A 69,686-nucleotide genomic window follows, 5' to 3' on the forward strand; every position below is an offset into this window, starting at 1 on the left:
AGACGTTCTAAATGCTGATCCAGTACATTATTGTGGCGTGATCCACAGCGTTGTCGTTGACATTCAGGTCACCATGGCATGCTGAGGACCAACTCGTTTAACCATTCCACAACAAGGACGGCCAGCTCAAACCACAAGTTCTTTTAGGGAAGCTAGCTCAAACCAACACAAACTAATTTACATCTGGGGAGACAAAAAGAAACGAGTTCAGAACACCATGAGAAACTTCATTCCGAGGGTAGAGTGAAACATGTTTACCTAGCTAAGCTACTATAGTGTTCTTTTTTTTTCTAAACACAGTATAATCACTTCCACTGAACGAACGTCATAGGAAATACTGAGATAAATTCAGGAAAACACGGGCATCAATCCTAGGTCTAGAAATTGAACCCTAATAGGCTGGTTCCACAACAAGGAATCTAACCACCCGAGCCCAAGCACCCGAAATGGAACATCGCAAAGTTGTGCTTGTTGACCAAATGAATTGTGCGTTATATGCCGAGGCCAATGGCCCGCTCTCCGTATGCTTCGATACCAAGTAATAATCCACACCCTCATGAAGGTGGGTGCTCTCAGTGCACGAAATAAATCATGCTCGAGCTCCTTGGTTTGGACAAATTTGAGATGAGAGGAATGCACGGGTTTTTCAACAGAAATCTACCCCACCGCCGGGGTCATCTTTGGCATGATCAAGAGATAAGTAAAACTTTGGGTTATTGTGGGAGCAACAAAAACTAGGTCATATCCGGAGATTGACTTTTGTAACTTGGGGATGTGTGTGGGAGTAGCTATATTCTCCTCTCTTAATTAATCGATGAGACAAAGCTTACGCCTCTGTTTCGAGAAAAATATGTTTGTATATAGAGATAGTCTTCTATCACTTGTCCTCAAAGTTCTACTGGTTCTAAATGGTCACCATACCAAAACGTAGCTGTCGAGTTTATGACTCGATGATGGCATCATGTCCTTTGTTTTGTTAATCTCAAATCACACGACATAAATTGTCTAAAGATACAAATAATACATCCACTTGAAGTAAAGAAATTTCAAAAAAAAATTGTTTCAAATCTGGACACATGACGAATACTAAGGCATTAATTCAACGCAGCACTGTTTCTCTTCTCTACAATGTTTAACGACCCCAACGAGTTCCGAAGAATTACAACGAGTTAATAAAAACTAAAAAAGCAGCTCCTAAACGTGGACATGACGAATACTAAGCAGAATTCAACGCCTGTATATGCTTCTCTACTCAAAAGCCCACTGGTTCTCCCTGCGGATCTCTGCCTCCTCCTCCGGTGTAAAGTCATTCTTGATGTTGAAGGTCTTGCGGATCTCCTCGGGAGTCTTGCCCTTGATCATGTCGGCAACAGTCTGGCAAGTAAGGTCCAGCAATCCCTTGATGTCAAGGTAATTTGCAGCCAGGATGAGGTCGAAGAGGATGGCCTGGTCGACCTTGATGAACTCAGCGTCCCAGCTCTTCATGTCCTCGGTGGGGGCTGGCGCCGCGGCTGCCGCAGAAGCGGAGGAGCTGGCGTCTGCGGCTGCGCCGGAGTCGGCCGGCTTGGGGCTGGCTTGGACATGCTTATTGCAGTACTCAATGACCATGGAGAGGGTCTTCGAGTTGACGTTGGGGAGCGGGATGGCGTTGTCGGCGCACTCGTCCTCGATCATGTGGCGGATGGTCTGGGACTCCATGGCGACCGCCTTGTCGACCTCGAACTCCTCGCCCTCCAAGCTCTTGAGCGTGATCTTCTTCTCTCCCTCCGCGGCCGCCATCGATCCGAGGATTGGGAGGCGAACGCGATACGATCGAAACCCTAGCGAAACCTAGCGAGAAACGCTGCGGCGTAAGACAGAACGAAAGATGGGAGCTCGGTTGCGTCTTGGGCTGGGGCTGGGAACCGGCCGGGGCTATTTATATCGTAAACTCGGGCCGTATTCATCAAGGAGTCGGACTCGGGCCGTATTCATCTTCATCTTCATCAAGGAGTCCCTCGTCATTGCGTCAGGTCTCGTCAACGTGTCTGCTAGTGAATTTGTTTGGAGATTCTATATAGGCGAACGTTACGTAGCGTCTAGTACTCGTAGGTGGTGATGGAGAATATTCCGGTTTAGAACGGCCCAGTTCATAAGGTTAACCGGGCCAAAAACCGCGCACAAGGAATGAACCCTTGTTGACCACATGATCAGTGGCGGAGGTAGGAACAAATTTTATGTGTGGGAAAATTTGTGAAGAAAAAATATTTTTATTTTTAGAAAATGTAGGTAATATTATATGCACATGTAATAGGAAAGATGTGGTATACGTACTAGTTACTACTGTAGTATACATATGCCTAGTATATGCGGCAAACTTTAGGTATGGCGGACACCAAAGTAGCATATCAGCAATGGAGTCGCGTCAAGCTCGGGTGAGGAGGTGATTCGTCATTCTTTTATTCGGTGGCTGTTGTGATGGTGCCGGAGGCAGATGACGAGCGTTGGTGTAAACCTCAGATATGTTCTACCATCTTTTCAGTTTTGTTATGTCGGTCTTTATATAACTTGTACTTTGTTCTTTATGATATAAATGAAACACGTATTGCCACGCAAAAAAAAGCTATGTCGGACACCAAAGCTTGCCAAATAACTGACTCCGCCACTTCGAAATAAGGATGCCATATGGTATTTGATCTTGCCCCTGCTCCCTTTTTCATGGAGAAGGAAAGATGAATTTCTCCATCCATTGAAACTAGTTCGCGATTGACCAGGCTCGCATGTGCATCCACGAAACAAGGCTACAATCACACAAAAACACACACCTTGATCCGGGCTTGGCACTCCGACATCTCCATTCGCATACGTGCGACAACATTTGGTGCCTCCGCTCCATTTCAACTGGAACTTTCGATCCATGACTTGGATTTTTTTTTTTGAAAATTCTCATTCTAAGAAGTGCTCTGTTTAATTTCAGCGATAATACCGAGCGGTTGGTACTTGGTACTTCCGGGTTATTCGATCCTCGTAGACAAGGTTCTACATTGTTGCGTTCAGGACCACTCTTCTTGCCTTCGTCCGCACTTCCGAGTGTTGAATATTGCCCTGGCCACTCAGACTTCTTTGTACCATATGGATAGTTACTCTAGTTTTCTATCCATGCTTCTGAGCCTTGGTTACTTTTTCCATAACAGACAGATATTGAACTCTCTTTTTTTTGCAGGGGTAAAGGAGTTTTGTATTACTCAAGAGCCGAGAAAGTCTTCCCTACACAGTCTAGGGATATTACATGGACCGGAGCCAATCCAAACCACAGTGCGGTCCTCCGTCCAACCAAAGTTTGCTAAGACATGACTAACATTATTTTGCTCTCTACTAATATGAGTAATACTACACTCTCTTTCACCCAGAAGTCTCTTGATCTCCGTGACCACCATCGAGTACTGCGAACGATCTTGGTCCTGTGACGAAATCATCTGGACTGCTTGCTTGCTATCACACTCCAGAATAATTGGTAGATTAGTCCACTGATGTGCAAGAGCCAAGCCCTCCATACAGCCCGCCAGCTCTGCGTGAAGTGCATCAGGGCAGGACCAAAGTGATCTGCTGCAGGCAGAGATAATGATTGAGCCGTCATGCCTGCGAAGGACCATACCTGAACCTGCTCGGCCATCCTTGCTAGAAAATGACCCATAGATGTTCAGTTTCGTCCAATGATCTGGGGGTGGCTTCCACTTGGCTGGTTCTATCCTTGCTGGTCGCACATGCGATAAGGAACAAACAGTACTATCGTCCTACAGCCATCTTTCCTTTAGCCCAATCACCGCTTGGAAATTGCTGGATGCCTAGCCAGGAAGTGGCGTAGTTTTGCAAGAACCTTCTGGACACTTCCATGGGCGGTGGCTGCTTATCACGTGTAATTTCATTACGCACATACCAGCAACGCCACATGACCAACAACATCCTCATGCGGTCAGCGTCGTCCAGATTAGCAATGAGATCCAGTAGCCACTCTGGCCCAGTATTTCACACCGTCCTGACATCAGGGATCTGCCAAACTTGCGACATGGTTCGCCACAACTCGACCGCACGTGGACACCTGCAAAACACATGGAATGTGTCCTCTCGCTCGAGACCACACAGTGGGCATATGTCAGTTTTTTCAATATGACGCTCTAGCTTATTCGCCCATGTAGCAAGAGAATTTGTTGCCACACGCCAGCCAAATACACGCACATTAGGAGGAGCAGGGCATCTCCATAATAATGCCCAGACGGCACGTCGCCCGTCCGATGCCCTGCTCGCCGCGACTGAAGAAGGACGAAGTTTGTCCTCAAGCGCCAGCCGGTACGTGCTCCGCACGGTGAAGATACCAGTGCGTTGGGATCCCCAAGCAAGCACGTCCTCCCCCAGACTTGGTGAAGCCTTGATCTTCAGGATTTCTTGGACATCTACCGATAGGAAGTACTGCTGCAGTAGGTCACCACGCCATGCACTGTGAGGCAATTATATCTTTCGTTGTATCAAGGCAATTAAGTCTTTGTTTTGTAACTTTTGTTCGGGTGACCTCCGGAAATGCATTGTGTTTCTGAACTTGAGGGTATCTTGATGCAGATGCTCCAAATGCAGGAACAGTTGCTGATCCAGTACATTATTGTAGCGTCATCTACGGCGTTGTCCGTGACATTCAGGTTACGGTGGCTTGCTCAGCACCAACTCATCTATCCTCTATCCATTCCACAGCATACACGGCCATCTCAAACCAAAACAAGCTACTAGTTCACATCTCGCTTAATTCATAAAAAGTTCATCATCTATACCTCGCTTAATCCATAAAAAATCATTATGTATAAAAAGATGTTCATACCCCCCGAAAGGCCGGACGGCCAGACGGCCACGTCGCCCACATAATACGTATTGGGTTGAGCCCACAAAGCAACTGGTTTTCTCCCAGGAATCGCTAGCATACCCCCAAGCCAACGTGCACGTTCTAGAAAAACTAACGTGTGATGCGCTAGTTTGCATTAAAAAAACCGTGTGATACCGCTAGTTTGGTGCAGGTGAGGTACCATATTTCAGTTTTTTATTTTCTCATTTCCTCCTTTTTATGAAAATTTCAAAATGTTTAAATATATAGATATATAGAAAAAAGTGTTTTACTAATTCTTCTAAAATGTTCACAGTGTATGTATCTAAGGTTATCATGTATTAACATTTTTCATCCTTCATTTTCAAAAAATATTAATCATGTACTAAAAATGGTCATCATGTATTAAGAATTATTCATCATGAATTTCAAATTTTTTCATCATGTATCTAAACAAATGCTCATGGGGTGTTTCAAAGCCATTCACCATGCATTAAAAAACTATTTGTCATATATTTCTGAAAATATTGTGTATTTCAAAAGAAAATCTTCATAGTGTATTATAAAAATGATAATCATATATTACATAGAAAATAATCATGTATTATCATCATGTTAATCTTGTATAAAACTATGTTCATCATGTATTAAAAATTGTCATCTTGTATTTTAAAAATACACCCAGGAAAGAAAAAGAAAAATAAAACTAAACTAAAAATATTATTAAATAATAAAATGAAAAGAGAAAAATGAAAAAAAGGCAAAATCAAAAAATACGATGAACATTTTTCAAACACAGTGGCGGTTTTTAAAACACATGATGTATATTTTTTTAAATATGCCAAGAACATTTTATTAAATGCATGACGGAGATTTTTTAAAAAACACTAGCAAACAATTTTTTATGCACAATGAACATTCTTTTAAGCAAGTGATGAAAATATATAGAATACACTATTTAAAAAAACTTCGAATAATTATTTTGTGCACGATGAACATTTTTTAATACATGATGGCAGTTAAAAAATACATAATGAACATATTTTAAAAAGCGTTGAATACTTTTTTAAATACATGATTAACAATTTTTAAAAATATAGTGATATTTGTTAATATACAAGAAAAACACTAAGAAGCAAACAAAACTGGGGTAGAAAAAGAAAACAACAAAGCAAAAAAGAAACAAATGAAATGGCCCACGTGTGTACGATAGTGCTTCATATATGTCGCAGTAAGCGAGATATAGCACTGGCTCAAGCATGATGGGATTAAGCAACTACCTAGGCGATGGGCTTCATAGGTCCATGCTTGTAACTGATAGGGGCCAAAGGCTATGTGGAATTTTGTTTTCTTTTGCAACCCGCATTTGAAAGATGCCCACAAAGGCAAACTACAATGTGCGTGCTACATTGGTCGAGAACAGAGAGGAAGAAGACAACATGCCTCTACAGGTGATGGAGCCCAAGCGTGGAGATGGAACAACCGGCTGCGTGCGTAAGAGGGTGCTCACTGCTTAGGAACGACGGTGCACATCAACTGGCTTACAATGCCTTCCTCCCCCGATCGATTGACCATTTTCTACTTCATTGATTTGCAGCCCCATCTCTCCTCGCACTGATCATTCATCCTCTCACTCTCGTCACCATCATCATATTGCTTCAACAAGGTCCCAACTGCTAGGGATATGGATGCACGAAGAACAATACTTCTCAGAGAGAGAGAGAGAGAGAGAGGAGCACGCGCGCACAGTAACTCTACTCCACAAAATGTTGTCAGGGCCCTTAGTCTGCTTCTATATGAACACCAACAGAGAGAACAATTCCCATGTGTTGTTGTAGGTGTATCACAGGTTCCTCTGATGCTAAAAGGGCCAGACTGTATCCCACGTATGGCCAGGATAGTGAGATCCCTACGCGTGACAAAATGGACATAACTGACCTCAAGCGCAACTATTTCACAAACTAAACCATAGGCTAAACAAATTCACCCAGCTAACCCTTTTGTGTAGCGCCCGACAGGTCGGCACTGCACTACACTGAGTAGCGCCTGACTGACATACGCTGCAATCTTGGCCAATGTGGCACCTCGAGGCTAGACCGGGCCCGACTCCTAGTTGTGCAACGCCTAGGTGAAAGGAGCTACACTACCCTGTGCAGCACCTAGGTGAAAGGAGTTGCACTACCTTATATTAAAACTGTTCTAACTTTTAATCCGTGCATCCGATGAAAACATGTCTTATATGATTGTTGTGCATTTTTTCGTGTTCTACGCAAAGGTGGTATTATCATCTATGTTAGAATCAATTTGCTTGATGAAAACTCGATTGCAAAAGTGCATCATAATATAACTGACAAAATCTATTAAAACTTACAAACTTGGCATGATAATAGCCATTGACCTATAGCTCTTATGCATTTGCATTCTACATGAGTTATGCCATGCCTATGCTTTCCATGTTAATCATCTTTAACATGTTCATTTGTTGCATCTAAGTGACTAACATGATATAAATGAACTTCTGTTCTAGAAAGTTGCATTTTGTAAGATCCATCGTAATTAATCTTGACATCCTATGAATATGATCTAATTATGTAAGCTGGAAAATTTTATGTCTACTTTAAGTCCATGTCATTTTCATACCCACTAAATATTTGCATCACTATGTTTTGAAACACTGAAGTACCTAAGGCAATGTTCTGCTAGATTGACACTTGTTAATTTCACCAAGTCACTCGATGTCAACAGAACTTTGCATTTTGTAAAATACATAGTAAATCAACCATGCTTCATATAGAATAACTTTATATATGAATTTTGAGCATCTCCATGTCTAACTTCAGTATATCCAACATGTGGAAATGTTAAAAACATTTAACCTGATGTTATGTTGCACTAAAGTAGGCATTAATGTTGTTGGCATATTTGTCGCATATCTTACATAATCATATCTTGAGTTTTACAAAACCCTTTGGCATGAACTTGATATGTTTTTTATTCAGAATTTTTTGAAGACCGGCTTAGTTTTCTTGATAACTAAACTCTGTTTTTCATTAGGCTTGTAAGATAAGCCTGCTGACTTCCAGCTAGTAGCACTGACATCTAGTTTTCTTGTCAACTATATTTTGTCATCCTGGTTAGCACGAGGCCGTCCTGGGCTATCAAGTTCAAATCGACTCACTTTGTACCGACCTTATACCCTATATATATATATATATATATATATATATATATATATATATATATATATATATATATATATATATATATATATATATATATATTAGTACGCAATATAAGCAGCTGCAGCTTTTTCAGTAGCCTAAAATAGAGTCCAAATCAGAGAACATGTGCTCTTGCTACTAACAGAAAACATTATAGGTGCTAAATTTTAAGAGTATATAAGTATATATCTTCGACAATCCTCTCACTTATCTGTGTAGATATTGAGAACTTCTCGTTGCAATCGTCGATTTACTAGAAAGTAGACATGGAGATGCTCAAAATTCATATATAAAGTTATTTTATATGAAGCATGGTTGACTTACTATGCATTTTACAAAACGCAAAGTTCCGTTGACATCTAAGGACTTGGTGAAATTAACAAAAATGTCAATCTGGCAGAACATTGCCTTAGGTACTTTAGTGTCTCAAAACATAGTGATGAGACATTTGGTGGGTATGAAAATGACATGGACTTAAAGTAGATAGAAAATTTTCCAACTTACATAATTAGATCATGCATATTCATATGATGCCAGGATTAATTGCTATGGATCCTACAAAATGCAACTTTTTGTAATAGAAGTTCATTTATATCATGTTAGTCACTTAGATGCAAGAAATGAACATGTTAAAGATGATTAACATGGAAAGCATAGGCATGGCATTAAAGTACACATTATGTAGTACAAAACTCATGTTGGATGCAAATGCATAAGAGCTATAGGTCAATGACTATCATCATGCCAAGTTTGTAGGTTTTAACAGATTCTGTCAGTTATATTATGATGCACTTTTGCAACAAAGCTTTCATCATGCAAATTGACCCTAACATAGATGAAAATGCCACCATTGCATAGAACACATAATAATGCACAACATTCATATAAGGAAGTTTACATCGGATATATGGATTAAAAGTTACAACAATTTTAATAAGGTAGTGCATCTCCTTTCACCTTGGCGCTGCACAACCAAGAGTGGGGCCCAGGGTGCCATGCTGACCAGGAGTGTAGCGCCTGTCAGTCAGGTGCTACTCAGTGTAGTGTAGCGCCAACATGTCGGGCGCTACACAAAAGGGTTAGCTGGGTGAATTCATTTCGCCTACGATTCAGTTTGTGAAATAGTTGTGCTTCGAGGTCAATTTTGTCCATCTTACCCCTACGCTTACACTGTCTTACAACTTTTTGTAGATCCCCATGGTTGTCCTGGACGAGAAACTTCACCTAATTCCTAGCTATGCAAACACCATCGTCACAATGGGTCTTGTGTAGCTACTACATGTGTCCATAACCATAGATAATCGGATGCACCAATTTGGTCCTCTAGTGCAGGTCATGGGATGTGGGTGAGTATGATACCTATAAAGCCTCGGTTGGCGGACGGACACCTAGTAGGCGAAGCGTGAGGCCCAGACCTTTGATCCTCAACTATGGGTGATGACGGTTGGATTTCAGCATGGCCGGTGTATCACATGAGAAGATGGGATCGCCATGGCTAATGTGTTGGTGTTACCCTGACACGATTCCCATCGAGGTGTGCCATCTTACAAGAAGGGGGGGGGCACAATGGGCATTGGTGATCAGCTTTCCCCCCACTTGAGCATTGGAGATAATAGGATGGACTCTTGAACACGTGGGTGGGTTGATCTCCTTGGTTTGACCACGGTAACTGATGAGTATATTATTTACACTCGTTCAACCATTATTTAAACCTCATAACCCCGGATATTCCAAGAAAATCACTCTGATCTTATTACTCATGACTAATAAATGCAAAAGATTGCAAACCCCTATATTTATTTTTCCCCACCACAAATGCACCATTTGAGGGAAGGAAATGAAGTTATATAGAGAAATATGAAGTGTGGAGATCAAGCCAAATCAACTAGATGCGTAAGAGAGGAAACAAAGGAGAAGACGAGTTCTGGTACAAGCAGCGCTTGTACCAGAGCTCAAACTTAGAGCCACGAAACAAGGCTACATCCACAAAAAAAACATCCTCCATGATTCGGGGTTGCCGCCCCGATGTCCCTCGTTCGCATATGAGCCACAACATTCAGTGCCTATGACCCTTTTCAACCGAAACTTTTGATCCATGACTTAGGTCTTTTTTTCTACAAATTCCCGTTCTAAGAAAAGCTCTGTTTACAATGATAAAACTGAGCTATTGATACTCGGCACTTTCGAGTCATTCTATTCTCGTATAAAAGGTTCTACAGTGTTGTGTTTAGAACCACACCTCTTTCTTTCGTCAGTACTTTCAAGTGTTTGACATTGCCCTAGCCGTTCAAATGTATTTGTATTGTCTTGATAGTTTTGCTAGTTTTCTATCCATGCTTCCAAGCCTTAGTTGCTTTTTCAATAACAATTAGATTTTGAACTCTCTCCATTTATTTTCTACCAATAAACCTTTGTGGTTGCAATCATTTCATACCACCACAAGTCATTCTATCCACTCATTTCAGCTCTTGCAAGTCATCCGAGCGCCGCCATTTTCACGCCTTCACATTGATCCCATGGATGCAAACGATATTTATGTCGACATCAGCTATATGATCTCGTCCTTTCCCACACATATCTAGCTATTCCACTCTCCAACATAAAACTACCACCTCGGCCTTCTAACCTATCGTTCAAAACTTCTTCAAATACCTCACAGACTGGGCCACCCGCTTGATGCCTATAGGTGCAAGGTTAACATCATTCTTCTCCGTCCTCTGATTAACTCACCACCTAATTCATGTTGCGCTTTCGCCTACAAACAAAACCTCAAAGCCTGCAATTCAAAGAGCTTTTTTTTGGAATATCGGGGAAACTTGCATTGGGGCCCAGTGTCTTACAATATGGAAAATGTTTGCAAACCCCAAACTTTTGATGGTCTAAGTATTAAAACTTGCAGCCATAGACCCACCCACATGTACATTCCATCTGTTTCAGAAACCAAAGGTTGTGCGGCCCAGAGGGGCATTGTATCTGCAACAGAGAGAATATATGTGTTGGTGAGTCTCCAGCTTTGGGGGCATGCCATCCTCCTTGCCTTGACCATCTCTCCTGTTGGCAGACTCAGTCTACTTGTTACACATGTTGGGCTTCCAAGCGTGGGAGTTGTCGCAAGCAGTAAGCTTTTTGTTAGTGGGGAACCAAGGTATTAATCCGTGAAGGTAGAAAGAACATGCAATAGTTGTGTGTCCTGCAATACAAATAAAACTATGCTTGTGTTCCCAACAATTCTAACAAGGGCATCAATCCCTACTAGTCTTGCTAATTGAAGAAGGCTATTGAAAGACAAAGTGTGATAAATATTTTTGGTATTTTCGGAATAAAACAAAACTGAAAATAAAGTAGCATGTAAATGTTATTGAAAGATGATTCTTATGGTAGAAATTGGATCCGAGTTCATAGGTTCACCAGGTGTAACTCTCCAATGCACCAAAAGTGTGGTAGGTGACTTTTTCATGGGTATAAGTGCGAGATGGAATACTCATGTTCATGAAAGATAAGTAAATATTATGAGAATGTATATAGGCAGTACGTCCATAATACTAAAGACCGAGACCTTGACATGCATATTTAGCTAAATAGTCCGAGATACTTTGCACCATCTAGACATTAAGTATAAACGCAGACAATTACATTTAGAACGATGACATACTGTTATGATTAGGGGATTATTCATCCTCCACTAACCATTAACCCTTAATGGCCAAAATTCAAACAAGTCTTTTATATTTTACTATCACTATGGTAGATTACTTGCAAGACTTGAACTAAACTAAAGCACACCTCTTTAACTACCGGCGACCGCTCTAAGTTAACTGGCCAAGGGAATACAAGCAACCGGAAAGAATCATGCATCTATATATCAAACATGAATCATAAAAAACTGAACATATAGAGTCCACATGACCTACATCTCCATCATAAACTCATTGGATAAACTACAATCATGTAGTGAAGCTCATGTAGCTATTTTATTGAACATAAAAAATACATCTACGAGGAGAGATTAGAACATTGGTTGCCGCCATGAACCCGTAGTCCAAGGGGTGAACTAGTCACAACTCATCTTGGAGGATGAAGATCAAGGTTTATGATTATGTTGATGAAATCCCCCTCCGACAAAGTTCCGGATCAGGGCTCAAAACGAAATTCGCCTGAAAAGCGTGATGTGACGGCGACAAAAAAACTTGATGATTCAGACGTGAGTTTTGGGGTATATATAAGCCAGGTTAACGGAGGCCAGCCGGGGACCCATAGGAAGTAGGCGCCCTTATGCCCTCTAACCCTAAGGGAACCTAGGGCTTGTGGGCCTACTAAGTGTGGGTCTAGGTCCCTTGGGGTCCTTCTGTTCATCAAACTCCCGAAACTATTTTTTGTTGATGTTTTGACACTTTTTCTAGGTATTTTCCTGAAAATACAGAAAAACAACACAAAATAGGAACTCGCACTAGGAACTAGATTAATATGTTAGTCAATAAAAACTATGCTCAAAGTGTTTATAATTGAAAGGATTATATCATGAAACATACAAAAATTATCGATACGTTTGAGACATATCAGTTGTCACACATAATTAATGTGGGGACAGGTATCGCAGGCACATGTAGCCACCCCGTGTTTGCTCCACAACCGTCATGGCCGATCAAGTAGTGTACTACTATGGTCCAATTCTTTTGGCCAATTCTCCCAGAATCTCAAGAATTGGACCTTCCCCTAGATTCTCCAAGAATCTTTAACCGAATTTTTTTAAATCTTGCTATATCAAAGCCTGAATACCGAGGCATGCACGCCATTGCACGGAAAGCCTGGCCATTGTGGTCAAGCGGGCTCAGAATCAATCTGAAGAGTCGAGACGTACGATGCAGCAGCACGACGAGTGGTAGCTAGTACACCCCGCATTTCTGCTGGTTTTGTCGTGGAATTGTCACGGCAGATGTCCTCTTGCAAGGACTTGATCGTGGAGCCATCGCAACTAGGAAGCTTAAAGGGGTTAATCGGGACAAAGGACACGCGAGGTTTATACTAGTTCAGCCCCTTACGGTGAAGGAAGGCCTACGTCTAGTTAGGTTTGTCATTGCTTGAGGTTTTGATGGCCAGGGAGCGAGATACGCTACGCCCGGTTCTCGATTGGTTGTTTCGTGTCCTTAAGCCGCCGGCGGATCGTCCCCTTATATACACGGGTTGACGCCCTGCGGCCTACAGAGTCCCGGCCGGCTCATAAACAGTGTCCGGCTCGGTGACTAGTTACCTTTACCTTATGTTACAAGTCATGCCATCATGGCGGTTTGTCACTACGGGCCTTAAGCCCTATGAACCGTCATCCTTATGCTGGGTCTTGGGCTTCTTTCATGATGAGTCTTCTTTACATAGCCCGGCCCCTCACAGCCGGTTTACTCAAATAGTTATATCCCCAACATTAGGCCCCAGATTGATTTGGATCGGTTCATGTCAATCTTAAAAATACCTTAAACATACATCTTCCTGTCTTCTGCCAGCGCAAAGGTCATAGCCCGCAGTGACGTCATCTTCTAGATTCATGATAACCCGCCGTGACATCATCTTGCACTGACTTTGTATTTTATTCCGCCATATCCTCAACGGATCCCTGCCTTTACTGACCGTCCCGAAAACCGAGGCGTCGGGGCCGCTGGATAATAATGTTCAATCTCCTCGTTTCTCGCGCCGTCTTAATGGGCCCTTCCTTATAAATAGGCGCGACCTAGGTCCTTTCCCATTCTCCTTCTTCAGTCGTCTTCCTCCTCGCACCTCCTTTCTTCGCTGCTCAAGCTCTGCCGCCGCCGCCGTCGAACCCCTCGTCTTCATCGACTCAGGCCGCTGCATCACCCTGATTCGGACCAGAAAACGACGGCGACCCTCCGCAGCTCGTCCGCATCTGTGAGTTCTTTTTATCACCTTTCTCAGATCTACATTGGCACTGTTTTTTAGTTCGTCGACGTTCACTGCCGCCCGATGTAAACCTCCTTTAGCTCTCACCTCTAATCCCTTGCTCAGATCGTAAAAATAACATAGAACTGCCGCGGAGGATGTTTTGTGCTTATTCTGTATGAAAACAGATCTCATTTCCTTGTTTTTGGAAGCCCTCCTCGAGTATATGAACTTCCTGTACTACTTTAGGTCTAGAATTTTTTCCTTTCCAGGGCATCGTTTGATCCAAATAAATGATTGCAACTTGTGAAACCTGTTTGTTCCACACTTAACCAAAAACTGCCTGCTTTTGGCGACTTAAGACAATTTTAATCATCTTTAATACCTGCAGCTGTTTAAACATTATCACATAATTACCTGTATGTCATTAGGCCCCTACTTAAGCCGCCATCTCAGACAACCCAATAATGCTTATTCTCCGGGTTATAATAAACCGGAAATTTCCTTTATCTTGTTGTAGGCTTCATTTTACCCAATGGCACCCAAAGCTGTTAAACCTCCGATTACCTGCAACTGGGTCCCATCCATTGTTACAGAGAGCAAACTGTCAGAGTTTGTAAAATCTGGCCATCTGCCCAAGAAGGACGTCATGTCTTATCGTGCTCCTGACCCGTCTGAAGAGAAACCTCAACCCAAGGAAGGGGAGGTGATCATTTTTACCGATCACATGAGCCGGGGATTTGCTCATCCCGGTTCAAAATTCTTTAGAGACGTTTTGCACTTCTTTGACTTAAGACCCCAAGACATCGGGCCCAACTCCATCTCAAATATCTGCAACTTTCAAGTTTTTTGTGAGGTCTACCTTGGAGAAGAACCCAGCCTACTTCTGTTCAGGGAATTGTTCTATTTGAACCGGCAGAATGAACGGGCCAACGGGCCCAGTCTGGAGCTTGGTGGCATATCAATTCAAAGGCGGAGAGACTGTATGTTCCCTTATGCTGAGTTGCCGAGTCATCCCAAGGACTGGAACCAGACATGGTTCTACTGCCAAGATACCTCTCCGGCTGGCGAAAATCCACTGCCCGGCTTCCGCACATTGCGCCTTGAGCCTACTCACCCGCTGCCAGATAAGTTGTCAGCTATTGAACGCCTGCCACTCACCCCCAAAATCAAGAAGATTAAAGCTCTTTTAGGGAACGGCTTAGACGGCATTGACCTGGTCCGAGTCTGGGTCGCTTGGAGGGTAATTCCGTTGAGCCGCCGCCCCGGCTTAATGTGTAATTATTCAGGCGAGAAGGATGACCCTCAGCGTCATAGCTCTGATGACTTACCAGATGACGTAGTGGAAGCTACAACTCAATCCTTGTTGAAGGAGGGCACAGTGAATAGTAATTCCTTCGGCTTACTCCCTTTTTGCCAGAAGAACCCGGCCCCTGCAGTAAGTTTCCGGCCGTCGGGTTATGTTTTATCATGTTAGGCTGTATTCTTACGTATAACCAGTTATAACCTTTTACAGGCAAATGATAACTTCTGGAACACGCCATATGATCATGAAGCGGCCAAGAAAGCCAGGGCGGCCAAGAGAGCCGAAAAGAGAACCACCAAGCCCACCACCTCAAGGAAAAGGATGCCAAGCGCCTCTGAACTTTTTCAGCTTGATGATACTGATGATAACGAGGAAGAGGTAACCTTTGAATTTTCCTTTCTCCTTTATTTCTACCTTACTGATGCTAACCTTCTTTCAGGAAGACACAGGAAACAGCCAACCCGTCGAAGAAGAGGTAATTGTAATCTCCTCCGACTCCGAGCTTCAGCCGCGTCAGAAAATTCGAAGAGTAACCCGGAAAGTAAGATTTTCACATCCTTTGGCTTACCAAGATCCTGACTTTCTTTTGAAGCGGCAGATTTATGAGAGCCGGAGGCAGACCCGGACCAGCAAAGACGCGGAACTCTCCTCCGGCTTACCTGATGTGACCAGGAAACGCCAGGCTGAGGTTATCTCCGATTTACACCTTCTTTTTCCTTTAGCGGGTTTCATTTGTTAACCTCTCAATTATTCTGACTCCAACTATCAGGATATTTCACCTTCCTCCAGTGAGTCTATGCAGTCCAACATGCCAGCCTTCAAAACTGCTCCCGGGTAATATAAACTTGTTATACCTTATGCCTTATTTTACCATATTTGTTGTATTTAACATGTCTACCTTTTCCACAGTGTGCAAGTAAAGCCCAGCAAAAGAGCAAAAAAGAATAAGCCGCCCCAAGAGCCGGTTGTGACTGAACCAGAGCTGGGCACAGCTGCTCCTGACGCCTCTGCTCATGAGCCGCCGCCTCAACCATCTCATGATGTTCCTATATCTTCCTCTGACCCGCCTGCTGAGCAAACCTTCAACAATTCTGGTAACCCGGAGGCTCCTAGCCCCGCCAAGGCAAATGATCAGGAAGTTGAGATTCTCAAGACTCAGTTTGTTGAGCCGGCACAGCCATCTGTACTTGCCAAGTGTTCTAAAGAGGAATTGGTAGAACGCCGAAAGGCCAAGCTGGACGTCACTGACTATACTCATTTGAGTATTGGAGAGATCGTCTCTGGCTATATCAATCAAGTACAAAGCAGCCGTGACCTGGAAATTGACATGGTGAAGCAGATACAGCAAAAATCTGAGGTATGACTTATGCTAGCTTACTTTCAATCATACTTACTGTACCAGCCCCCAAGTCTATTGCTTATGAATAAATATGCTGTAGACTTAGAAAAATTGTTAGAGCTGCCTACCCGGCTTAAAGAAAAATATTTGAACCGGATGTAACACAATACCTTTAACTTGCGATATACATTAGCCCCCAAGTGCCAAAAATCTTTGCTTGCAAGGTATTTGGGACTTAATATCCAGGACCGGCTTAATAATTTAGAAAACTTCGGTACATTAGCCCCCAAGTGTCAAGTATCTTTGCTTGCAAAGCGCTTGGGACTTAATATTACTTACCGTAATTTTGACTGCTATCCGGCGCAATGCAGACCACCATAAGTAAATTTGAATCGGACATTGCTGACTTGAAGAATCGCCTGGCAGCCCAAGAAAGTGAAATTGAAAAAGCCAACTCCAAAGTTCAATTCAGCGTCTCCGAACAAGAGAAGCTGAAGCAAAATTTTGAATCGGAGAAGAAAATTTGGGCTGATGAAAAGGCCGCACTAGCGACCCGGGCCGAGACAGCAGAGGCATCACTTGCGGAAGCTACGGCCGAACTGTCCGACTTAAAGCGCCAGATATCTCGAATGGTCTCAGCAATCTTTGGTGAGTGACTTACTCAAACCTTAAACACTGCAAAACTCCTTGAATGACCATTTCAGTTGTCTCCTCTGTCTCACCTTATGCTTAATAACGCAGGCCCCAGGAGCACAAATCTCAAGCAGAACATGGTGATCAAGCTGAAGGCGGTTTATACTCTGGTGGAACAACTCTACACCGGGTCACAACGTGCTCTGGCCATTGTGGCTTTATCAAATGATGTTCCCTATCTCCTGCAAGATGTGCTGAAGCGGCTTGCTGTGCTACCTCAGCGAATCCAAGAGTTAAGACGAGCATCTGCAAGAGCCGGGGCTATAGACGCATTGAGCCGGGCCAAGGTGTGGCTTCCAGAACTAGACCCCGCTGATATTGCTCTTGGGTATCCAAGTTTAAAGGAAGACAGCACCGTGTTTAATGATAAGGACTTCACCGCCTGCGTGAAGGATATACGTCCGGTGGCTACGCTTATTGGGAACGATACTGACCTCACCAAGTGTCAGCCGGGTTATGACAAGGAGAATCGGAGAATCCCCACGCCGCATTATGACGATGTCAGCTTGATCCCTCCAACCCGTAAGCACACCTTTGCTCCTGAAGTCGACCCAACCGGTTTAATAGATGATGAAGCTGAGTTTGAAGCCTTGAGTGGCATTGACTGGGCCTCATCATCCTTCCAGGACAACACAGCCGGCGAAGAGAGGGAGAAGGATAACCCGGAGGCTTGAGTTTTGCTATGCCTTTGTGCATGCTTATGGCCCTTGATAGTTGCATAAGCCGCCGCCACTATTCTCTTTGTAGCTTGTATGAATCTGTTATGTCTTTTGCAAAAATACCTTGCATTGCCCTGTGATGATTACAGCTGCCTTTCCGGCTTATATAAACCAACCCCCGAGGGTAAGTTTAACTCCTGAAAATTGGCACATACAAGTTCACCTAGTACTTAACAACCTGATGTAACCAATATTAACCCTGGAAGATTATAATGTATTGTATTTTCAAGAAGGTCACAAGATATGCAATGTTGACACTTGTAAAATATGATGAACAAAATTCAAGGGTCTCTGATTCGAATACGATCAGTGAACCGTTCCAAAGGGGTTGAGCTAAGATTCGGATACGATCTGTTAACCCCCAGTGGATGTGGTGATGCCGATCAAGTGGGTATCGACAGCTATGTTCTCTTTGGTTCAAATACGACCTATGTTTGAACAGGAAGCCCCCAAGTGACCATAAGAGTTGTTTAATGACGCTGATTCGAATATGATCCACGTCAGACCCAAAAGGGGTTAAGCTATGATTCAAATATGATCAAGAAGCCCCCGAGTGGGTTTGGCAGTATGCCGATCAAGTGGGTACCGACAGCTATGTTCTCTTTGGTTTGAATACGACCTATGTTTGAACAGGAAGCCCCCAAGTGATCACGGCTAGATTCAGATATGATCATAAACCGGACCAAAGGAAAGCCGGATTCAGATATGATCCGCTTCTCCTTGGTTATCTCCACCACCTAACAAAGAAAACACATAAACCTTTTTAGGAGTGGCAAAAAAGGACAGAGGTCCTGCTTTATTGATTTATGTAATATACATAGTATAAGTGTATACACATTAGAGCCGATGGCTCAAGTATAATAAGGCCGAAGATGAGCGATATTCCACGGCCGACGGGTCTCCTCCTCCGACTTACGTGAGTCTTTGTGTTCCCGAACGTCGATAAGGTAGTATGACCCGTTGTTGAGATTCTTGCTGACCACAAAAGGTCCTTCCCAAGGAGGGGATAGCTTATGCATGTCAGATTGATCCTGGATGAGTCGGAGCACTAAGTCGCCTTCCTGAAAGGTTCTGGACTTAACCCGGCGGCTGTGGTAATGGCGCAGGTCTTGCTGGTAAATCGCTGAGCAGGCTATTGCCAAGTCTCGCTCTTCATCCAACAGGTCAAGTGCTGAAGGAAATATGCCCTAGAGGCAATAATATTGTTATTATTTTATTTCCTTATATCATGATAAATGTTTATTATTCATGCTAGAATTGTATTATCCGGAAACATAATACTTGTGTGAATACATAGACAAACCAAACGTCACTAGTATGCCTCTACTTGACTAGCTCGTTAATCGAAGATGGTTATGTTTCCTAACCATAGACATGTGTTGTCATTTGATTAATGGGATCACATCATTAGGAGAATGATGTGATTGACATGACCCATTCCATTAGCTTAGCACCCGATCGTTTAGTATGTTGCTATTGCTTTCTTCATGACTTATACATGTTCCTATGACTATGAGATTATGCAACTCCCGTTTACCGGAGGAACACTTTGTGTGCTACCAAACGTCACAACGTAACTGGGTGATTATAAAGGAGCTCTACAGGTGTCTCCAAAGGTACATGTTGGGTTGGCATATTTCGAGATTAGGATTTGTCACTCCAATTGTCGGAGAGGTATCTCTGGGCCCTCTCGGTAATGCACATCACATAAGCCTTGCAAGCATTGCAACTAATGAGTTAGTTGTGAGATGATGTATTACGAAACGAGTAAAGAGACTTGCCGGTAACGAGATTGAACTAGGTATTGAGATACCGATGATCGAATCTCGGGCAAGTAACATACCGATGACAAAGGGAACAACGTATGTTGTTATGCGTTCTGACCGATAAAGATCTTCGTAGAATATGTAGGAGCCAATATGAGCATCCAGGTTCCGCTATTGGTTATTGACCGGAGACGTGTCTCGGTCATGTCTACATTATTCACGAACCCGTAGGGTCCGCACGCTTAAGGTTTCGATGACAGTTATATTATGAGTTTATGCATTTTGATGTACCGAAGTTTGTTCGGAGACCCGGATGTGATCACGGACATGAAGAGGAGTCTCGAAATGGTCGATACATAAAGATTGATATATTGGAAGCCTATATTTGGATATCGTAAGTGTTCCGGGTGAAATCGGGATTTTACCGGAGTACCGGGAGGCTACCGGAACCCCCCGGGAGGTATATGGGCCTTAGTGGGCTTTAGTGGAAGAGAGGAGAGGTGGCCAGGGCTGGGCCGCGCGCCCCTCCCCCCTAGTCCGAATAGGACAAGGAGAGGGGGGCGGAGCCGCCCCCCCTTCTTTCTCTCTCTCCTCTTTCCCCTTCCCGAATCCTATTCCAACTAGGAAAGGGGGGGGGGGAATCCTACTCCCGGTGGGAGTAGGACTCCTCCTGGCGCGCCCTCCTCCTGGCCGGCCGCACCCCCCCCCTTGATCCTTTATATACGGGGCCAGGGGCACCTCTAGAGACACAAGTTGATCCACGTGATCATATTCTTAGCCGTGAGCGGTGCCCCCTTCCACCATAATCCTCGATAATATTGTAGCGGTGCTTAGGCGAAGCCCTGCGACGGTAGTACATCAAGATCATCACCACGTCGTCGTGCTGACGGAACTCTTCCCCGACACTTTGCTGGATCGGAGTTCGGGGATCGTCATCGAGCTGAACGTGTGCTAGAACTCGGAGGTGCCGTAGTTTCGGTGCTTGATCGGTCGGGCCGTGAAGACGTACGACTACATCAACCGCGTTGTGCTAACGCTTCCGCTGTCGGTCTACAAGGGTACGTAGATCACACTCTCCCCTTGCGTGTGCGTAGGAATTTTTTTGAAATTACTACGTTCCCCAACAAGTGCATCTTGCCGAGCTTTTTCATTGTCTTCCTCAACATAAGCCGCCACACTGGGTGAATCATGACGGATGTCACTTGGCAGGACCGCCTCTGCTCCATACACCATAAAGAAAGGCGTGTAACCTGTAGATCTGTTAGGTGTAGTATTGATGCTCCAAAGTACAGAAGGTAACTCCTCCACCCAACAACCCGGTGTCCGCTGTAAGGGGACCAAAAGCCGGGGCTTGATACCTTTCAAGATTTCTTGATTAGCTCGTTCTGCTGCACAGACAGACTCGGCGTAAGCCGCATCGCCTTCTTCACACTCCAGGGCCACCTTTCGGCTTCCATGCACAATGATGGTACCCTTGTAGCCCGGCATCTTGAGCTGTAGATAAACATAGCACGGCCGTGCCATGAACTTGGCATAGGCTGGCCGCCCGAACAAAGCGTGATATGGACTCTTGATTTTGACCACTTCAAAAGTTAATTTTGCGCCCTAGAATCATGCTCGTCTCCGAAGGCCACCTCTAGCTCAATCTTACCCACAGGATACGCCGACTTACCGGGCACCACTCCATGGAAGATGGTGTTGGAAGTCTTTAAATTCTTGTCAGTTAAGCCCTTGCGCCGAAAGGTCTCGTAATAGAGGATGTTGATGCTGCTACCTCCATCCATGAGCACCTTAGTAAATTTATAACCACCAACCTGCGGTGCCACCACTAGGGCCAGTTGACCCGGATTATCAACCCGGGGAGGGTGATCCTCCCTGCTCCAGATAATAGGCTGTTCCGACCACCTCAAGTAACGCGGGACTGCCGGTTCAACAGAATTCACAGCCCTCTTATGAACTTTCTGATCACCTTTACACAAACTTGTGGTGAACACGTGATACTGCCCGCTGTTTAACTGTTTTGGATGGCTCTGATAACCCGACTGCTGCTGCTGCTGACCTCCCTGACCAGACTGCTGTTGATTATAACCACCCTGGTTTCCCTGAAAACCGGATCCTGAACCACCGCCCGGGCCATGAAAGCCGCCGGCTCCTGAGCCGCCGCCTGGGCCTTGATTGCCATCAAACGTATTAGAATTCTTAAAAGCTTTCATGATTGCGCAATCCTTCCACAAATGAGTCGCTGGTCGTTCCCGGGTGCCGTGTTTCGGGAGGGCTCATTGAGAAGTTGCTCAAGAGACGGACCTGACCCACCAAAACGGGGTGGCTTCCCTTCGCGCTTCTGGTTATTACCCTGTGCATTGGCCACAAATTCCGGGTTACCATCCGCCTTACGCTTATTTCCTCCTTGACTCGCTGGGTTATGCTGCTGACCCTTTCCATTACCGTTCTTCTTTCCCTTCCCTGTCTTTTCCTCATCAGACGCGGGATCCTTGGTACTATCAGAATCGGCATACTTGACTAAAGCCACCATCAGCGTCCCCATATAGTTGCAATCACGCTTAAGGTGCCCCAGCTTCTGTCTCAGAGGCTCAAAGCGGCAATTCTTCTCCAGCATGAGAACTGCTGAGCCGGCATCCATCTTGTCAGATGAATGTATTATATCCTTGACTCGGCGCACCCAATGAGTCGTAGATTCACCTTCTTCCTGTTTATAATTTGTCAGATCCACAATTGACATGGACTGCTTGCAAGTATCCTTGAAGTTCTGGATGAAACGGGCCTTTAACTCTGCCCATGAGCTAATGGAATTAGGTGGCAAACCCTTTAACCAAGAACGGGCCGTTCCGTCCAACATCATGGTGAAATATTTAGCCATCGCTTCATCACTCACCTCCAGCAGCTCCATAGCCATCTCGTAACTTTCAATCCACGCCCCAGGCTGTAAATCGGCCATATAATTCGGCACCTTCCGAGGTCCCTTGAAATCCTTGGGCAGACGTACATTGCGTAGAGCCGGTACCAGACAAGGAACTCCTTCGGTTCTAGTAGCCACTCCCGCCTCAACGGAAGCCGTCGGGTAAGCCGGTGAGTTCTGTTGAGCTGCTAGCTGGGCCGCTAGCTGAGCCGCCCGCTCGTCCTCCTGACGTATCCGATCCTGAACCGGGTTATACCCGCCGGGCTGGTTTCGGCGCTGAGCGTTACTTGACAAGGCCTCTGACTCCATGTGTCTACTGTAACTCGGGCTCCGGTTTTGACGAGGCGGAGCTAACCAGGGCGGAGGAGTCGAGTGAATCCTATCCCGGCTGTAGGAGTAGGTTTCTTGCTGGGCCAGGGCTGTTTGGACAAGTTCTCTGATCTTCCGGGTTTCCACCGCTGTCAGATCATCCCCATCTACTGGGAGAGCCGCCAAACGTGCTGACGCTGCGATTAAATTCTCCATGGGGTTGGAGAAGTGACCCTGTGGTATTGGTACATAACTGGGTGGTGCCATATTGCTGTGAGGAGGTGCCATCCCCTGAGGCTGGACTGGACCTCCCGCTCTGGATGTAATGAGCTGATTCGCACCTGGCGGGTTACTTGGGCCGGCCCCGGGTGTAGCAAAGAGATTCCGAGGATCATAATTCTGAGGTAAACGGGACTGAGTTTTCTGATGTCTCCTCCTCATTACCTCATTAGACGCGTTTAAACTCAATGTGAGCTGCAAGGCCTCTTCCTGGAGTTGCTGCGCCCGTACGTCCAAAGCCGCCCGCTCTGTTGCTAATCTAGTGTCTTCAGCTGCTAAGGTTTCCTTGGCCCGGTCGATCTCATCACGAACCTGTGCCACCTCTGCCTCATGCTCATATTGGTTCGCAGGGATGACTGTAACAGTTAACAAAGCCGTAAGCTTATCCATGAGATCCATCAGCACCTGAGCCGGTGAGCGCACGGGGCCTCCTGCCCCGGCTGCTCCTTGTTGGGGAACGTTGCAGAAAACAAAATTTTCCTACGGTTTCACCAAGATCCATCTATGAGTTCATCTAGCAACGAGTGATCGGATGCATCTACATACCTTTGTAGATCGCGAGCGGAAGCGTTCAAAGAACGGGGATAAGGGAGTCGTACTCGACGTGATCCAAATCACCGATGACCGAGCGCCGAACGGACGGCACCTCCGCGTTCAACACACGTACGGAGCGGATGACGTCTCCTCCTTCTTGATCCAGCAAGGGGGAAGGAGAGGTTGATGATAATCCAGCAGCACGACGGCGTGGTGGTGGATGTAGCAAAACTTCGGCAGGGCTTCGCCAAGCAACCGTGGGAGGAGGAAGAGGTGTAGCAGGGGGAGGGAGGCGCCAAAGCTCAGGGGTGCGGCTGCCCCCTCCCTCCCCCCCTTTATATAGGCCCCCTGGGGGGCGCCGGCCCTTGGGAGATCCAATCTCCAAGGGGGGCGGCGGCCAAGGGGGGTGGAGTGCCCCCCAAGGCAAGTGGGGTGCCCCCCCCCACCCTAGGGTTCCAACCCTAGGCGCAGGGGGTGGGCCTAGGGGGGCGCACCAGCCCACTAAGGGCTGGTTCCCCTCCCCACTTCAACCCATGGGGCCCTCCGGGATGGGTGGCCCCACCCGGTGGACCCCCGGGACACTTCCGGTGGTCCCCGTACAATACCGGGTGACCTCGAAACTTTCCCGATGGCCGAAACAGCACTTCCTATATATAATTCTTTACCTCCGGACCATTCCGAAACTCCTCGTGACGTCCGGGATCTCATCCGGGACTCCGAACAACATTCGGTTTGCTGCATACTCATGTTCATACAACCCTAGCGTCACCAAACCTTAAGTGTGTAGACCTTACGGGTTCGGGAGACATGCAGACATGACCGAGACAGCTCTCCGGTCAATAACCAACAGCGGGATCTAGATACCCATGTTGGCTCCCACATACTCCTCGATGATCTCATCGGATGAACCACGATGTCGAGGATTCAAGCAACCCCGTATACAATTCCCTTTGTCAATCGGTACGTTACTTGTCCGAGACTCGATCGTCGGTATCCCAATACCTCGTTCAGTCTCGTTACCGGCAAGTCACTTTACTCGTACCGTAATGCATGATCCCGTGACCAAACACTTGGTCACTTTGAGCTCATTATGATGATGCATTACCGAGTGGGCCCAGAGATACCTCTCCGTCATACGGAGTGACAAATCCCAGTCTTGATCCGTGTCAACCCAACAGACACTTTCAGAGATACCCGTAGTATACCTTTATAGTCACCCAGTTACGTTGTGACGTTTGGTACACCCAAAGCACTCCTACGGCATCCGGGAGTTACACGATCTCATGGTCTAAAGAAAGGATACTTGACATTGGAAAAACTCTAGCAAACGAACTATACGATCTTGTGCTATGTTTAGGATTGGGTCTTGTCCATCACATCATTCTCCTAATGATGTGATCTCGTTATCAATGACATCCAATGTCCATAGTCAGGAAACCATGACTATCTGTTGATCAACGAGCTAGTCAACTAGAGGCTCACTAGGGACATGTTGGTGTCTATTATTCACACATGTATTACGATTTCCGGATAACACAATTATAGCATGAATAAAGACAATTATCATGAACAAGGAAATATAATAATAATGCTTTTATTATTGCCTCTAGGTCATATTTCCAACAGTCTCCCACTTGTACTAGAGTCAATAATCCAGTTACATTGTGATGAATCGAACACCCATAGAGTTCTGGTGTTGATCATGTTTTGCTCTAGGGAGAGGTTTAGTCAACGGATCTGCTACATTCAGGTTCGTATGTACTTTACAAATATCTATGTCTCCATCTTGAACATTTTCACGAATGGAGTTGAAGCGACACTTGATGTGCCTGGTCTTCTTGTGAAATCTGGGCTCCTTGGCAAGTGCAATAGCTCCAGTGTTGTCATAGAAGAGTTTGATTGGCCTCGACGCATTGGGTATGACTCCTAGGTCGGTGATGAACTCCTTCACCCAAATTGCTTCATGCGCTGCCTCCGAGGCTGCCATGTACTCCGCTTCACATGTAGATCCCGCCACGACGCTCTGCTTGCAACTGCACCAGCTTACTGCCCCACCATTCAAAATATACACGTATCCGGTTTGTGACTTGGAGTCATCCAGATCTGTGTCGAAGCTAGCGTCGACGTAACCTTTTACGAGGAGCTCTTCGTCACCTCCATAAACGAGAAACATTTTCTTAGTCCTTTTCAGGTACTTCAGGATATTCTTGACCGCTGTCCAGTGTTCCTTGCCGGGATTACTTTGGTACATTCCTACCAAACTTATGGCAAGGTTTACATCAGGTCTGGTACACAGCATGGCATACATAATAGAACCTATGGCTGAGGCATAGGGGATGACACTCATCTCTTCTATATCTTCTGCCGTGGTCGGACATTGAGCTGAGCTCAATTTCACACCTTGTAACACAGGCAAGAACCCCTTCTTAGACTGATCCATATTGAATTTCTTCAATATCTTATCAAGGTATGTGCTTTGTGAAAGACCTATGAGGCGTCTTGATCTATCTCTATAGATCTTGATGCCTAATATATAAGCAGCTTCTCCAAGGTCCTTCATTGAAAAACTCTTATTCAAGTAGGCCTTGATGCTGTCCAAGAGTTCTATATCATTTCCCATCAAAAGTATGTCATCTACATATAATATGAGAAATGCTACAGAGCTCCCACTCACTTTCTTCTAAACACAGGCTTCTCCATAAGTCTGCGTAAACCCAAACACTTTGATCATCTCATCAAAGCGAATGTTCCAACTCCGAGATGCTTGCACCAGCCCATAAATCGAGCGTTGGAGCTTGCACACCTTGTCAGCATTCTTAGGATCGACAAAACCTTCCGGCTGCATCATATACAATTCTTCCTTAAGGAAACCATTAAGGAATGCCGTTTTGACATCCATTTGCCATATCTCATAATCATAGAATGCGGCAATTGCTAACATGATTCGAACGGACTTTAGCTTCGCTACCGGTGAGAAAGTCTCATCGTAGTCAACCCCTTGAACTTGTCGATAACCCTTAGCGACAAGCCGAGCTTTATAGATGGTCACATTACCATCCGCGTCTGTCTTCTTCTTCTTAAAGATCCATTTATTTTCTATGGCTCGCCGCTCAACAGGCAAGTCAGTCAAAGTCCATACTTCGTTTTCATACATGGATCCTATCTCAGATTTCATGGCTTCTAGCCATTTGTCGGAATCCGGGCCCGCCATCACTTCTTCATAGTTCGAAGGTTCACCGTTGTCTAACAACATGATTTCCAAGACAGGGTTGCCGTACCACTCTGGTGCGGAACGTGTCCTTGTGGACCTACGAATTTCAGTAGGAGCTTGATCAGAAGTATCTTGATCATCATCATTAACTTCCTCTCTAGTCGGTGCAGGCACCTCAGGAACATTTTCTTGAGTTGCGCCTTTTTCCGGTTCAAGAGGTAATACTTCATCAAGTTCTACTTTCCTCCCACTTACTTCTTTCGAGAGAAACTCTTTCTCTAGAAAGGATCCATTCTTGGCAACAAAGATCTTGCCTTCGGATCTGAGGTAGAAGGTATACCCAATAGTTTCTTTAGGGTATCCTATGAAGACGCATTTTTCCGACTTGGGTTCGAGCTTTTCAGGTTGAAGTTTCTTGACATAAGCATCGCATCCCCAAACTTTTAGAAACGACAGCTTAGGTTTCTTCCCAAACCATAATTCATACGGTGTCGTCTCAATGGATTTCGACGGAGCCCTATTTAAAGTGAATGCGGCAGTCTCTAAAGCATAGCCCCAAAAAGATAGCGGTAAATCAGTAAGAGACATCATAGATCGCACCATATCTAATAGAGTGCGATTACGATGTTCAGACACACCATTACGCTAAGGTGTTCCAGGCGGCGTGAGTTGTGAAACTATTCCACATTTTCTTAAGTGTGTGCCAAATTCGTGACTCAAGTATTCTCCTCCACGATCTGATCGCAAAAACTTGATTTTTCTGTCACGTTGATTCTCAACCTCACTCTGAAATTCCTTGAACTTTTCAAAGGTCTCAGACTTATGTTTCATTAAATAGATATACCCATATCTACTCAAGTCATCAGTGACGGTGAGAACATAACGATAGCCACCACGAGCCTCAACACTCATTGGACCGCACACATCAGTATGTATGATTTCCAATAAGTTGGTTGCTCGCTCCATTGTTCCTGAGAACGGAGTCTTGGTCATTTTACCCATGAGGCATGGTTCGCATGTGTCAAATGATTCATAATCAAGAGACTCTAAAAGCTTCTTCATGCGTTTGACACCTATGTGACCAAGGCGGCAGTGCCACAAGTATGTGGGACTATCATTATCAACCTTACATCTTTTGGTATTCACACTATGAACATGTGTAGCATTACGGTCGGGATTCATTAAGAATAAACCATTCACCATCGGAGCATGACCATAAAGCATATCTCTCATATAAATAGAACAACCATTATTCTCTAATTTAAATGAGTAGCCATCTCGAATTAAACGAGATCCTGATACAATGTTCATGCTCAAAGCTGGCACTAAATAACACTTATTGAGGTTTAAAACTAATCCCGTAGGTAAATGTAGAGGTAGCGTGCCGACGGCGATCACATCGACCTTGGAACCATTCCCGACGCGCATTGTCACCTCGTCCTTTGCCAGTCTCTGCTTATTCCGCAGTTCCTGCTTTGAGTTACAAATGTGAGCAACTGCACCGGTATCAAATACCCAGGAGCTACTACGAGTACTGGTAAGGTACACATCAATTACATGTATATCACATATACCTTTTGTTTTGCCGGCCTTCTTGTCTGCTAAGTATTTGGGGCAGTTCTGCTTCCAGTGACCACTTCCCTTGCAATAAAAGCACTCAGTCTCGGGCTTGGGTCCATTCTTTGGCTTCTTCCCGATAGCTTGCTTACCGGGCGCGGCAACTCCCTTGCCGTCCTTCTTGAAGTTCTTCTTACCCTTGCCTTTCTTGAACTTAGTGGTTTTATTGACCATCAACACTTGATGTTCCTTCTTGACTTCTACCTCTGCTGATTTCAGCATTGCAAATAATTCAGGAATGGTCTTTTCCATCCCCTGCATATTGAAGTTCATCACAAAGCTCTTGTAGCTTGGTGGAAGCGACTGGAGGATTCTGTCAATGACCGCATCATCCGGGAGATTAACTCCCAGCTGAGTCAAGCGGTTATGTAACCCAGACATTGTGAGTATGTGCTCACTGACAAAACCATTTTCCTCCATCTTACAGCTGAAAAACTTGTCGGAGACTTCATATCTCTCGACCCGGGCATGAGCTTGAAAAACCATTTTCAGCTCTTCGAACATCTCATATGCTCCATGTCTCTCAAAACGCTTTTGGAGCCCCGGCTCTAAGCTGTAAAGCATGCCGCACTGACGAGGGAGTAGTCATCAGCACGTGTCTGCCAAGCGTTCATAACGTCTTGGTTCTGTGGGACGGGTGCGTCACCTAGCGGTGCTTGTAGGACATATTCTTTTTTGGCAGCTATGAGGATGATCCTCAGGTTCCGGACCCAGTCCGTATAGTTGCTGCCATCGTCTTTCAGCTTGGTTTTCTCTAGGAATGCGTTGAAGTTGAGGACAACGTTGGCCATTTGATCTACAAGACATATTGTAAAGATTTTAGACTAAGTTCATGATAATTAAGTTCATCTAATCAAATTATTCAATGAACTCCCACTCAGATAGACATCCCTCCAGTCATCTAAGTATAACATGATCCGAGTTAACTAGGCCGTGTCCGATCATCACGTGAGACGGACTAGCCAACATCGGTGAACATCTTCATGTTGATCGTATCTTCTATAAGACTCATGCTCGACCTTTCGGTCTTCTGTGTTCCGAGGCCATGTCTGTACATGCTAGGCTCGTCAAGTCAACCTAAGTGTTTGCATGTGTAAATCTGTCTTACACCCGTTGTATGTGAACGTTAGAATCTATCACACCCGATCATCACGTGGTGCTTCGAAACAACGAACTGTCGCAACGGTGCACAGTTAGGGGGAACACTTTCTTGAAATTATTATGAGGGATCATCTTATTTACTACCGTCGTTCTAAGTAAACAAGATGCAAAACATGATAAACATCACATGCAATCAAATAATAATAGTGACATGATATGGCCAATATCACATAGCTCCTTTGATCTCTATCTTGGGGCTCCATGATCACCTTGTCACCGGCATGACACCATGATCTCCATCATCGTGTCTCCATGAAGTTGCTCGCCAACTATTACTTCTACTACTATGGCTAACGCATTTAGCAATAAAGTAAAGTAATTTACATGGCGTTTCTCAATGACACGCAGGTCATACAAAAATAAAGACAACTCCTATGGCTCCTGCCGGTTGTCATACTCATCGACATGCAAGTCGTGATTCCTATTACAATAGCATGAACATCTCATACATCACATATATATCATTCATCATTCATCACAACTTTGGCCATATCACATCACAAAACACTTGCTGCAAAAACAAGTTAGACGTCCTCTAATTGTTGTTGCAAGTTTTACGTGGCTGCAATAGGGTTCTAGCAAGAACGTTTTCTTACCTACGTGAAAGCCACAACGTGATTTGTCAACTTCTATTTACCCTTCATAAGGACCCTTTTCATCGAATCCGCTCCAACTAAAGTGGGAGAGACAGACACCCGCCAGCCACCTTATGCAACTAGTGCATGTCAGTCGGTGGAACCGGTCTCACGTAAGCTTACGTGTAAGGTTGGTCCGGGCCGCTTCATCCCACAATACCGCTGAAGCAAGATAAGACTAGTAGCGGCAAGAAAGTTGACAACATCTACGCCCACAACAAATTGTGTTCTACTCGTGCAAAGAGAACTACGCATAGACCTAGCTCATGATGCCACTGTTGGGGAACGTTGCAGAAAACAAAATTTTCCTACGGTTTCACCAAGATCCATCTATGAGTTCATCTAGCAACGAGTGATCAGATGCATCTACATACCTTTGTAGATCGCGAGCGGAAGCGTTCAAAGAACAGGGATGAGGGAGTCGTACTCGACATGATCCAAATCACCGATGACCGAGCGCCGAACGGACGCACCTCCGCGTTCAACACACGTACGGAGCGGATGACGTCTCCTCCTTCTTGATCCAGCAAGGGGGAAGGAGAGGTTGATGATGATCCAGCAGCACGACGGCGTGGTGGTGGATGCAGCAGAACTTCGGCAGGGCTTCGCCAAGCAACCGTGGGAGGAGGAAGAGGTGTAGCAAGGGGAGGGAGGCGCCAAAGCTCAGGGGTGCGGCTGCCCCCTCCCTCCCCCCCTTTATATAGGCCCCCTGGGGGGGCGCCGGCCCTTGGGAGATCCAATCTCCAAGGGGGCGGCGGCCAAGGGGGGTGGAGTGCCCCCCAAGGCAAGTGGGGCGCCCCCCCCCCACCCTAGGGTTCCAACCCTAGGCGCAGGGGGTGGGACTAGGGGGGCACACCAGCCCACTAAGGGCTGGTTCCCCTCCCCACTTCAACCCATGGGGCCCTCCGGGATGGGTGGCCCCACCCGGTGGACCCCCGGGACACTTCCGGTGGTCCCCGTACAATACCGGGTGACCTCGAAACTTTCCCGATGGCCGAAACAGCACTTCCTATATATAATTCTTTACCTCCGGACCATTCCGAAACTCCTCGTGACGTCCGGGATCTCATCCGGGACTCCGAACAACATTCGGTTTGCTGCATACTCATATTCATACAACCCTAGCGTCACCGAACCTTAAGTGTGTAGACCCTACGGGTTCGGGAGACATGCAGACATGAACGAGACGGCTCTCCGGTCAATAACCAACAGCGGGATCTGGATACCCATGTTGGCTCCCACATACTCCTCGATGATCTCATCGGATGAACCACGATGTCGAGGATTCAAGCAACCCCGTATACAATTCCCTTTGTCAATCGGTACGTTACTTGTCCGAGACTCGATCGTCGGTATCCCAATACCTCGTTCAGTCTCGTTACCGGCAAGTCACTTTACTCGTACCGTAATGCATGATCCCGTGACCAAAAACTTGGTCACTTTGAGCTCATTATGATGATGCATTACCGAGTGGGCCCAGAGATACCTCTCCGTCATACGGAGTGACAAATCCCAGTCTTGATCCGTGTCAACCCAACAGACACTTTCGGAGATACCCGTAGTATACCTTTATAGTCACCCAGTTACGTTGTGACGTTTGGTACACCCAAAGCACTCCTACGGCATTCGGGAGTTACACGATCTCATGGTCTAAGGAAAGGATACTTGACATTGGAAAAACTAGCAAACGAACTATACGATCTTGTGCTATGTTTAGGATTGGGTCTTGTCCATCACATCATTCTCCTAATGATGTGATCTCGTTATCAATGACATCCAATGTCCATAGTCAGGAAACCATGACTATCTGTTGATCAACGAGCTAGTCAACTAGAGGCTCACTAGGGACATGTTGGTGTCTATTATTCACACATGTATTACGATTTCCGGATAACACAATTATAGCATGAATAAGGACAATTATCATGAACAAGGAAATATAATAATAATGCTTTTATTATTGCCTCTAGGGCATATTTCCAACACTCCTAACCCGGACGTTATCGCCGCTGAAGCCGTAGAATTTTGGCCGGGTTGAGTACCAGCCATGAAGACTCCTGCCCAGTTTGGCGACTCTGAGGGGTCCGGAATAGTGCTGCCGTCGGAACAGCCCCCCAGCACACCATCTTGAACCTGATACAGCGAATTTGTTGAGCCGACGGACGAATCGCCGTCAGAGAGGACGGCCGGCTCACCATCACCTTCAGATCCTTCAGGAAGTTCACCTCCGTGGATGCAACCCACAAAGGCACGCTTCACGACGGGTTGAGCTCGGGCGGGTTTCGCACGCCGAGCCGTCTCGACGAGGTCGGTGCAGCTGTCCGACTCAGGGCCCGGCTCATCGATCCGGCCGATGAAGACGTGAATTCCGCCGAAGGGGACCCGGTACCCGTACTCAATTGAGCTGGCATCGGGGCCCCAACCTTCGTCGTCGATGTAGATCTTGCCGCGACGACTCTTGGTCATCCGGCCAACTGCATATCCCTTGAGCCCTTCGAAGCTGCCCTTCAAGAACTCAAATCCACCGTGCGCTGGCCCCACGGTGGGCGCCAACTGTCGTGGAATTGTCACGGAAGATGTCCTCTTGCAAGGACTTGATCGTGGAGCCATCGCAAGTAGGAAGCTTAAAGGGGTTAATCGGGACAAAGGACACGCGAGGTTTATACTAGTTCAGCCCCTTACGGTGAAGGAAGGCCTACGTCTAGTTAGGTTTGGTATTGCTTGAGGTTTCGATGGCTAGGGAGCGAGATACGCTACGCCCGGTTCTCGATTGGTTGTTTCGTGTCCTTAAGCCGCCGGCGGGTCGTCCCCTTATATACACGGGTTGACGCCCTGCGGCCTACAGAGTCCCGGCCGGCTCATAAACAGTGTCTGGCTCGGTGACTAGTTACCTTTAACTTATGTTACAAGTCATGCCATCATGGCGGTTTGTCACTACGGGCCTTAAGCCCTATGAACCATCATCCTTATGCTGGGTCTTGGGCTTCTTTCATGATGAGTCTTCTTTACATAGCCCGGCCCCTCACAGCCGGTTTACTCAAATAGTTATATCCCCAACAGGTTTAGTCATATACAAGCCATGCGGTCTTCAGAGCAACATCGGCTGGAAGCATCAGAGCACAGTGAAACAGAAAATATGTTGGAAGCATCAGAGCACACCTCACCACGTTACCCGTGGTTACTTGAACGCCTTAAAAACATGGACACTTCAAATATGTTGCATGGAACCTTGAGTTCACCTCAAACATTTGACATTGGACCTAAAAATCATCAAGGGGGGCATTTTGATGGTGCGACGTTAAGTGGTTGAAATGAACTCATAACAATACTAGACCACTCTTGGCCTGCATGGATTGCCGTGAAGGTCCACATGTATATTGGACAGTTCTCAAGCCTCTCCTTCATTTGGGCCTGAAATATGTGAGTGACAAAGAAGAAGAAAAAAATCAAAAAAATAAGCCCACCCACTCACCAACGCATTTCAACCAGGAGGATAAAAAAATGATCTCTCCCCAACCCACTCCCATAGTCGACAAAAGCCACTTCACATTACACCTAAAAATTATTGAGAGCGGCATTTTGATGATGCGTTGCAAAGCGTTGAAAGGAGGTTGCCTAAACACTCGATTGAAAATCTCGTTGGATCATCTCGAACAACGTCCACCAATTGTTTTGTGATACTGGGAGCACCCCCCCCCCCCTGCAAAACATTTCGTAGTGGTCATTGAAATCATACCTTGTGAAGTGCTTGCTGGGAACCCATGGTAAGACCAAACTTGCTTCATGTTGATCATATCTCCTGGTTCTTGGCCAGCATTTAGTAAAGCTTGATGCCACCAAGAGTTTCCCCAAACACTTCACATTGGCATTTCAATGCCTCGTGAAGTGCTTGTAGGGAACCCATGGTAAGACCAAACATACTTCATGTTGATCATCTCTTCTAATTCTTTCCTGGCCCTTGAGTAAAGCTTGGCATCACCAAGAGTTACCCCAAACACTTCACAGTGGCATTTGGAACAACGCCTCATGAAGTGCTTGCAGGGAACCCATGGCAATACCAAACATGTCTTGTATTGATCAACTCTTTGGGTTCTCGGGCAACATTGAGTAAAGCTTGGTGGCACCAAGAGTTCCCCCAACCACTTCACAATGGTGCATTTTGAAATAATTCCTCGTGAAGTGCTTGCAAGGAACCCACAGTAAGACCAAACATGGTTCACCATTAGCGCAACTCTTGTGGTTTGCGCTGGTATCTAGTAAATTCTTGATTGCACCGAGAGTTCCCCCAAACACTTCACATAAGCTCTCAGAAAGGTGCTTCGTAAAGTGTTTCAAGGGAACTCCTGGTAATACCAAACGTGATTTGGAGTACATCTCTTGTGGTTTATGACCTGCAATATCTACTAAGTGCTTGGTTGCACCAAGAGTTCCTCCAAATACTTCACATGAAACCTTAAAAAGGTGCTTTGTAAAGTGCTTGAAGAGAACTCCCAGTAATACCAAACGTGGTTTTCAGCTCATTGGTGCATCTCTCTTATGGTATGTGGTCAAATGCTTAGTAACACCGAGAGTTCCCCCAAACACTTCAGGGAAGTTCTTGCAAAAGACGCATCCTGAAGTGCTTGAAGAGAACTCCTGACGAGGCCAAGCTCGATTAATCCCCACACACCCATCATAACGTATATGAACCTACCACTATAATTTCTAAAGCACAAACACTCTCAAATCCTATCGATGTTGTTGGTTGCCACCCAGAGTTCCCCTAAACACTTCAGTATACAATGCTCTATATCCCGGCATTGCGCACTAATAAAACAGTGCCAATACAAGCTGTAGTTAGCTAGCAACTGAAGTGATTTGAGGAGAACTCCAGGTGACAACCAACCAAAGTAGCTAGCTAGAACTCTTGTTCATCTGCCATGGACCAGACTTCATTGATTTGTTTAATCCGCACCTGCTGATGAGCGTGTAGGCGGCTGCTATTTATAAGTCTAGACCAAAAACTGAAGAGCTAGTAGCAAGTCCGTTGCTTCCTGTAGACTGCGGCGCGCAATGGAGAAAATACATGGTCTTGGTGCTGGATCGATGAACCTGGCAATGCACCTAGCCGCGATGCAGCCTAGGTTAGAACGAACTAGCTGCTAGAGCCAAGGGAATCTGGTGAGATGTGCCTTTTCTGCATCGGGCAATAGCTCATGGAGTAAAGATGCGTGTCCAGCCTGCAAATTCCTTATCTCCTGCAGCTAGCTAATCTAGAGATCAGCGTCGTCGGCGACATCTCGCTTGGTTTTCTGTCCACGGACATTTTTGTCAGCACATCAATGCAAAGGGGGTGCAGTGCAGGGATCACGTTATAATTATGATTATCATCCCATGCAACTGGTGCAAAGCTTGAGCCGACCAGTTGCACGGACAGTGACCACTGGCCAAACACGCGACCTAGGATCCCCGGGAATCTTTGCTAATAGAGGCTAATAATTTGGTGCAGGAAAATGCTCCATACATCTCATGGGTAGATGGTTTCGTTGCATTAGTGCTGTTGTGCAGTATCTTGAATCTTGATAAAATCAGCAGCTCATAACGAAGTTAGGTAGAAGAAAATTAAAGAGGAGTGATCAGTAACGACTTAGGTGGAAGAAGAGAAAATGTAGTATTTTTTTCGTGTGAATATTTCATACTGCTATGCAGCTGAGGCCAAGGGTAATATACGCCACTAATTAATTGGAAATCACAGTGGTTACTTACAGTTTATTAAACAGTGGGTTCAGTACCTTGATGACCTACTAATGTACTGCACTAGTTTTTTTTTGGCGGGGAATGTACTGCACGAGTTGAAAAACATTTCACAGACAGTTTACTACTCCCTCCGTCCCAAAATATAAGAGCGTTTTTGACACTAGTGTAGTGTAGGGACGAAGGGAGTAGTACTTTTTACAGACATTGGCTTTGAAATGTGCCATAAATCAATCTGTTTAAACAAAGTAGAGAGCGTGGAGATGATCTTGTATTGGTGACTTGTGAACTGATCGTGGGATCATCTCTTGCACATAAACGAAGTAGTATTTCGCTTACCTTTTGAGTGTCGGTAGCCGGTGGAACGTGTATGTTCGTCAGTGTTTATTGAACTAAAAGCCAGCTAGTTGTTGATCTTGTTAGTACGCAAATAATAATAGCAGGACACATTTGGTAACCCTGATGCCGGAGCACATGGACCTAATCTGGTATTTTCCATCAGAAAACCTGTCTGCTCTAGTCCAATGGGCTAGCCAGTTGTCTCATTGTGCATGCGTGACTGTATAACCGGTGGTGGAGTATATGGGCAGGCGGCATAAAGAGAGGAGAAAGAAAAGGCAACACACTATGTGAGGTGCCACCACAGGATCGATTACTGATATTCCCAAATCCGAAAGGCCATACAACAGAGCGAAAAGCTAGCTACAAGAAGGTGTCCAGGTTCAATGCACTCGATCAATCCGCATCGTTCAAAGTTCAGAGACCCAGATGATGGCTAGTTTCAAAGCTGGTGAGACGATTAGAGCTCCTGAGCCTCTCAAAAAGGGCATGGAGATGGTGATCTTTGGAGAGGCGAGATGATGACGACTCGGCGGGAGCTTTTCTTCTTCTTCCTCAAGCGGTATTAATTAGGAAGAGGAGAGGCCGTCGGCGTCTGGCATGGAGTTCCCCCATTCACACTTCTTGACTCTCTAGTTCGTCCTCGTTCGTTCAGGTATGGAGGGTTTTGTTCCTGCAATTCCCTTGTATTGTTCCTCGTGGAGATGGGGTTGCTCTTCTTTCTGCGCGTGTTGTTGCTGCAGCTTGATTGTATGTTTGTTGTATCAGGGCATCTCGTCTCGTTTGGACACTTCGTGTGTTTCTTTCGCCATGTGTTTTGTTTGGATGACCTCTGGAAATGCATGCATGCGTGTGTTTTTCTCGATGCGATGATGATTGTAGTTGCGGTGTCTGAACTTCAGAGCATCACAGGAATGTACTCTTATCCACAACGTTGTCAGTGATATTCAGGCTGCAATGGCAAATGCTGAAGGGCAGCGGCGTGCGGGAACAACCCGATCCGATCTGGATCAGGGCAGGGGAGTGATTCGTTTTTGGAAGGAGGGGTGTTTTGAGAAAAAGACCAATCTAACGTCGTTTACTGTGAATCGTTACGCCACATCATCAAATAAGGACCCACATGTCATAATTGTCATCAAAATGCTCTAAGCCATGAATTAGTGTTTTTATGCAAAAAAAAATAGGCCAAGAATCAGTGTTTTTTGTCTCAAATTTGTAAACCGGTGTTTACTGCAAATCTAAGTGTCAATGTGGTGGTTTTCTATAATTTACTCTGATTCACATGACATGGTTAGCTCAGCACCAACTCGATAACCCATTCCACAGCAAACACGACCAGCTCAAACCAACAAGGCATGTCATAAGCTAATTCCGTTTATTCCAGGAGGGGCAGAGTGAAACAGGTTCAGCTAACCAAGCTACTACAGTGTTTCAACAGAATTTCTTCTCATGCCCGAGGCAGATGCCCACGGCATAACATATTCTGCATCGCACGACCAGCTTCTCTCCATAGGAACACGCCCGTCCAAGCTACGCAAACGACATCGTCACAAGGAGTTTCACATTGCAAAAGAAAAATAGCTACGCAAAGTACTACATGTCCACAACCACATATAAGGGCATGAACAATGCATAGCTTCAAGGTGATATCTCGCATGTCATGTAGGATCGGATATGACGTAAAGTAAGTTCGGATAGGGAAGCGGGATCCTCTCCAGGAGGCGGGTGCTTGAAGAGAAAAAGTGTGGTCCAGTGACAAAAACTGAAAATGTTGGAATGAAAAGTAGAAATGCATGTGTACTAAAGCCTTTATTTTCTATTTCTTAATGAGGCCCACTAGTGGTAGCTTGCATTGAGAAGAAAAAATAAATATAGATGTCTCAAATTACTTTTTGTTATGGAGCATATGTATCCATATGCCATTGTACATGCCCTAATAACCTTAATCAACATGTCCATAAGTAACCACTGCATAGACAGATAGATAACCTATACACACACCACGAGCCAACGACGGATCTCAGTCTAGCAGACCTCCGTCTGGAACTTGAGGTAGATGCCCAGTCTTAACAACTCCGGGTAGAGCAGCTTGCGCCGTACGAGACGGCGATCCTGAAGATGTTCTCCGATCCGATGAGCCAGCACCAGCAGAACCTGCAGTAGGGGCCCCGGATCTTCCGCCCGCCCGCGACGGGCGCATGATGATGCTCAGCGTGAAGGGCCGCTCGTGGAGGTTGGCGGCCGTGCCGTGGGCCAGCAGGCAGTCGTGCTCCATCTCCCCGAACTTGACCCCGCCGAACCTCTTGCTGTCCGCAACCGGCTGCCTCGAGCGGGTGCACCGGCCCGACCTTGTCCTCTGACATATGGATCAGCCTCTGGTAGAAGGCGGGGCCCGTGAAGATTGTTCCGCAACTCCGCCGGCGAGTCCGGTCCGAAGTTGCGGAGCGAGTGCGAGCATCGTAGACGAAGTAGTCGAAGTAGTCGAACACGCGAAAGTAAATGTCACAGAGAGATATAGAGCAGACCAGCTTTATTAATCAATGATCAGGGATTACAATGATAGCTCTTCGTTGCTTTATATAGGGACTAGGGGGTCAAGGGATAAGTACCCACTTAACGTAAAGTGGGGGAAACGGGAGGGGCTAGCCCGTGCGATACGCACGAGGTCGCCGCCACGCCCTCGGTGGCCCCGGTTTTCCAACACTCCCCCTTGGGTAATTATCCGTATATCCATGCCTCAAAATTTCGAAAAACCCAGTGGGAAAAAAATATAGAGAAAGAGCACATAGTATACGTTGTTGTATTGCACGAATTGCCTCGTCAAAAACCTCGTGTGAGAAACATCAGGAAAACTCACTCAAGGGAAAAAGAGTACAATCCACTCAACCATCAAGTTGAGTACTCGATCATCAGGATTGAGATTTTAGCGACGAGTTTGTGAAGTTTCTCCCCCTGAGCCTTGCATCTCTCTAAGTCTCATCATACCGATTCCACGCACACACCTCTCTAAGGTTGATGCCGGTAATGATTTAGTGAACATATCAGCAAGATTGTCACAGGACTTAATATACAAAACTCTCACCTTGTTCAACTGTTGCAGCTCATGTGCATAGAAGAACTTGGGACTAATATGCTTTGTGAGGTTACTTTTCACATAACCCATCTGGACTTGTGCAACACAAGCAGCATTATCTTCATAGATAATGGTAGGGGTTTGTACGGTGTTCAGCCCACATGTCTGCTGAATGTGGCCGATCATCCGCCGAAGCGAAACACACTCTTTTGACGCTTCGAATAGTGCCATGATTTCTGAGTGGTTCGTGGAAGTCGACACAAGTGTTTGCTTGGACGATTTCCAGGAAAACGCAGTTCCACCACAAAGGAAAACATATCCAGTTTGCGATTTGCAATCATGCGGGTCCGATAGGTACCCAGCATCGGCATAGCCTATAATAGATAGGTCTTGATTCCTCTTATAAAACAGGCCAAGATCTTTGGTCCCTTGCAGGTAACGGAAGATGTCCTTGACACCTTTCCAATGCCTCTTGGTAGGTTCAGAACTGTACCTCGCAAGCAAACTGACGGCGAACGCAATGTCTGGCCGTGTACAGTTTGCGAGATACATGAGTGCTCCAACTGCACTCAGGTAAGGAAATTTTGGTCCGAGAGTTTCCTCCCCCTCTTCCTTTGGCCTGAACGGGTCCTTGTCTGGCTGTAAAGATCTTCCGACCATCGGGGTCTTAGAAGGATATGCCTTATCAAATCCAAATCTTTCCAACACCTTCTGGGTGTAGACCGACTGGTGCACTAGAATCCCATCTGGGGAATGTTCAAGTTGCAGACCTAGACAGAACGTGGTTTTACCCAAATCCTTCATCTCGAATTCCGACATCAGGTAGGAACTCGCTTCCTCAATATCCTCAGGCGTACCGATTATGTTTAAATCGTCCACGTACACCAAGATTATAGAGAATCCATCTTGGGATCACCGTATAAAAACACATGGGCAATCTTTATTGCTCGTGTAGCCCTTCTCATGAAGGAAATCGCTTAAGCGATTGTACCACATTCTACCAGACTGTCTGAGTCCGTACAGTGCCTTTTGAAGTTGAACACTGTATAGACCCCTGTTTGCTCTATCATGGTTCGGAACAGGGATACCTTCTGGAACCTTCATGTATATGTTCGAATCCAAGTTACCATACAGGTAAGCAGTGACAACATCCATTAGTTTCATTTTCAAGCCCATGTTTACTGCCATCGAGATCAAGTATCTAAAGGTAACTCCATCCATGACCGGGGAATAAGTCTCCTCAAAATCGACACCTGGTCGTTGAGTGAACCCTTGAGCGACGAGCCTTGCTTTGTACCGCACTACCTTATTATTTTCATCTCTCTTACAAACAAAGACCCACCTATGGCCAACAGGGCGAATGTGGGGAGGGGTTCGACAAACTGGTCCGAACACCTTCCTTTTGTTGAGAGATAATAATTCGGCAGTAATTGCCTGCTGCCAATCTTTCCAATCCGACCTTTTCTTGCAATCAGCGAGCATGTTAGGCTCAGGGTCAAGATCTATGATTGAGGCAATTTTCGTAGCAAAGTTAATGTCGACAACCACCGTTGCTCGGCTCAGGGACTCCCCCGTATAAATATAATTTATGGCCATTTCGTCATGGAGCGCATCCGGCACAAGCACTTGCTCTACCAAATTTCCCATTATGGGAGCAAGGTCCTTTAGATTTCCCGCGCCGATGTGTGCGCTCACATCTCCGCTGGGTGTTTCCCCTATGGGAAAGTTTAAGTCCGGAATTTCGTGCACTGAATTTTCTGTACTTGTGCCAGGTCTCGACTGGCTCCCCGTTTCAATTTGGGGTACTTTGGCGACAGGCTGCGATAAATCTCTCTTATCCTTTTTCGTCAGGCGTCCCCGAGTACTTGGGATTTGAGAAGCCGGATTTCTCGTCCTTTTAGGCCTTTGGACGGGAGCGGGTATACCATCATTTTTCTTCGGTATTTCAACCCTTTCCGGTGCATTGCGCACATGCACATGCAATTTTGTTACAGTCTTTAAGTCACTAAAGTGGTCAGGCAGTTGATTTGCTAATGACTGCAAATCTATTATCTTTTGGACTTCTTTCTCAGTCTCAGCAGTGCGTGGGTCATGAGCATGGATCCCCGTGGCTTGCCACGTGATTTCTCGACTTTTAGCATCAAGAGGTTGATTCTCTCCCCCTAAAGTCGGGAAAAAATCCTTGTCAAAAATGCAATCAGCAAAACAGGCCGTGTGACAGTCACCTGTCATGGGGTCCAAATACCTGATTATGGACACAGTCTGATAACCAACGTATATCCCCGACTTACGGAGCGGGCCCATCGCCGATCGCTGAGGGGGTGGTATTGGTACATATACCTGGCAACTGAACCTACGAAGGTGGGAAATTTTCAGTGCCGACCCTTGCGCAAGCTGAACATGAGAGTGGATGTTGTAGGCCGACGGTCTAAAGTTGATGAGATTGGCCGCGTGTAACACTGCGTGGCCCCAACATGTAGTTGGTAAATTACAACCCTGAAGGAGCGGTCGGGCAATGAATTTAATTCTTTTAATCAATGCCTCGGCAAGTCCATTTTGTGTATGAACATGCGGTACCGAGTGCTCAACTTTGATTCCCATTGCCATGCAATAATCATCGAACGCCTTTGAAGTAAATTCTCCGGCGTTGTCCATTCGAATAGACTTTATACGATAATCCGGGAAATTATTCCTCATCTGTATGATCTGTGAGATCAATTTTGCAAAGGCATGGTTCCGTGTTGACAACAGGCAAACATTGGACCATTTAGAGGAAGCATCAATGAGCACCATGAAGTACCGAAACGGCCCCGTGAGGGGCTGAATTGGACCGCATATGTCCCCTTGGATATGTTCCAAGAACGCGGGGATTTCATCCCTCACCTTGAGGGGCGATGGCCTAATGACTAACTTCCCCTTAGCGCATGCGGAGCACACGAAATCATCGGGATTTGGGAAGTTCTTCACGTTAACATTATGACCATGCGAGTTGTTTATTATATTTCTCATCATCCTAAGTCCAGGGTGGCCTAACCTATCGTGCCAGAGGCAGAAGAGTTCAGAGCTTCTAAATACGGTCTTGAGGGTAGTGTACACGGGCGGTGCTACTATCTTAGTGTAGTATAGCCCTGTGTCAAACAAAGGAAGCCTTTCGATAACATGTTTACCACCTGCATCCCGCTTTGTGATGAGTAGGCACTCCTTGCCGTTTTCATCATCGGTCTCAGCATGGAAACCATTAGCGCGGATGTCTCTAAAGCTTAAAAGAGTACGAGTCGACTCCGGGTACAACAACTCATCATTAATGATCAAAGTTGTTCCCATAGGGAGTATAATAGTGGCTCGTCCGGAGCCAACTATGTGAGAACCGCAGCTGGCGATTGTCATAATACTTCCCAAAGATTTTTTAATAGACTCAAAGTACTTAGTTTCTCGTAAAATGGTATGAGTGGTGGTGCTATCGGCAAGGCACATTTCCTCCATTCGGGCGCCACACGCGTTCTAAAATATGACATCTAATTAATGTAATGAGGAAGAAAATACATTAAAAATAAATGCACACATCTCAGAACATAACATGCTATCATGTATAAATAATGGAATACATGAATGAAATAAATGTCATCCAATCGCCAAAGTAAAGAATAAGTTTATGCTCTTATAGAGCTTACAACCAAATCGAATTTATTCAATTTTATTGTATCAAATCACGGAATCATGATAACCAAAGAGGTATGCTAAGTGGACTCGGTGAAGAAGCCATTCACTTCAGCCGCAATCTCCATACTAGTGACCTGATCCTCCTTAGAAATCATCTTGGAGGCAGCATCAATGTCTACTGGCGGCGCCGCCGCCGAGGCGACCATGTGGTCAACCTCCATGGCGACGTGGGCGTCGGTAGAGACCGCCAAAGCTGCCGCGATGGGCACCACGGGGGTCGTCTCTATGGGCGCAGCAGGGGGTGTAGCGATCATCACGGGTGCTGCCATGGGCGCCGGTGGTGCTGCCTCCTGAACCAAGGCGAGGTGCGTCTCACGCGCCTTCCGAGCCTTGTATGCTTCGACGACCTCTGGTGGTGCGCGGCACTGGCGGGAGAAATGCTCCACCGAGCCACAACGGAAGCAGTCCTGAGGCCTCTGCCCCCCCTTGCCCGGCTTTTGCTGCTTAGCCGGGGCGGAGGGCTGAGGGCCCTTCTTCTTGCCCTTGCGGCCCCTCTTCTTCTGTTGAGGCTTGCGGACTTTGAGAGCATTCACCTCCTGGCGAGAACTCCCCCCAAGTGGTTGCGTGGCAAAGTTCTTTTTCAGAACCTCGTCCTGCGCCTCTGCCACCTGGAGGACGTCAATCAACTCTGAATACCTCGTGTAGTTGCCCTGGCGGTAGTTCCGTGCGGACAGGACCGCGTCAGGGTGGAAAGTGGATAGGGTTTTCTCAATCTTCTGAGTGTCGGTAATCTGAGTACCACACATCTGAAGAGTCGTACAAATCCGGTGCAGAGCCGAATTGTACTCCCCAACCATCTTGAAGTCCGCAAACCTCAGACGGATCCACTCTGCCTCTGCACGTGGCTTCACAGTGTACTTCAGTCGCTCAAACCGCTGCTTAAGAGCGGTCCAAAGGCCAGAAGCACTGCGCTCAGCCATATACTCATCTTTCAGAGTAGGTGACGGGTGATGACGGAGAAAGTGCAGAGCCTGCGCATTCTCAGTTTCGAACTTGGGATCAGTGGCGGCCAGCTGGCCCCCTTACGGATCGCCCTCAGGAGGGTTTTGCCCTGGAGAAAAATCTCACAGTCCGAAGCCCATGAAAGGTAGTTCATCCCCGTCTGGGCCAACTCAGCAAACTCCTTGTGGACAATTCCGGCCATCTGCGATTTATGCAAAAATCATGAGATTACAGCTAGTAATCTTTTGCACAAAGCGATGTTGATAAACTTATTCAATAAAAGGACGTTCCAATATTTAAAACATGCTATTATATGACTTACTAAATGATTAAAAGTGCTAAACAATTAATCTACAGTAGTAAAATCATACACTAATATCATGTTACAATGGATAGCATGTTAAGCGCATCTAGTATGTGAAAACTAGCCCCAAAAAAAATGAATTCCCGAGGCATTTTAAAGCCCAAATACGCATATTTCAGCGAAAACAGACAGTTCCAGGGGCTTCTACGCGAAATATTACAGCAGGAATAAAACTTGCGTAAAATCTGGAAACTACGGGGGCTAAATCGCAAAAATCGCGCGCTGCAGCCGGCGTGCCCCCCCCCTTTTTTTATATGGAGGAATCCACGGCCGCGGCCCATCCGGCCCAACAGCCAGCGGGCCGGCCCAGCCGCCAGCGGCCTGACGCATAGCGACGCTACGGTTTCCCCTAGCGCCCGCATCGGGGTGCGGCGGCGGCGCGCACGCGGGCGCGGCCGGGGCTGGCCAGGCGCGCGCGGCTCGCCGGAGCGGCGACCAGGGCCGGGCGCGGCCGGGGCTGGCCAGGCGCGCGCGGCTCACCGGAGCGGCGACCAGCGGCCATGGCGCGGTGCGGCTGGCGCGGCCACGGCGCGGCCGTGGCGGCTGCCAGGCCGGCCAGCGGGGCGGGCGGCAGCACGCTGCAGGGGCGGCGACGAGCCGGCCAGTGGGACAGCTGCGGCGGCGGTGTCAGCAGGACACGACGTGGCGCGTGCGACCAGCAGGGTCGCGGCCAGCGTCATCCGGACGCCAGCCTCGGGATGCGATCTTCGTCGCGTTCATCCGGAACTCCGACGGCGCATGGCACATCTGGTGCTTTTGCGGCGGTACCGCGACCATCTGGATCGCGATGCGTACCGACTCCCTATAGTGCAGTCAACAAGTTCCTCTTGATCCAAGAACATCGACATTGGTCGGCGACGTATTCGTCCGCTCGGTTCTTGGGAGGAAAATCCACACCATAGGTAGATTAAATCCAAAAAATAAACTAATCGCAAAAACGGAATCGCAGTAAAGAGAGGAATCCATTTTTGCAAAAAGGGGGATTGGATCTTATACCTCCGCGGGATCGACGAAAGCCTACGTGATGCAGGCTTGACGCAGGCTTGACGGAGAGTTGATGGAGCGAAGCGTGCTGATAACGTGTTCCGCAACTCCGCCGGCGAGTCCGGTCCGAGGTTGCAGAGCGAGGGCGAGCGTCGTAGACGAAGTAGTCGAAGTAGTCGAACACGCGAAAGTAAATGACACAGAGAGATATGGAGGAGACCAGCTTTATTAATCAATGATCAGGGATTACAATGATAGCTCCTCGTTGCTTTATATAGGGACTAGGGGGTCAAGGGATAAGTACCCACTTAATGTAAAGTGGGGGAAACGGGAGGGGCTAGCCCGTGCGATACGCACGACGCCGCCACGCCCTCGGTGGCCCCGGTTTCCCAACAAAGATCAGTGATTGCATCCTTTTGCCGGTTCGGCCGTTGAGAACACTTTCACCGAGAACTAGGTGGTACCCTAGTGGCAAGGGTTGGTGCACCCTGCGACCAGGGTTCGACTCCTGTCGGGAGCGTATTTCTGACGCTTCAACGCGGGCTTCTTCTATTAAAAAAAGGATTTTTATTTCTGTTGGGTCAATGCCTTTGACCGTTAGCTGACGAGTGGGGCCGCGTATACGTGGGCGCATGCAAGACCACGGTAGTGGGGTAGCACGTGTCAATGGACATGCCCCGAAACATTCCATCATATAAAGAGGGCAACCACCTCCATCGCCCCTACCATTTTTCTCCAAATCCCCTCCCTGCCGCATCGTATTCCTCTCCCCCACCGGCGTCGTCTCGCTCTCCTCCACTGCTTCCACCGCACCGTCTCGCTCTCCCCCACCGCATCCTCTTCCTCACCTTCATCACCTTCATCTGTCAGATGGCCGACGCTCGTGGCGACGTCGGCACAGCGGCCGGAGATGTGGTGGAGCTGCAGGGTCAGGGCACGGTGATCGCGGATGTCGGCGGTGTCCACGGCGGTGCGGGGAAACTCGCAACCGCTGTGGATGTGGCGGGCTCCGCCTCATCGCTGCTGAAGGTGACGGCGTCGAGCGACGCAGTCCATCCCGATGCCCCCATTGCGCCGCCTGCCGTGGAGGAGCAGGTATTTGCACTTGCTTAGCTTGTAGAGTTAGTTCGATTGTGATTCATACAATAGTTCAGATGGTTAGAGTAGTTGGTTTGACGGATGGGCCGGGTTTTTTGTATGGGTTGGGGGGTGGGGGCTTTTTGGACTAGGGTTTGTTGGATAAATTCGTTGCAAAAATGCTAGCTAGATGTTGTGAACTATGATTTTAGGTGCTGCAATGATTGGGGTTTTTAGATTTTTTTAGATTTGAATTCATTGCAAAATGCTAGATGTTGTGAACAGATTGGATTTTTTAATGCTATGATGCTTATTAGATTTGTTTTTAGTGCTCACAAATTGGGGTTTTTAATGCTACTCAAGTTATTTGATTCAAGTTATATTAGCTCTGTTGTTCACAATATGTCCATAATATGTAGTTATATTAGCTCTGTTGTTCAATGTGTGTGCATGACAATGGAAAATGCAAATAGGATCATAGTATATTAGCCCTATGATCAAGTGTGCATATCTAAATTTCAATATGTAGTTATATTAGCTCTGTTGTTCAATGTGTGTGCATGATAATGGAAAATGCAAATATGATCATAGTATATTAGCCCTATGATCAATGTGTCATCTGTGCATATCTAAATTTTCAATTGGCTTATGTATTTACTAGTGATGGATGTAATTGTATATTCAGGAGGACGATGGTTGGGGGAAGAGGAGGAAGATAGACTATACTTTCGACGACCCGTACGATCCAGCGTATGGTGACGACGAAGAGTATGAGGTAAACCTACTTGAAATTTAGATTGTTCATTTAGTTCGTTTGACATAGTGTATTCCCATGAATCTGTAATATACTAATGTAATTCATTCATGTGTGCAGTATGTCTCTGGGGAAGATGTGGATGTGGACCGTGGCAACTTCGCCTCCTTCAAAGAGAAGGAAGAGGAGAAGATCAGGGTCAAGGGCCTGGATTACTACTACAAGAGCAAAACCAAAACTTGGCGCTGCCCCTACTGCACCACCAAGCCAAAGCCAAAGTCCGGCCTCTTTGTTCACCTTCTAGCTCATGTAGAAGATGCGGCCATCCATGGCGAGGACTACAAGATCATGGGGCAGCATGCTACCCTAGCCAAAGTCATGTCTCCCCTTCCCTAATGTTATGATGTGTTTTAAGTACTTTAGGTTGTTTGCTGAACTATGTGGGTGAACTATGTTTGTGAACAGGATGTGGGTTACCTTTTGGTGGTTGGATGAATTTTATATGCATGTGGCTATCCATGTTGAGTATTTTTGTGTTTTTAAATTTATCTGTTATGATTTGTTTCAGTGTTTGGAAAGTTCAAGCGCTGCAATGATCACACATATGATGCAATCCATCATTTTATCAAGGGTTCCCTTTTATCAAATATTCCAATAACAGAGCAAAAAACAACATCTTAATGAAGATGTATTATCAACTATCTATGTTTGTGTAGGAGATCATGTGTGCAAAATTTGAGGTGATTTAGAGGAGGTCAAAGAAATTTGAATTTGAGAAATGTGCTCCAAATAAGCTCCCAAGCTAGGGTAAACAGCCCATTTGTAATCAAGTTTTTTTGGACCTACTCTAAATGAGTCAAATGTTTTTATTAACACCTATTCAATCTATATAGTGTAGACTCGAAGTCTCACTATTTTTTGAATTAATCTTCATATTTTTTGAAATAAAGGTTTGGTGATTTTTTTTCAGAAACAGAAGGTAACCCTACCTCATCTCCTTGAACTCTATGAAATCTTGTAGGTCATAGCTCATATGTGTGAAGGTTTTCTCATGAAAATGACCATAGGACAAGTTTATGATTTTTGGTTGGTAGCATGTCACATAAGACAACATTAAGATAAAAACTATAGGCCAAGTTTATTATTTTTGAATTAATCTTCATACTTTTACATTTTCTTTTGAAAACATATGCTTTAATATAAAAACTATTAAGAACACGCTTTGAAATATGAAAATGGAAAACTAACTTCAGATCCTTCTTATTCACTTTAAAATAAAGGTTTAGTGATTTTTTTGATTTTTTTATTTTTCAAAATCAGAAGGTAACACTACCTCCTCTCCTTGAACTCTATGAAATCATGTAGGTGATAACTCATATGTGTGAAGGTTTTCTCATGAAAATGATCATAGAGCAATTTTATGATTTTTGGGTGCTAACATGTCACATAAGACAACATTGTGCGTAGGTTTTATATTTCTTTTGTTTTTTTAAATTAATGGTGCTCATTTGACCTCGATCGTGCCAGCTAGGTTTTTTTCATGAAAATGACCATAGACCAAGTTTAGTATTTTTCCTCATTAGCGTGTCTTATAAAACGACGAACGGCGAAAGTTTCATATTTTTTCGATTTTTTAAAAATTAGTTATGCTCAGTCAAAGCCTTCAAAACCCCGTTGACTAGCTCAAAACCCCTCTAAACCCCGAGGGGTTTCGCCTAACCCTAGCTCCCAACGTCAGCCGTCCGATCATACCCTCGCGCCAAGCGACAACCCTCACATCTGGCCTTCTAGAAGGAACTAGGTGGGTTGGCTGTGTACGGGCTCCGCGCCGTTGGATCACAAGGACGGCTCCACATCGTTGGATCATGGGGCGATCCGCGAGAGGCGATCCTATTCGTTGTGCTCGGCTGCTCGCCCACCACTGACTCCGTGAAAAAAAACTTTATTGGGCCCAAAAGGAAACCAAGCTCTGGTTGGGCCGTCGAATTGACGTTTTTTTGCATCGTTTGCTCTGTTTATTGTGAACGTGCTGGCTATGTATTTTTGCATCGTTTTTTGCATCTTTTTCCCTGTTTTTGTGAACGTGCTGGCTCTGTATTTTTGCATCGTTTGAAATCAATTGACATTGCGTAGCAAATGACCAATTTTCAAGGGTCAAGGTCAAATTTATTTTTATCATGCAAAATGGCCACAAACTATTAAAAAATTGTTTCCTTTTGTTCATACAATATATATGACCATGGATTCTCACGCGTGCAATTAGCTTCTTTTTCTTTTTCAAACCACCGTTTCCCACACGTGTACACTCTATGCCGCGGTGGGTTTGAAAACGGGTTACTTCACATTTGACCCCGTTATTGCCACGACCAAATAACACGTAGCACTACGGCTATTTAAGCCACCCCCTGCCTCTGCCATCCCACATCCATCTGCCCTTCTTGCTCTTCGACCCCTTCTCCGTCTTCTACACATCCCTCGGCCATGCAGTACACCGGACCAACCTACCGCTTCCCACCCACCGTGCTGGAGAGGCTCTACCTTACCGGCGTGTACGTTGATCGCATACTACGTGTGTGGGCGATATCAAGGCTGAGGGCGGCAAGGAAATTCACCGAGTTCTTCCTCGCGTCCGGCTACCACCACCTCCCGAGGGGATCTCCAACGATGTTCCGCGTCGAGGAGGTCATCCAAAACCGGGTGGTGGTTGCTCTCCTTTCCCACTTCACCAACACATTCGACGCCTTCTACCTCCTCGGCTGGGTGTTTTGGTGTGGCTCCGAGTTCATCGCTTTCACCACCCACAACAGGTTCACGGAGTACAACAACATCTTCCCCACCGCGACGCGCATGCACACTCTTCCGTACCCCATCGACAATGCCCCGGAGGAGTAGTGAAAAGGGCGCCCGAAGGAGGAGCGAGGTGGAGAAGGCGGTGGCTAGGGTTCTAAACCCTCTATCTTTTTTAGTCTATGTTATGTTAAGTTGTAATTGAACTATGTTAGAGTTGCTATGGGCTTGTTGGCCCTTTTCTTAAATTCTATTATTAAGTTTTCTATCTATTCTTTTATTAAGTTCTTCCTAGTTTGAGCTATGTGATCGTGCTATGGACTTGTTGGCCCTATCTACATATTGGGACTACATATTTGTTGATTATTTTCTTAGAGAGCTCGGCTTGTTAGTAGGGTTCCCTTGTTAGTAACCACCTAGTGCATGCAAGCAAGCTTATTTAGTAGGGATGAATGAGTACAACTAAGCAAGGTAGTGGCTCTTTTTTTACACAAGCCACAAATATGTAGCCACCTAGCTAGAAGAGAGGAACCAGCGGCAGTGACCGTCGCTGCATCTGTGGCGGGTGGCGTGCAAGAAAGCTACTTGGTCAGTGCATCGTGGCGGACGCATCGGTGCATGCAGGCTCGGTCGGCGCATCGTGGGATCGTGGCATCGGCGCATCGTGGGATCGTGGTATCGGCGCATGCAGGCTCGATCGACGCATGCAGGCAGGGTTTGCTGGGTGCATGCATAGCAGGCTTCTGTCCTGGCGGCGCGCGCAGACGTTTAATGCAAGGGACGGCCCAACGAAACCACGGCCCAACGGTCGAACACCGACACCACCCAACACGGCCCACTTGTCAGGTCGAACGGACGACACAGTCCAGCGTGGCCCCACTAGTCAGAGTTAACGGTCAAGCCTTTGACCCGACAGCAACGTCCGTTGTGCCCAATTATTAGTGTTTCTGGAAGGGACTGGGGAAATTTGAGCAAAAGTTAAGAGCGCGGGGATGAATGAGTAGAGCTAAGGAACCAGGGACACAGATGTAAAAATCCCTTAAAAATGGTCTGGGTGCTAGTACCATGTCTCTCTTTTTTTAGAACACTTTTACCTCCCCATCTTGCAAACCCGAATCCCGCAATACAACAAGATGCGTCAGTTTTGAACACTTAATAAAGCAATAACATGTTACAGGAATGTAGCATGAACTGAACTGGTAAACTAAACTCAAAACGTATGTCCAGCATAACTATGCAGTATCATGTTACATAGGCAGTGGAAGTACAAATGTCTCATTTTAACAGAACACTTACATAGTAGTACTAAAGAAAAAGTGATGTAGATATGAGAACACCTGGCGAGATTGAAGAAAATAATGGAGTATATCTGATTATTTTATCCTTAGAGCTAGAGTTGTTGATGTAATCAAACCATGTATTACATGGTAAGATCAAAAATGGCATTGATCGATAGTGGAATCCCCTTCCATCCCGTGTCGCTCCCGCGACCGACTCGAAGGGGAAACCCTAACCACCGGAATAGCTGACCCCGTCCCCTCCCTCTGCTTGCCACAACCGGCTCACACTGATGGGCAAAGACTAGTCAGCGTCGGGGCCTCTCTTCCCCTTCCTGATGGCGGCCGGGAAGGGCTGGTGAGATCAGGTGCCATTGTGCTAGTAGAGAGCGTGGTGGCGCTACTGCGGACAATGGCAACGGTCCGTGGTTTTTGGGGTCTGTGTGTGGATCGCCCAAAGACGTTGTGGCGGCCACGGTCGGGTGGTATCTTCTACCCAACAGTGGGTGGTGAGCGCATATGTGGGGGTGCACACCGTTGGTCGCATGGGTGGCAGACCGGCGTCGCGCGTTGAGCTTGCTCTCGGGGCCTCCTCATCGATCCTTGGAGTTGATCCGGAGAAGGTCGTATCCTCCGTCAGTCCTCTTCCTGCCCTGTTGGATCGCGAGGCGATATTCGGTTGGTCAGATCTGATGGCTGGGTGGAGTTGGTGGCGTTGGGGGCTATGGATTGGGGGAATCCCTTGGCCAGCTGCAGCAACAATGATACAAGTGACACTCCGGGTGTCATTCCCCTTCCCGTAGGCGGCATCGAAATCCCGCCCCTACCCTTCACCTCCGAGTCCCGGGTGAAACCCCAAAATCCCAAGATTGTGTGGCGACAAGGCATCGTTGCAATTCTGGAAGGTGCCACGTCCATCTTGGGACTATGGAGTATTGGTCGAGGCTTCATAGTTGGAGGTTGACTACCTAGATCTTCATAGGTGCTCCCGCTCGGCTGCTTGTTGTTGACGTTGATCCTTGCTAGATGTGGTGGCGATGTACAGGTTGTTGCTTAGAGAGGTGAGGTAGCTTTGTTGGCCATCGTCTCCCCAACAACCTATTGATCCTAGTCATATGAGCTTGGGGGTGAGCGGTTCTGCATGCCAATGGTGCGACATCGTCCGATCCAGAGTAAGAGTGCAGGGGGCATCCTTCAGAGGCAAATATAAATGGCGGACAACTATGGCTTGTCTCATGGGAGTAAACGGAGCATGGGTTTCCTCCGTCGGCGGGCTTCTACCTTGTCTTGGTCATGTCAACTGAAGGATCTTGGTTTGTCGAGGGCCTCAATGCCCGAACTTGTTCTTGGTGCACTCGAAGCTCGGTAGTGGCTCATTCCGTATCATGTATCTTTGCCCTTTTTTACTTTCTATTGTAATGGTTTTTGTATGTTCGGTTGTGGCTTTATCTATAAAGCGGGGCAAATGCCTTTTTTTGGAGAACAATTGTCATTATTATTTGAGTTATGCTTTAGAGACCGTGACTTCTACACTGAAAAGAGTGTCATCAAATCTGTTGAAATGACACCATGTGAGATAAGGTATGGCAAGACAAACGATTTTGTACTTTCTTACAATTTGGTAATGTAAGACATATGTAAAATGTTTACATGTCTATCCCAAATCAATTAAGTGCTACTTTGTAGGTTATTCTAGAATATTGGGTAGTGCACCATGGCAAAATGTTTGCCACTAAGAACAATGTGTTTTCGAAGAAAATGTTTCTTGCAAAAGAATAAGTGGGAAGATAGTGCAGCTTGACGATATTAGAGAATCTTCGTCATTGGATCGAATGAAAGAAATGTAGGAAGTGGTTCCAAAAGTTTCCCCCTACAACTGATATTAAAATCTCCTCAATAACAAAGGGGAGATCATTACAACCAAGCATCTCCATGAAATCAGTAAGGAAGTCATCCTTGTCTCTGGAGTGAGAAAATGCACAAACATTGTCTATGTTCCATTTGAACCATGTCCTCTTATCCATAAGAGTCATTCTAGTCATGTAGTTACTTGCTACACAGGTATCAGCTTCAAACAAAGTGTCACTAACCCCATAATTAAGTAACCCAAAGCAACAACAGCTAGTTGCCAAAGCCATACAAGGGTAAAATGGCCACTAACCCCAGCCACTTCGGCGGCAGTTAAAGCATTTTATCTCTTGATTTGTATAAATTCCATGTTTTACTCATAGATAGTTTCTTTAAGACATCTTCTCTTCTATTCCCCTAAATTCATAGTGTTAAAAAAACCAGCCATTTAAACTTTTTTGTAAGTAGCATTGCTGGTGCTACAATGTAATTTTGGTTAATAGTGAAATCACAAGTGGAAATCTTTTTTGGCTTAGGTATAAATAAGGAAGATAATATCACTCTCTCATCTCTTGGATCATCACCCTATTCGGAATTAGAATCAGAAATTAAATTTGTAATAGCATCAGGGTGAAAGCTATTTAGCTTTGCTCGGTATTACATTTTTTGCTCTGTTTCCCAATCTAGTAGTAAACAAATCACTTCTAGATTTTTAGATCCTTAATAATAGAAATAGAGTACTATATTTATTAAGTAGCTAGGAACATTATTCATAACAACTTGTATAGAATTTTCTCTAGATTTTTCTTCATTGCTCTCTCAATAGCTTTATCCATATTTTTCCCTTCATCCGTTTTTTGTCCATACCACTCCTTCTTGATGCTTCATCCAGAGAAGCTATGTGCTTGGTATTTTTACTCTTGCAATAACATCACATAGATTCATTTTACTATCATCATTTCCCACCCTAATATCTTGTATAGGAGCTTGGAAAAAAAAAGCCTTAGTCACTTCGGCATTGGAGAGCTTTTTCTAACAAATATCTCTCCCTATGGTGTACCAAATATAATGGAATTGAGACACATGAATTCCATTCTCTTTATTAGCGTCACTTCGTATTTATGAGATTCTGTAGCATACATTTTATTTATCAACTTCTTAATTGATTTCATTAATCCTTTGTGTACTAACACTCAACATATAGTTGGACTTTACATGACATGTTGAGATTGAAACTATCAACAAAAAGAAAGGGCTGTGGTTGATTGGATGCAAGCGTCATCATGCATGCATTGTTGCGAAGGGCCCATATTTATATTGGCCAGTTCTCCAGACACTCCTTCATTTGGGTCTAAAACATGTGAGTGACAAAGAAAAATAAACAAACCAAAATAGGAGCGCATCCACTCACCAGCGCATTTCGTCAAAGAGGTATGCATAGATGCTTCCAAATGGTATCCTCCCACCCCTTACCTATTAGAAAAAAAACTCTCACATTAAACCTAAAGATCATTGAGAGCATATTTTGATGATGCAATGTAAAGTTGATGAAAGGACATGTCAATACCTAAACGTGCTTTTGAAGCAAAATTGTGTTGGGTCAGCTGAAACAACATCCATCAATTGCTTTGTGATACCGAGAGTTGCCCCCAAACACTTCACAGTGGTCTTTCGAATAATGCCTCGTCAAGTGCTTACAGGGAGCCCATGATAAGACAACACTGGCTTTATATTGATCATATATCCTGGTTCTTTGTCGGCATTGAGTAAAGCTTCGCATCACCAAGAGTTCCCCCAAACACTTCACAGTGGCATTTCTAGTAGAAAAAAGTCCATTTTACTCCCCTGAAGAAAATGGGTTGTTCGCATAACCCCTTGAAAAAAAATTGGTTCACTTAACCCCCTGATCTATCCAATACCGTTCATAAATAGTCTTGGGCGGATTTTCTCGGGTGGTTTGCTGAGGTGGACATTGTCAAAGTGGTTTGTTGACCAACGGGGCCCTGTGGTTAGGTGAAGAGCGCAGCCGATTCATGCCGATGGTGCTGTCGTTCTTCGTCCGCGCGGCTAGCGCCCCGCCCTCATGCTGAAATCTTATCCAAGAGGTTCGCCCCGCCCAGCTATACATTCCTGGAAAATGAATTTCTTCGGGTCGCAGCAAATCACCGTCACCCATGTCTTCTTCCTTGCCTCAAGCATCGACCACTGCCACCTCGATCTGTTCGTCCGGTGACCCCCGATTCTCCTCCTATTCTTCTCGAGCACCATCATGCTCCCCTGAAGCTAATCATCCCCTCCATCTGGAGCAGCGCGTCCCCAAGGAACTCTTCCTGCATGGCCAAGCTCTGGCGTCCACTGTAGTTATTTGTCCGCGCGGCCAGCGCCTCCTCCTCGATGTGAAACCTTGTCCGAGAGATTCGCCTTGATCCACTAAACATTCCTGCCAAAGGAATTAGTTTGAATCGTTGTAAATCGCCCTTACCCATGTCTTCTTCCCCTCCCCCGACATCAAGCGCCACTTCCTTGATCTTATCCTCTAGTGACCCCTCCTTCTCCTCTTTTGGTTCCCAGGCATCATGGCGCTTGTGACGCCCCCGATTCAATCATACACTAATCATACACGCAAACGTGTACGATCAAGATCAGGGACTCATGGGAAGATATCACAACACAACTCTACAAATAAAATAAGTCATACAAGCATCATAATACAAGCCAGGGGCCTCGAAGGCTCGAATACAAGAGCTCGATCATAGACGAGTCAGCAAAAGCAACAATATCTGAGTACAGACATAAGTTAAAAAAGTTTGCCTTAAGAAGGCTAGCACAAACTGGGATACAGATCGAAAGAGGCGCATGCCTCCTGCCTGGGATCCTCCTAAACTACTCCTGGTCGTCGTCAGTGGGCTGCACGTAGTAGTAGGCACCTCCCGAGTAGTAGTAGTCGTCGTCGACGGTGGCGTCTGGCTCCTGGGCTCCAACGTCTGGTTGCAGCAATCGGGTATAGGAAAGGGGAAAAGGGGGAGAAAAGAAACCGTGAGTACTCATCCAAAGTACTCGCAAGCAAGGAGCTACACTACATATGCATGTATGCATTGGTATCAACTGGAATAAGGCTATCATATGTGGACTGAACTGCAGAAAGCCGGAATAAGAGGGGGATAGCTAGTCCTTTTGAAGACTACGCTTCTGGTAACCTCCATCTTGCAGCAGGAGAAGAGAGTAGATGGTAAGTTCACCAAGTAGCATCGCATAGCATAATCCTAACCGATGATCCTCCCCTCGTCACCCAGTGAGAGAGCGATCAACGGTTGTATCTGGCACTTGGAAGGGTGTGTTTTATTAAGTATCCGGTTCTAGTTGTCATAAGGTCAAGGTACAATTCCGGGTCGTCCTTTTACCGAGGGACACGGCTATTCGAATTGATCAACACGCTCGATCCCATTTGGGGTGCACCACATAACCCAACACGCTCGATCCCATTTGGCTGGACACATTTTCTAGGTCATGCCCGGCCTCGGAAGATCAACACGTCGCAGCCCTACCTAGGCACAACAGAGAGGTCAGCACGCCGGTTTAAATCCTATGGCGCAGGGGTCTGGGCCCATCGCCCATTGCACACCTGCACGTTGCGTACGCGGCCGGTGAGCAGACCTAGCAACCTCCATTACAAAGGAAGTTGCGTTACGCGGTCCAACCAGGCGCGCGCCACTCGGTCACTGACGTCAGGAAGGCTTCGGCTGATACCACGACGTCGAGTGCCCATAACTGTCCCCGCGTAGATGGTTAGTGCGTATAGGCCAGTAGCCAGACTCAGATCAAATACCAAGATCTCGTTATGTGTGTTATTTTGAAATAACCACGGACGCCGACCAGGGCCAGGCCCACCTCTCTCCTAGGTGGTCTCAACCTGCCCTATCGCTCCGCCACAAAGTAATCGTCGGGGGTCTTCGGGAACTCAGGCCCACCTCTACCGGGATGGAGCCACCTGCCCCTTCAGCCCCCAACATCGGAATCACTCGTGGGTACTCCTACGAGCCGACCCGACTTTAATCACCACAAGAATCATATATTATGTATAAGTATATACCTGTGACCACCTCCCAAGTCATCACTGCCCGATAGTATAGCATGGCAGACAGACAAGAATGTAGGGCCACTGATGGTAAACTAGCATCCTATACTAAGCATTTAGGATTGCAGGTAAGGTATCAACAGTTGTAGCAACAATGACAGGCTATGCATCAGGATAGGATTAACGGAAAGCAGTAACATGCTACACTACTCTAATGCAAGCAGTATAGAGAGTAGAGTAGGCGATATCTGGTGATCAAGGGGGGGGGGCTTGCCTGGTTGCTCTGGCAAGAGAGAGCGGTCGTCAACACCGTAGTCGTACTGGGTAGCAGCGGCGTCGGTCTCGATGTCTAGCCAGAGAAGAGGGGGAAGAAACAATAAATATAATGCAAACAAATGCATGACGATGCATGACATGACAAAGCGCGATGCTAGGTGTGCCCTATCGCGGTACGAGGTGGTACCGGTGAAGGGGGAAAACATCCGGGAAAGTATTCCCGGTGTTTCGCGTTTTCGGACAGATGAACCGGAGGGGGAAAGTTGCGTGTTTGGTATGCTAGGGATACGTGGCGGATGAACGGGCTGCGTATCCGGGTTCGTCTCGTCGTTCTGAGCAACTTTCATGTTGAAAATAATTTAATCCGAGTTACGGATTAAAAGATATGATTTTCTAAAGATTTAACTAATTTCTGGAATTTAATTAATTATTTAATTTAATTCGATATTTGGATTTATGACATCAGCATGATGTCATGCTGACGTCAGCAGTCAACAGGGGTTGACTGGGTCAACTGACGCGTGGGTCCAGTGGGACCCACCTGTCATACTCTGTTAGGTTAATTAGGGTTTAGCTAATTGATTAGGCTAATCTAATTAGGATTAATTTGTTTAATTAGTTGATTAGTTTAATTAATCAAAATTAATTTAGTTAATTCATTCGTTAATGAATTATTATTATTTTTATTATTATTTTTTTGTAAACGTTCTGTGGGGCATGGGCCCCCCATGTCATAGGGCCAGGGGCCTTAACGGGTTCTGGCGCTCGGGTGCAGGGGCGGGCGCCAGGCGCGGTTCGGGCACGCCCGAGCGGGCGCTGCAGGCCGGCAAGGTCAGTGGCCAGGACAGCCGCGGTGGTGGCTGCGGGCGGTGCGCAGAGGAGGCGGGGATGGCCGGAGCGGCGCACGGAGAGGGAAGGCGAGGCCGGAGCGAGCGGCACGGCCAGGGCGAGGCTCAGGGCAGCGGCGGCAGCAGCATGCGGCAGCGGCAACAGTTGCATGGGAGGCGCGGGGAGAGGCAGAGCGGCGTGGGGAAGGGGGCGGCCGTGCGCGTGGCGGCGGCCAAGGACAGAGGAGGGCGGCGGCTGCACGGTGGGGGGGCAGAGCCGCGCCGGAGTAGTAGCGAACGGGGGAGGGGGGGAGAGGCGCACGAGGCACGCGGCGGGGAGGCAGCGGAGCGCGCGATAGGGGCGAGCGAGGCGCGGGAAGAGGCCACGGGTGGCTGGGCGAAGCGGGGCGACACGGTCGCGGCTGTGGGCGCGCGGGAGCGTGAATGGGCGCGGGGTGAGCGCGTGCGGGAGGACGCGTGGACACGACAGTGCAGACAGGGCGAACGGGGGCGGTGCGTGCGCGCGGCGATGGGAAGCGCGCGCTGCGGGTGAAGGCAGAGAAGGAGGAGGGCCTCACAGGGGGTGTAGGGCACGCGCCAATGGGGGCGAGGAGGGTGACGGGGACGATTCGGCGAGGCGACGACGACGTAGAGGACGACGGGGAAGCGCCCTGGCGACGACATCCAACGGTGACGGGGGTGGCGACGGGGAGCGACGGAGCGCGGCGGGCGGCGAGTGCCTCCTCCCTCGATCCCGATCCAGTCGGGGGAGAGTGGGAGATATTTTTGGGGAGTGGGGGAGTGTCGGTGGGTTGACTGGGGGGAGTGGGGGGTTATGGGGAGAGGGGATGGGCCGGCCAGGTGGGTGGCCCAATGGCGTGCTGGGCCGAAGCCCAGTGGGGGTGTGTTTCCTTTTTTTATTAGTTTTCTGTTTTTATATATTTTTTATTTCTCTTTTTCCTTTTCTGTTTGAATTCAATTTAAAACATTTATGCATCTTTTTAAAAATGTGTTTACTTCACCATAATTACTAGTGCAATATTTGGCGCCCACCGAACATTTTTGGTTTCAACTTTTAAAAACTTTTGTTGTTTGCCATTTTCTGAATTGATTTTTGAATCGGTTTGAACTAAAGAAAGTTTAGCAACAGTAATCACCGATGACATGGCATCATTAGAAGAGTTTTACTGTAGCCTAATTATCCGGGCATTACAAATCTCCTCCACTACAAGAAATCTCGTCCCGAGATTTAGGAGGTAGAAGGAAACAGTGCGGGGTATTCATCTCGCAGGCGGTCCTCGCGTTCCCAAGTGGCTTCGTCTTCAGAGTGATTCGACTACTGGACTTTGAGGAACTTGATCGCCTTCTGACGTGTGCGGCGTTCAGCTTGGTCGAGAATGCGGACCGGATGCTCTTTATAGGAGAGGTCCTGTTGCAATTCGAGTACTTTATGATCCATTTCTCGGATTGGATCCTTGAAGCATCGGCAGAGTTGTGACACATGGAACACATCGTGAACCTGAGAAAGGTTCGGCGGAAGCTCTAGTTGATATGCCACTTTTCCACGCCTTTCGAGAATGGTGAAGGGACCGATATAGCGAGGAGCAAGCTTGCCCTTGATCTCGAAGCGGTGAGCACCCTTCATTGGTGTAACTCAAAGATAAGCCTTTTCGCCAGGTTGATAGACCATGTCTTTGTGATGACGGTCATACTGACTTTTCTGTCGTGACTGAGCAGTCTTGAGATTCTCGCGTATAATGCGAACTTTTTCTTCGGCCTGTTGGATAATATCCGGACCGAAGAGTGGACGTTCCCAGTTTCTGACCAGTTTAGAGGGGTCCGACACTTTCGTCCATATAGCACTTCGAAGGGGGACATCTTCAGACTAGCTTGATAGCTATTATTATAAGAGAACTCGGCATATGGAAGAGATTCCTCCCATTTCTTGCCGAATGAAATTACACAAGCTCGAAGCATGTCTTCGAGAACTTGGTTGACACGTTCAACCTGTCCTTGCGACTGAGGATGAAACGCAGTACTGAACGACAGATGAGTCCCCATAGCTTCTTGGAAACTTGCCCAAAATCTTGAAGTGAATAAACTGCCACGGTCTGAACTGATAACCAGTGGAATACCGTGAAGTGAAATAATTCTGGCCATGTAGAGAGTAGCAAGCTGACTAGCAGTGATTGTCTCTTTGACCGCCAGAAAATGGGCAACTTTGGAAAGCCGGTCAATGACGACAAGAATAGCATCATTACCTTTCTGTGATTTGGGAAATCCAGTGACGAAGTCCATTTCAACATGGTCCCATTTCCATTTAGGAATAGAGATAGGTTGCAGAGTTCCAGCAGGCCTTTGATGCTCTGCTTTGATACGGCGACAAACGTCACACTCAGCAACATAACGAGCAATGTCCTGCTTCATATTAGACCACTAGAATCTTTGACGAATATCCTGGTACATCTTTGTACTACCAGGATGGATGGACAGAGGCGTATCATGAGCTTCTTGCATAACCCTTTTAGTCTTATCCAGGTTTTTCTTCGAACATGGTACCACTAGGCGGCCTTTGAAGTACAAGGCGCCATCGTCGGCGATAGTGAAGAATGAGGGCTTTCCTTTTGCTAGATGGCGTTTAATCTTATGGAATTCAGAGTCATAACCTTGAATAGTCTTTATACCAGCTACGAGATCTGGTACGACAGCCAGGGTATTTAGAGAACCCTTAGTAACAACAAGAAGATTCATCTTGCGGAACTCAGGGGAGGGGGAGCGAGTGCTCCAGGAGGAACAATATGAAGGTTCAGCTTTCTAAATTCTTCGACAAGCGAGGGCTGAACTTTGTGAACCTGGAGGTGGTTGCAGTAAGACTTGCGGCTCAAGGCATCAGCCATTACATTAGCCTTGCCGGGGGTATAGGATATACCCACGTCAAAGTCTGCAACAGTCTCCATCCATCTTTGATGACGGAGGTTCAGATCTGGCTCAGTAAACAGATACTTCATACTTTGGTGGTCGGTGAAGATTTCGCAACGATTACCGAGAAGGTAATGTCGCCACTGCTTCAGTGCATGAATGACAGCAGCAAACTCAAGGTCGTGAACTGGGTAGTTTTCTTCGTGAGGGCACAATTGACGAGAGACATAAGCAATCACTCTGCGTTCTTGCATTAGGACACAGCCTAATCCTTGATGGGAAGCGTTGCAGTAAATGACGAAGTCCTTCTTAGTATCAGGTGGAGCAAGCACTGGGGCAGAAGTTAACTTGTCTTTGAGCGCCTGGAAAATTTCCTGACACTTGTCTGTCCATTCGAATTTGACACCCTTATGCAACAGATTAGTCAGAGGTCTGGCAATCTTGGAGAAGTTCTCGACGAATCGACGACAATAGCTGGCGAGACCGAGAAAACTTCGGACTTGCTTGACATTCTTCGGAGGAGTCCAATCAAGAATAGCCTGAACTCATTCAGGGTTGATGGCAATACCATCCTTGGAGATGACATGCCCAAGATAGGTTACTTCAGGGAGCCAGAATTCACACTTGGAATACTTAGCATACAGTTGATGCTCTCGAAGCTTTTCCAGCACAAGACGAAGATGTTCAGCATGCTCTTCCTTGTTCTTGGAAAATACAAGGATATCGTCCAAGTAAACCATGACGAACTTGTCGAGGTAATCCATGAATATATAGTTCATCAGACGGGAGAAGGTGGCGGGAGCATTCGTTAAGCCGAATGACATGACGACGGTGTACTCGTATGATCCATACCGAGTCACGAAGGCGGTTTTTGGGATGTCCTCTTCACGAACACGGATCTGGTGGTAACCCAACCTCAAGTCAAGTTTGGAGAACACTGATGAACCAGCCAGTTGATCATAAAGATCATTGATCCGAGGAAGAGGATATTTATTCTGAATGGTAGCTTGGTTTATAGGACGGTAGTCTTGGACTAATCGGTTTGTCCCATCCTTCTTCTTAACAAAGAGAGAAGGTGCTCCCCAAGGACAGCAACTTGGGCGAATGAAACCTTTGACAAGAGATTTTTCGATTTCCTCCTTAAGCTCATTGAGTTCATGCGGCGGCATCTTATAGGGTCGTTTAGCTATAGGGGTGGTGCCGGTTTCAAGTCGATGATGAGTTCGACAGCTCTAGCAGGGGGAATCCCTGGAAGTTCTTCTGGGGAGATGTCTTGGAATTCACGAATGATGGGAATGTTTTCAATGCCCTCAAGTGGTGCAGCGTTCAACGCATTAAAGGCATAAAGCCGTGCCTCGACGTTCTGAACTAGATGAGCTTGGTAAGCTATTATTTCGTCAGAAGGGTGTAGTAGATGGACGACCTTAGTGGCGCAAACTATAGAAGCAGTATGCGCTTTCAACCAATCCATTCCCAGAATGAGGTCGATGTTAGACGACTTCAGGATAATGGGAGAGGCATAGAATTCTAGCCCTTTGATTTCCACGGGGACATCGATGCCAACCAGTGAGGTTTGACATTGTCCCACGGGGTTTTTTACCAATACCGAAGTGTTCATCTCCTCACATTTAACGTCATGCTTGTATGCAAAATCTTCTGACATGAATGAATGCGATGCTCCTGAATCGAATAAAACAGATGCAGGTACTGAGTTTACGAGGAGTGTACCCATCACGGTAGCAGGCTGGTCTAGAACTTCATTGAGATCAACATGGTTGGCATGAACACGACCATAAGACTTGGCATTGTTGTTGCGAGGCTGGTTGCTTCCACGGCCAGCTGTGGGAAGGGCCAGTTGATTCTGGTTCTGATTCTGATAGCAGTTCCTGGCAAGGTGACCAGGTTGGCCACACTTGTAGCACAGACCATTATTGGGAGTGGGAACATGAGCTTGGGGTGGTGGAGCTGGAAGCCTTGGCTGCCTAGTTGGTGGAGCAGGCAGATGAGGTGCAGCATAGGACTGCCTTGGGGCAGGTGCATTCGCTGGTACATGCTATTGGGAATCCATATCTTGCGCTTCTACGAGGACGGGCCCGAAGATGAGCCCGTGTCACGATTGCGCCTGTGAGAGCTCTGGTATTCCTGCAGACCAGTTTCGACACTGATGGCCTTGTTCACCAGAGTGGCGAAATCAGCAAAGTCATGCACTAGAAGTGCGAGCTTGATGTCAGCTTGAAGGCCATCACGGAACTTCTCCTGTCTGCGTGCATCAGTTGCAATGTCTTCTTCAGCATAGCGGGACAAGTGAACAAACTCCCATTGACAAGCTTCAACAGTCTTGTTGCCTTGGGTGAGGTTGCGAAATTCGCGCTTCTTACGGTCCATGACTCCCTGAGGAATGAAGCGAGCACAGAAGGCAGCTTGGAAGTCTGGCCAGGTGATGATTGTTCCAGCTGGCAGAGTACACCTGTGGCTGTCCCACCATTGAGCTGCGGGTCCTTTTAGGAAGAAAGAAGCAAAGGTGACATAGCTGGCAGGGGCTACATCAGCAGACTCCATCTCATAGGTGATGTCACGGAGCCAGTCATCAGCATCCAGAGGCTGAGTTGAGCTGCGGTACACGGTTGGGTTGAGGCACATGAAATCCTGCAGAGTCACTTGGGTTGGCTGCTGGTTCATATTGGGGCGAGGAAACTGAGCCATAATATTCTCCATGAACTGACGATTCAGCTCAAACTGTTGCATCATCCTAGCCATGTACTCAGGCGGTGGTGGGGCGTTGCCACCACGACCACGACCACCTGGTCTAACCATCCTGCTAATATATAACAGGGGTAGTTCAGCATTGAGAAATTTTCAAAGACAAGAATCATTCATGATGAAACATGCACAACGAAAGCAGCATGATAGATACTACATAGTAGTTGGCATATCTTACAAAAGAGATCATGCATAGAGTTTGATACACAGAGTTCAGTACATAGACTAAGACATCATAGGCGGCACGCAGGCTCACGGCGATTGTATCTAACACTAACAAGCAAGTCTACATCAGTCCCATGCGGTACTGCGGAGGTAGGTGTAGCCCGACAGCTGGTAGTGACGCAAAGGGAAGACCTCCACGCGAGTAGCCTGGGGTCCGCGAATACTCTGGTGCGGAACCCGATGCGCAGGTGGCAGGAGAGGACCAAGTGCAGGAGAGTAGCCTCCCACATCTGGCCAGCCGATGCCCTGGGGCATCACGGTCCTGGCAGGGTAGATCGCAGAACGCGACAGATCACCAGATCGGACAGAGGGGTGCAACAGCGTCAGAGCACGATACAGGTGCTGACGGGTGGTGTACAACTCATGGCAAAGAGCTCGGTTAGCTCTATCCAGCCCATCAGCATGCAGAACCAGGTTCTGATGGTAGAAGGGCTCTCGGGTGACAGTGGAGTAGGCCGCAGTGTAGTAACCCTCCGCACCAACATCGGATGCGATAGCAATGTGCCTGAAGGGGGAGGTGTCCAGCTCCTGATACTCTCCACGAAGACGTGTCAGAGCAGCATAAGCAGCATCGTGGACCGCCATATCGATAGTCACTCCAACACCATGAGCAGTGTGCAGCACGGTAGTGGAGTCATACTCCCGAGAGTAGAGGTGGACGATGGCACGGTACTGCTCCTGGTTGAAGTCCTGATACTCCTCATAGACGGTGTACTCAGGGTGCCAGCGATAACCCAGATAGGTCATCATCTCAACCAACACAGCAGGTGATCCTGAGGCACCAATGGCCGTCGTGTGGCGCACGACCTAACTCGTGGGTTCCATCTGAAAACAAAGATGTTTTCACAAGAGTCAAATGACAATGTGGATAATGTTCAAATACTACTCTAAAGAATAACTAGGGTGATCCTGAGTCAGGGTGAACATGGTCACGGGATCCTAATGTTAAAGTTAGTAAAATCATTTAACCCGAGTAGGAGAGAGTTCAGAGTCCCAGAGTAAGGATCGAGGAGTAAAAGATCCTAATACCACCCAGATGCCGACGTGGGCCCGTAAGGCACGCAGCCATGTTATTAAAAGTTTTTGTAATGTCTAGACTCAACTTCGGCCAAGGAGTGTGGAAGGGGGATTCCTACAGGCAGTCGGCTCTGATACCAACTTGTGACGCCCCCGATTCAATCGTACACTAATCATACACGCAAACGTGTACGATCAAGATCAGGGACTCACGGGAAGATATCACAACACAACTCTACAAATAAAATAAGTCATACAGCATCATAATACAAGCTAGGGGCCTCGAAGGCTCGAATACAAGAGCTCGATCATAGACGAGTCAGCGGAAGCAACAATATCTGAGTACAGACATAAGTTAAACAAGTTTGCCTTAAGAAGGCTAGCCTAAACTACTCCTGGTCGTCGTCAGCGGGCTACACGTAGTAGTAGGCACCTCCCGAGTAGTAGTAGTCGTCGTCGACGGTGGCGTTTGGCTCCTGGGCTCCAACGTATGGTTGCAGCAATTGGGTATTGGAAAGGGGAAAAGGGAGAGAAAAGCAACCGTGAGTACTCATCCAAAGTACTCGCAAGCAAGGATCTACACTACATATGCATGTATGCATTGGTATCAACTGGAATAAGGCTATCATATGTGGACTGAACTGCAGAAAGCCGGAATAAGAGGGGGATAGCTAGTCCTTTCGAAGACTACGCTTCTGGTAACCTCCATCTTGCAGCAGGAGAAGAGAGTAGATGGTAAGTTCACCAAGTAGCATCGCATAGCATAATCCTAACCGATGATCCTCCCCTCGTCGCCCTGTGAGAGAGCGATCAACGGTTGTATCTGGCACTTGGAATGGTGTGTTTTATTAAGTATCCGGTTCTAGTTGTCATAAGGTCAAGGTACAACTCCGGGTCGTCCTTTTACCGAGGGACACGGCTATTCGAATAGATCAACTTCCCTGCAGGGGTGCACCACATAACCCAACACGCTCGATCCCATTTGGCCGGACACACTTTTTTGGATCATGCCCGGCCTCGGAAGATCAACACATCGCAGCCCTACCTAGGCACAACAGAGAGGTCAGCACGCTGGTCTAAATCCTATGGCGCAGGGGTCTGGGCCCATCGCCCATTGCACACCTGCATGTTGCGTACGCGGCCGGTGAGCAGACCTAGCAACCTCCATTAGAAAGGAAGTTGCGTTACGCGGTCCAACCCGGCGCGCGCCGCTCGGTCGCTGACGTCACGAAGGTTTCGGCTGATACCACGACGTCGAGTGCCCATAACTGTCCCCGCGTAGATGGTTAGTGCGTATAGGCCAGTAGCCAGACTCAGATCAAATACCAAGATCTCGTTATGCGTGTTATTTTGAAATAACCATGGACGCCGACCAGGGCCAGGCCCACCTCTCTCCTAGGTGGTCTCAACCTGCCCTGTCGCTCCGCCACAAAGTAACCATCGGGGGCCTTCGGGAACTCAGGCCCACCTCTACCGGGATGGAGCCACCTGCCCCTTCAGCCCCCAACATCGGAATCACTCGCGGGTACTCCTACGAGCCGACCCGACTTTAATCACCACAAGAATCATATATTATGTATAAGTATATAGCCGTGACCACCTCCCAAGTCATCACGGCCCGATAGTATAGCATGGTAGACAGACAAGAGTGTAGGGCCACTGATGGTAAACTAGCATCCTATACTAAGCATTTAGGATTGCAGGTAAGGTATCAACAGTTGTAGCAACAATGACAGGCTATGCATCAGGATAGGATTAATGGAAAGCAGTAACATGCTACACTACTCTAATGCAAGCAGTATAGAGAGTAGAGTAGGCGATATCTGGTGATCAAGGGGGGGGGGTTGCCTGGTTGCTCTGGCAAGAGAGAGGGGTCGTCAACACCGTAGTCGTACTGGGTAGCAGCGGCGTCGGTGTCGATGTTTAGCGAGAGAAGAGGGGGAAGAAACAATAAATATAATGCAAACAAATGCATGACGATGCATGACATGACAAAGCGCGATGCTAGGTGTGCCCTATCGCGGTACGAGGTGGTACCGGTGAAGGGGGAAAACATCCGGGAAAGTATTCCCGGTGTTTCGCGTTTTCGGACAGATGAACCGGAGGGGGAAAGTTGCGTGTTCTGTATGCTAGGGATACGTGGCGGACGAACGGGCTGCGTATCCGGGTTCGTCTTGTCGTTTTGAGCAACTTTCATGTTGAAAATAATTTAATCCGAGTTACGGATTAAAAAATATGATTTTCTAAAGATTTAACTAATTTCTGGAATTTCATTAATTATTTAATTTAATTCAAAATTTGGATTTATGACATCAGCATGATGTCACGCTGACATCAGCAATCAACAGCGGTTGACTAGGTCAACTGATGCGTGGGTCCAGTGGGACCCACCTGTCATACTCTGTTAGGTTAAGTAGGGTTTAGCTAATTGATTAGGCTAATCTAATCAGGATTAATTTGTTTAATTAGTTGATTAGTTTAATTAATCAAAATTAATTAAGTTAATTAATTCTTTAATTAATTAATTATTATTTTTTTGTTATTTATTTATTTATTTTATTTTTTGTAAACGTTCTGTGGGGCGTGGGTCCCCCATGTCATAGGGCCAGGGGCCTTAACGGGTTCTGGCGCTCGGGTGCAGGGGCGGGCGCCGGGCGCGGTTGGGGCACGCCCGAGCGGGCGCTGCAGGCTGGCAAGGTCAGTGACCAGGACAGCCGCGGTGGTGGCTGCGGGCGGTGCGCAGAGGAGGTGGGGATGGCCGGAGCGGCGCACGGAGAGGGAAGGCGAGGCCGGAGCGAGCGGCACGGCCAGGGCGAGGCTCAGGGCAGCGGCGGCAGCGGCAACAGATGCAGGGGAGGCGCGGGGAGAGGCAGAGCGGCGTGGGGAAGGGGGCGGCCGTGCGCGTGGCAGCGGCCAGGGACGAAGGAGGGCGGCGGCTGCGCGGTGGCGCCGGCAGAGCCGCGCTGGAGCAGCTGCGAACGGGAGGGGGGGGGAAGAGGCGCACGAGGCACGCGACGGGGAGGCCAGCGGAGCGCGCGACAAGGGCGAGCGAGGCGCGGGAAGAGGCCACGGGCGGCTGGGCGAAGCGGGGCCACACAGTCGCGGCTGTGGGCACGCGGGAGCGTGAACGGGCGCGGGGTGAGCGCGTGCGGGAGGACGCATGGACACGGCAGTGCAGACAGGGCGAACGGGGGCGGTGCGTGCGCGCGACGAGGGGAAGCGCGCGCTGCGGGTGAAGGCAGAGAAGGAGGAGGGCCTCACAGGGGGTGTAGGGCACGCGGCAATGGGGGACGAGGAGGGTGATGGGGACGATTTGGCGAGGCGGCGACGACGTAGAGGACGACGGGGAAGCGCCCCGGCGACGGCGTCCAACGGTGACGGGGTGGCGACGGCGAGCGATGGGGCGCGGCGGGCGACGAGTGCCTCCTCCCTCGATCCCGATCCAGTCGGGGGAGAGGGGGAGATATTTTTGGGGAGTGGGGGAGTGTCGGTGGGTTGACTGGGGGGAGTGGGGGGTTATAGGGAGAGGGGGTGGGCCGGCCAGGTAGGTGGCCCAATGGCCTGCTGGGCCGAAGCCATGTGGCGGTGTATTTCCTTTTTTATTAGTTTTCTGTTTTTATATTTTTTTTATTTCTCTTTTTCCTTTTCTATTTGAATTCAATTTAAAATATTTATGCATTTTTAAAAAAATGTTTTTACTTTACCATAATCACCAGTGCAATATTTGGCGCCCACCGAACATTTTTGGTTTCAACTTTTAAAAACTTTTGTTGTTTGCCATTTTCTGAATTGATTTTTGAATCGGTTTGAACTAACGAAAGTTTAGCAACAATAATCACCGATGACATGGCATCATTAGAAGAGTTTTACTGTAGCCTAATTATCCGGGCGTTACAGCGCTCCCCTAAAGTTGACGGGCTAGTCCATTTGGAGCCACACGCCCCCGAGGACCTCTCGCTGCATGACCATGCTCCGCCGCCCGCTGCTGCCGTCGAACACGACAACTAGTGCACCGGCCTGCTCCGATAACCTGCCGTCCCTGCCGTCCAGCCATCTCCCCATCCCCACCTTGGCCTCTGCTGATGTCGCCATGCCCCATCATCAACCGACGCCGCCGACTGCCCTGCCCTATCCTACCGTGGCCCCTGTTGTTCCCAGAGTTCATGAACCAGATGGGAGGACGCGTCGCATCACAGGGGTCACTCCGACGGTCGTAGCTCCGCCGGGGGTGGCCTGTGCCACCGAGGCGA

The 69,686-nt window shown here is 47.0% G+C and overlaps 2 protein-coding genes, 1 long non-coding RNA gene and 3 pseudogenes across 3 annotated transcripts; 3 read left to right on the forward strand and 3 right to left on the reverse strand.

Annotated features, from left to right (window-relative positions):
* Window positions 1–1,103: 1,103 nt before the first annotated feature.
* On the reverse strand, window positions 1,104–1,866 carry LOC125527437 (SKP1-like protein 1 pseudogene; annotated as a pseudogene).
* A 15,361-nt stretch (window positions 1,867–17,227) lies between these two features.
* LOC147987242 (uncharacterized) lies at window positions 17,228–17,965 on the forward strand. Its single transcript, XM_087542322.1, has 2 exons — window positions 17,228–17,246; window positions 17,340–17,965. The coding sequence occupies exons 1-2, from the start codon at window positions 17,228–17,230 to the stop codon at window positions 17,963–17,965; spliced, it is 645 nt and encodes a 214-aa protein (XP_087398448.1).
* Window positions 17,966–36,746: 18,781 nt separating this feature from the next.
* On the forward strand, window positions 36,747–37,376 carry LOC125534364 (uncharacterized). Its single transcript, XR_007294462.2, has 2 exons — window positions 36,747–37,166; window positions 37,280–37,376. It is a non-coding gene; the product is annotated as an uncharacterized LOC125534364 (long non-coding RNA).
* Window positions 37,377–38,360: 984 nt separating this feature from the next.
* On the reverse strand, window positions 38,361–39,245 carry LOC125538197 (DNA-directed RNA polymerases IV and V subunit 2 pseudogene; annotated as a pseudogene).
* Window positions 39,246–43,271: 4,026 nt separating this feature from the next.
* Window positions 43,272–44,448, reverse strand: LOC147987243 (uncharacterized; annotated as a pseudogene).
* A 2,016-nt stretch (window positions 44,449–46,464) lies between these two features.
* Window positions 46,465–47,821, forward strand: LOC147987244 (uncharacterized). Its single transcript, XM_087540284.1, has 3 exons — window positions 46,465–46,689; window positions 47,357–47,446; window positions 47,546–47,821. Exons 1-3 carry the CDS (start codon window positions 46,465–46,467, stop codon window positions 47,819–47,821), a joined length of 591 nt encoding a protein of 196 aa, XP_087396410.1.
* The last annotated feature ends 21,865 nt before the right edge of the window (window positions 47,822–69,686 follow it).

The sequence above is a fragment of the Triticum urartu genome, chromosome 2A (assembly GCF_056163025.1).
Source record: "Triticum urartu cultivar PI428250 chromosome 2A, HENAU_Tu73, whole genome shotgun sequence".
NCBI classification, from domain to species: domain Eukaryota; kingdom Viridiplantae; phylum Streptophyta; class Magnoliopsida; order Poales; family Poaceae; genus Triticum; species Triticum urartu.

Coding starts and splice junctions, on each gene's coding strand:
- LOC147987244 (XM_087540284.1), top strand. CDS start 46,465: ATGGCCGACGCTCGTGGCGACGTCGGCACAGCGGCCGGAGATGTGGTG. Junction 46,690..47,356: donor CGCCTGCCGTGGAGGAGCAG/GTATTTGCACTT, acceptor TTGTATATTCAG/GAGGACGATGGTTGGGGGAA. Junction 47,447..47,545: donor GTGACGACGAAGAGTATGAG/GTAAACCTACTT, acceptor TCATGTGTGCAG/TATGTCTCTGGGGAAGATGT.